Here is a 72,089-nt window from a genome sequence, read left to right as displayed (position 1 = left end):
CATGTAGGAGAATGGATCTGGCATCCATCTTTTCATGTTGTCTCTGTAACTCAGGAGTCATAGAGCCCAACATAAAGCACTGAGCAAGAGTGGAGTTATCAATGTACTTCACGTAGCGAGCGATCTCATCCTCGCTTGCCCCTTCTCCGGGCGTAGGCATCACTGTATCAAGGACGTACACGATTTTCTCCGCTATGTAAACAATTCTCAAGTTACGGAGTCAATCCGTATAATTTGGACCAGTGAGGCGGTTGACATCAAGTATGCCACGTAAGGGATTTGAAAGCGACATTTTCTGAAAATAAAGATGCAGTAGAAATGAATAACATGTAGATTTTGCAAGAAATAAACTATCAAGATATGGACTTCTATCTTAATATGCTCCCACTATTTTACTAACGAGTAACGCGACACCCTCAACACATGAAACGGAAGTCTCCAGCAGACTTCTAGTGGGGATCAGGATCCAATCAGCGTCTTAGTGTAACCTCGAGGGACTCGATCAATCACACTAAGCCTAAAAGGTAGGCAACTCTTGTCGATCACAACTCCTTGTGATTCCCGTCCTGTTCGGCCTCCGAATCACTATGGCCTCGAGGGACTCGACCAACCATGATGCTCGGTTAAGTCAACACCTTCGTTACAAGATGAGTCTGATTTGATGATATACCCTCGAGGGACTCGACCAAGCATACCATGCCCTCAGGTCACCGGTGACATCTCTCTGTCGTAAGCAAGATAGCGAATCGCGATATAGGTGAGTCTCGAGGGACTCGACCAACTCAACCTACACCGGGAATCGGTTCCTACTTATAACGATGGAAGGCCACGTGGGTCAATCTAATTGCCTCACGTTTACCGACTTAATATTATCGAGAGATGTTTCTATGATTTGGTCTCCTAATATGACATGTCACACATATACATATTTAATATATATCTACATCGCATGCAAATATATATATATATATATATATATATATATATATATATATATATATATATATAAGCAATCGCACCAGATGATCATGGACCACAACCTAATATGATTAGGCCCGAGCCAGTAGGCCTAATCACTCACATCAAGATCTATGTGTGCAACGGTGCATCTCTATGCCCTGTGATCGTCCATCTCGTCCTCGTCGGTTCCGTCGATATCTTGATGCATCTTCATGCATCACGATCGTCCGTCTCGTGGGTCCCGCTATCGCATCCACGCTCCCGCTGTGCCTCCTCATGTGATTACAACTTAATCATAGACACGCAGGCCCGACAATAAACGAGAAATATAATGGAGGCACGCAGACCTCAATAATAATAATCACAAGTACACACATCACACGGTCCATGATCATCCGTCCACACATCATACATCACATGTATAAATAATCATCATGTAGGACTACTAGATAATAATAAAAATAATAATCAACTAAACCTTTTAATTAATTAATATTTTCTGAAATCAGGGACATGTAGGAAATTTCTCAATTCCTAAGAGTATTTTTGTAATTTAGATAAAAGACAGAAATTAAAATTTCTCAAATTCACAGGGGCAAAACTATCTTTTTGCCCAAAACCCTAATTCCCTCTTACTGTTGCCGCCGCCGCCACCCTGCTGGCGGCGGCCTGTGCGGCGGGGCGAGGGCGCTGTGTTAGGACTCTAGCTAGGAGAGTCCTAATTGAGAGGGACATTCTGTTAGGACTCTATCTAGGAGAGTCCTAATTGAGAGGGACATTCTGTTAGGACTCTAGCTAGGAGAGTCCTAATTGAGAGGGACATTCATGTAAGAGGTTTTTTCTTAGAGAAGAATTAGGAGTTGTAAGGGAATAGGAGTCTTGAGTAGGAGTCCTATTAGGAGTTGGTTAGAAGTAAGAGTTTTAAGTAGGAGTCCTATTAGGAGTTAGGGTTTAGAAGCCCTATAAATAGCCATGTATTCCTCCTCTTTTCTTAAGCAATAGAAGAATCTTTTCTGCAGCCTTTGAGCAGCAACTTGGAGGGAGGAACCCCTATAGAGTTCCAAGGAGGCCGATCCCCTAAAGAGATCAACCCCAAGTTTAGAATCTGCAAGGGTTCTAACACCTGGTATCAGAGCAGCGTTCTTGCCATCTCGCTGCCCTTCCACTACCATCCATCAACCCTCCACAACCGCCCAAAGCAATTCCCACAATTGCTTAAAAGATCGTCGCCAAATTCCACTGTCATCTCCACCACCGCAGATCATCCTTTGATCTCCCTGTGAATTGCAACAGGTTCTGGTTTCCTACCTTACTGCTACTGCAATTTAGTTATCCCTATTCGAAAATCCAAAAAAAAAAAAAATCGTTCCTATATTGCTGTAAATTTCATCGTAAGTTGCTGAAATTTTCGACGAGAATTCTGCTATCGCAACTTACACCAATTTTCTTGCTGTTACTGCCAAAATTTTCTTGATTAAATTGGACATCCTTGCTGTCATATAAACTGAGATATTGCTGTCAATTCCCTCCTCAAATCTCTCAAATTTTTTGTGGAGATTTCATCGAAAAACCGCTGTTTCTTCGACGATAATTCTGCTCTCACAAGACAACACAATTCTGCAGCAAACTTTCACTGATTTCTATCAAACCTATACATGCCTTTAACCCATCAACAAAAGAGAGATCTTAACATCACAGATTTGGAGTCATATACTATGGCATCTGAGGAGGCAATCAATGCTAAATTTGAAGCCTTTGAGGCATGAATGGAGGATAAGATTCGGACTCTCCTTACCGAATTCAGTTTGGGCCGACCACCAAGTCCGAAGAAATCACATCAAGGAGAGAGCTCTAACCAATCAAATCATGCCCAAAGAGATGACTTCCAAGAGAGGGGAGGTTCTATGACCGACCCTAACTATTCGCGCATGAGAGTGGACTTCCCTAGATAGGAAGAAGGAGACCCAATTGGTTGGATCTCGCGCGCGGAGCGATATTTTCGGTACCATAAAACTGCGGATACATCCATGGTGGAAATTGTAGCTATACATCTTGAAGGGGATGCCATACAATGGTTTAACTAGTTTGAACACACTTATGGAGCCCTTTCATGGCAACAATTCAAAGAAGGACTACTGATCCGCTTCGGACCAACTTATTACGAGAACATTGACGGACAACTAGCAAAGATCCGACAAACCTCCACCATTCAGGAGTACCAAACCAGGTTTGAAAGATTATCTAATCAAACTCGTGATTGGTCTGAAAAACAACTATTGGGGACCTTTATTGAGGGCTTAAAGCCGGAGATCCGAGGAGAAGTTAAGGCGCGACAACCATACACGCTTATGGCAGCCATCTCTTTCGCACGACTTCAAGAGGAGCGATTGAACCATGAAGCCCAGAGGACTAGGATCACTCCACGACCTACAATACTAAAGCCCTCAGCCCCCCCTACTATCAACCGAGTCCCTGCACCGAAAAGGTTAACAAGAGAAGAACTTCGGGAGCGATCTACGAAGGGGTTATGTTGCCATTGCGACGAGCCGTGGAGCCGCGAGCATCGCTGTAAAAAAGGTAGACTTCTTATGATTGAACCAGTAGAAGAAGAGGTCATTGAACATCTAGAAGAGAGCCTTGAACATGAAGAAGAAGATATGGAAGAAGAGTCACAGCCGACCGACATTACGGTACACGCACTAGCCGGCTACTCAAATCCGCAAACGATGAAAGTTGGAGGCCTTCTCAAACAACAGCCGATCACTGTTCTCATCGACACGGGTAGCACTAATAACTTCCTGAATAGTAAGGTTGCTGCTCGGATGGCACTGCATATTAAAGGTTACAGCAAGTTCGATGTAAAGGTTGCCGACGGCAGAATCCTAAAGTGCGACTAAAGATGCCCGCAGGTGAAACTATTACTACAAGACCAAGAAATTATCACCGATTTCTTTCTCCTACCAATCGATGACTATGAGGCAGTGCTTGGTATACAATGGCTAACTACACTAGGTGATGTCTCTTGGAACTTTTCTAAATTAATTATGAAATTCTACTGTAAGGGCAAACAGATCATCCTACGCGGGAAGCGCAGAAGCAACGTTACCACTGTTTCGGCCCAACGAATGGAGAAAGTTTTACACAAGGTAAATGGTGGCTTTTTGATGCACTTCCAGCAGCAACCAGAGGGGAAGAAAATAGAAATTGAAGATCAAAATCTTGTCCAATTGCTTACTGAATTTGCCGACATATTTGCTGAACCGCGCGGTCTTCCTCCTTCTCGGCAACATGACCATCGAATTCCAATCCTTCCGGGCAAGCCACCAGCGAACACTCGACCGTACCAATATCCTCACCTCCAGAAAGATGAAATTGAAAAGATCGCAAAGGTGATGCTTGAAACAGGGGTGATTCGGCCAAGTTGCAGCCCCTATTCCTCACCGGTGCTACTTGTACGCAAGAAGGACGGAACTTGGCGGTTGTGCATCGACTACCGAGCTTTAAATGGCATCACCGTCAAGAACAAGTACCCAATACCAGTGGTGGATGAACTTCTTGATGAATTGAAAGGATCTCGAGTCTTCACGAAGTTGGACCTCCGATCCGGTTACCACCAAATTCGGGTATATGACGATGACATTCCAAAAACTGCATTTCGCACACATGATGGCCATTATGAATTCTTGGTAATGCCTTTTGGACTCACTAATGCTCCTTCAACCTTTCAAAGTCTCATGAACGATATTTTTCGGAGCTTTCTTCGTAAATTTGTGCTGGTATTTTTCGATGATATTCTCGTTTATAGCCCTTCTCTTGAGACTCACTTTCAGCATTTACGGATTGTTTTGATGATCCTTCGGGAGAATACTCTTTTTGTTAAGCAACCAAAGTACAGCTTTCTCCAGCAAAAAGTAGAGTACCTTGGGCATATAATATCAGAAGAAGGAGTGGCGGTAGACCCAACAAAAATTGAGGCAATGCAAGGCTGGCCGAAACCTACAAACGTGAAATTACTACGGGGGTTCCTTGGACTAACGGGCTACTACCGAAAATTTGTTAAGGACTATGGGAAGATCAGTGTACCACTCACTTCTTTACTGAAAAAAGATGCTTTCCAATGGTCGGACAAAGCCTCTGCTGCCTTCGACAAACTTAAAGAAGCCATGACAACGACGCCGGTGCTTGCGCTACCAGATTTCAATAGACCCTTCATCATTGAGGTCGATGCATCTGGAGTCGGAATTGGCCGTTCTCATGCAAAATGGTCGACCACTCGCATACACTAGCAAGGCATTATCTCCCTCCCATCAAAACATGTCAGTATATAATAAGGAGATGCTTGCCATTGTACACGCAGTAACGAGGTAGAGACCCTACCTGATCGGCCGACGATTTCAAATTAAAACTGACCATAAAAGCCTCAAGTACTTTTTGGAGCAAAAGATATCATCCCCTGATCAGCAAAAATGGGTAACCAAACTTCTTGGATTTGATTATGAAATTATTTACAAAAAGGGGAAAGAAAACGTTGTTGCAGATGCACTCTCACGGCTACCTGAATAAGCTAAGGTTTCAGCCATCTCCCTTCCTACCACCGGTCTCCTCGAGGACATTAGGGAAGAATGGAAGAAGGATCCAGAGATCAGCAAGATCATAAAAAAATTGGAGGAGGATCCAAGTGCAATAGCCCACTACACCTGGGATTCGAGGGATCTACGCTACAAAGGTCGCATTGTGCTTATACCTGACTCCCCTTGCATCGCAATCATCTTGCATGAAATGCACTCCATACCTTCAGCAGGGCACTCTAGATTCCTAAGAACCTACAAAAGAGTAAAGCAAAATTTTTATTGGAGATGGATGAAAAAAATTATTGCTGAATATGTGGCACAATGTGATGTATGTCAACAGCACAAGGGTGAAACTGTGGCAAATCCAGGGAAGCTACAACCACTACCCATACCAGACTCAGTGTGGACTAACATCTCCATGGACTTCATTGAAGGGCTGCCATCTTTCAAAGGTAAAAGCACGATTCTCGTGGTGGTTGATCGACTTACGAAATATGCTCATTTTTGTGCTGTGAGAAATCCCTACACTGCTGCTAGTATTGCCCAGATTTCATAGAAAATATTATTAAACTACATTGGATGCCAAGGTCCATCGTAAGTGATCATGATAGGATCTTCACTAGTAAATTTTGGACCGAGTTATTTCAGTTACAAGGCACCAAACTCAAGATGAGCACAGCGTATCATCCACAAACTGACGGCCAAACAGAGGTGGTAAATAGGTGCTTAGAGACGTACCTCCGGTGTTTCGCTAGCGACCGACCAAAAGAGTGGGCGAAATGGCTTCCCTGGGCCGAATGGTGGTATAACACTACATATCATTCATCTACAAAATGTGCCCCTTATGAAGCATTGTATGGTCGACCAGCACCTGTGATTCTAAAGTATGTAATTGGCTCGGCCAAGGTAGATCAGGTTGACCAAGAATTGATTGATAGGGACAAACTCTTACAACTGTTAAAAGATAATCTCTCTACCGCTCAAGCTAGAATGAAGCAGCAAGCCGACACACGACGAAGTGAAAGAGAATTTTCAGTGGGAGATTGGGTTTATCTTCGCCTACAACCATACAAGCAACTCTCTATCAATACTCGAGCCTCCATGAAGCTATCCCCACGTTTTTATGGGCCCTATCAGATCACAGAGCGTATTGGAGCCGTGGCATACAGACTTAAATTACCTGAGGATGCCAAAATTCACCCTGTCTTCCACGTATCATGCCTAAAGCCCAAGTTGGGAGAACACGAGTCACCCTAGATCCAACTGCCCAACACAACTGAGGATGGAGTTATTCAAGCCCAACCACAAGCCATCCTCGATCGCAGGATCGTGATGCGTCGCCGACATCCCTCTACTGAAGTACTAGTGCATTGGAATAATCTACCACTTGAAGATGCCACATGGGAACCATATAAGGAGCTGAAGACCCGGTTCCCTGAGTTCATGGAATCTTAGCCTTGAGGACAAGGCTGATTTGAAGAGGGCGGGTCTGTTAGGACTCTAGCTAGGAGAGTCCTAATTGAGAGGGACATTCTGTTAGGACTCTATCTAGGAGAGTCCTAATTGAGAGGGACATTCTGTTAGGACTCTAGCTAGGAGAGTCCTAATTGAGAGGGACATTCTGTTAGGACTCTAGCTAGGAGAGTCCTAATTGAGAGGGACATTCATGTAAGAGGTTTTTTCTTAGAGAAGAATTAGGAGTTGTAAGGGAATAGGAGTCTTGAGTAGGAGTCCTATTAGGAGTTGGTTAGAAGTAAGAGTTTTAAGTAGGAGTCCTATTAGGAGTTAGGGTTTAAAAGCCCTATAAATAGCAATGTATTTCTCCTCTTTTCTTAAGCAATAGAAGAATCTTTTCTGCAGCCTTTGAGCAGCAACTTGGAGGGAGGAACCCCTATAGAGTTCCAAGGAGGCCGATCCCCTAAAGAGATCAACCCCAAGTTTAGAATCTGCAAGGGTTCTAACACGCTGCCCTCGCTTGCAGGCGGCACGCCCGCTGGCGGCGCTGCCGCTGCAGGTGGGCGCCCCTGCAGGCGGTTCTACCGGTGGGGGGGGTTTCGCCCGCAGGAGCAGCGGTGGCAAGCGCCGCTGCCCTGCGGCGCCTTACCCCGCGGGAGAAGCGGCCGCAGGCGCCTTTGCCCGCGAGCTGCTAGCCCCGCCGGACGCAAGCTTGCTGCAAGCAGGCCGTCGGCTGGCTGCTGCAAACGCAGCCTCTGTGCTGCCCGCCTTCGGCTGCGCTGCACATATGCAGATCGAGGCAGCAACTGTTGCTGCCCTTCGTTGTTTTTGCGTCAACGATTTTGACGTCAAAATTCTTCCTAAACACAATACACGCAGTTCAAAACCAATCATTCGCACGAACAATCTGGCTCTGATACCACTGTTGGGAAATCTTGGGGGCAACATCATATGCGTAACGGAAGAACAAGAAAACAAAATCCCCGATTCCTAAAGAGATGTTCGTCGTCGTGCGAAGATTGGTGCGCAAAATCTGCGAAACTTAAAACTGCGTATAGAGTAGATTGTGTTACCTAGGGAGATCGTATATCCCTGTTTCCTTGCAGATCCTTAGGAGAGGGTAAAGGAGGTCAAGCGTCCTCCTCTCTAGCGGTGATCCACACAGCAGGGTTGCGACGACGCTCCTCAAAACTCCAGGCCTGCTCTGAGGTGGAGAGGGAGAGGAGAATAGGAAAGACAAGAAAAGGCTCTAGCCTATGAGGCTCTAAATCCCTCATATTTATTGAGGTCCCCTATCAAACCCTAATGGGTCCTCCCCTAGTAGGTATTGGATCTGCATCCAATAAGACAAGGGCTCCGTCGAATATCTCATATCCGAACCTCTACTCATCGCAATGCCTACCATATGTGTGTGACCCTCTAGGCCCAATATCGAGCTGGCCATGAGTCATACCCGTCAGAACTCCTTCTAACTCAGTGAATTATTATCTCTGTAATAATTTACTTGACTCATCGACTACGGACGTAATAGGCCACTACGCCATAGTCCCCAGACGATACAGGGGAATCCAATCCATTGGACCTGTCTGTCCTCAGTTACCGTGTACCTATAGTCCCTCATCCATCTAATATCCCAGAGACCGTATATCGAGCATGGTGTTGTCAGACCCATACAGTTTCTACTCGAGTCTCTCTCTAATCGGATTCTCCCAGAGAACTCTTTCTCTCTCAACCTGAATGACCCTGGCCAAGGATTTGTCTGAGCAAGAACACATGGGATATTCCTCTCATGACGCCGAGAGTGGATGATCCTCTATCGACACTCAATAGCCCTCGTAAGGTCGACTACCACTCCCAATGACCAGCTGTACTAGATCTGGGACAGCCAAACCTATAAGTTTGGTATCAAAGAGTGGAGCACTCATACAGGACATCCTTGGTGTCTCAAGTCTAAGGACCAGATACTCCACTAGGACTACGGAATCGCTGTCTGACAATAAGGCATCATCAACCATCCAGCATTCCGTAAGCGGATCAATCAGTGAACTCATTCTCCAATGAGCACCTGTACTATATCCCTAGTGTCCATACACGAGCAGCTATAAGACCAACTGCATCCATCATATGGACGGGTATACAGCACACCAGTCTGTCCGGTTATCACGATGTCCCTCTCGAGTAACCTATGACCAGGATTATTTAGGATATGTGTTTAAAGGTGAATCGATCTTATTATCGTGATCTCATCACGATCTGATTCCCATTGCACAAATCCAAGGACATCACAATATATATATATATATATATATATATATATATATATATATATATATATATATATATATATATATATATATATATATATATATATATATATGTATGTATTTATGCAATAGTTATAAAGTGATATACGCCAAAATATAATAAGCAAAAAGATTTTGTATCAAGTCACACGTGTCATCACTCACGTGATTGGCTTGTTGGGCACCTATGACTAGCACTAAGCAATCTGCACACCTTATCTGAACTCTATTTGGACACGAATCCATCATGCTATATCATATACACCTCATCCTTGAGGTTGTCATTGAAGAACATGGTTTTTACATTCATCTAATAGATCTCATAATCATAGTATACTACAATAGCTAATAGAATTCAGTTAGATTTTAGCATGACTACGAGTAAGAAGGTTTCGTCATAGTTAACACATTACCTTTGATGATACCCCTTAGCCATTAGCCTTTTATAGGTTTCTATCTTTCTATCTACTCTAAACTTCTTCTTGAGGATCCACTTGCAACCAATGGGTATAATACCCTTGGGTGCATCAACTAGGTTCCAAATCTTGTTAGAGTATATAGAATCTATATAAGAATTCATTACTTCTTGCCACTTCCCGGAGTCTATACTCATAATAGCCTCCTCGTAGGTCTGAAGATTAATATCATCAACATTCTCTCTTTTGATATGTCTTACATATCTCTAAAGAGAATAGGGTACTCTATCGGATCTATGTAAAGTCAGAACTTATGTGTTAGGTACCTAAACAGACTCTGGTTGTAGAATAGTGCTTGAGCGAGGTTCTCCAACCTCACTCATCTCGATCACGCTCTCATTGTCTCTACCAAGAATGTGTTCCTTCTCAAGAAACATTACTCTCTTGGCTATAAAGACATTTTGGTCTTCTGGATGATAGAAATAATGCTAGTCATAGGTGCCCAACAAGCCAATCACGTGAGTGATGGCATGTGTGACTTGACATGCAATCGTTTTGCTTATTATATTTTGGCACTTATCACTTTATATTGACTATTGTATATATGCATGTATATATTGTGATGTCCTTGGATCTATGTAATGGGAATCGGATCGTGATGAGATCACGATAATGAGACCGATTCGCCTTTAAACACAAATCCTAAATAATCCCAGTTATAGGTTACTCGAGAGGGACATCGAGATAACCGAGCAGACTGGTATGCTATATACTCGTTCATATAATGGATGCAGCTAGTCTCATAGCTGCTCATGTGGGGACACAATGAATACAGTACAGGTGCTCATTGGAAAATAAGTTCACTGATTGATCCGCTTATAGAATGCTGGATGGTTGATAATACCTTATTGTTAAACAATGATTTCGTAGTCCCAGAGATGTCTCTAGTCCTTAGACTTGAGACACTAAGGATGTTCTGTATGAGTATTTCATTCTTTGATACTAGACTTATAGGTTTGGATGTCACAGATCTAGTACAACCAGTCCTCAGGAGTGACAGTCAACCTTCGGAGGGCAATTGAGTATCGATAGAGGATCATTCACTCTCGGTGTTATGAGAGGAATATCCCATGTGTTCTTGCTCAGACAAATCCTTGGCCAAGGTCATTCGGATTGAGAGAGAAAGAGTTCTCCGGAAGAATCCGATTAGAGTAAGACTCGAGTAGAAACCGTATGGATTTGATAGCACCATGCCCGGTATACGATCTCTGGGATATTAGACGGATGAGGGACTATAGGTACATAGTAACTGAGGATAGACATATCCAATGGATTGGATTCCCCTGTATCGTTTGGGGACTACGGCGTAGTGGCCTCGTACGTCCGTAATCGATGAGTCGAGTAAATTATTATGAAGATAATAATTTATTGAGCCAGAAGGAGTTCTGACAAGTATGACTCACGACCAACTCGATATTGGGCCTAAAGGGTCACACACATATGGTAGCCATTGCGATGAGTAGAGGTTCGGATATGAGATATCCGCCAGACCTCATATCTTATTGGATATCCAATAAGCCCATGAATTATTGGATCTTATGAATGAGATCCAATAAAAGCCCATGAGAGATTATTGGATAAAGATCTATTAATCTAAGAGGCTTGGGTAGTTGGATGAAGATCCAATACTCAATAGGGGAGGATCCATTAGGGTTAAGTTGACATGAAACCTCTATAAATAAGAGGGATTCAATGGTTCATAGGAGAGAGCCTTTGCTTACCTCTCCTATTCTTCTCCCCCCTCTCCACCTCAAAGCAGGCCTAGAGTTTTGAGGAGCGTCGTCGCAACCTGATAAGACCCTAAAGGTCTTATCGTCGCTCTGATACCAAATGATAAGACCCTAAAGTCTTATCGTGGAAGAAAGGAGAGAAATGTGGATGATAATGATCACTTCGAAGGGATCGGCCCTCCTTGATCGCTTCGAGGGGATCGGCCCTCCTTGATCACTTCGAGGGGATCGGCCTCCTAGGGTTTGTCAAAAGACATAATAGTATTTTTCATAGATAGCTGAAAAGAAGTAGTTACATCCCTATTTATAGAGTTCCACCCAGAGTCCATCAGGACTTGAACTCTAAAATAAATAAATATTAAATAAACCTCTACTTGATTCTAATTGAATCAAACCGACTCAATAAACAATTGGACTAAACAGACTCAATAAACATTATTCAAAAGCTCAGAAAAAGGGTCCTAACAGTTCCTCCCTCTTCAAATCAGCCTTGTCCTCAAGGCTGAGCAGCATCAATCTCGGGGAGCTTCTCTTTCAGCACTTTAGCTATAGACTATCTGCAACGCATCACAACCCATTGATCAAGTAAGTATGGTCTCCACTTTTTTATAGTATAAGCAACAGGTCGGTCTTTCAATGTAGTAATCGTTGCATGAAACTTCTGGCCATGTATAATCAGTTTTATCTTTGAACCTTTGCTATCACAAGTGAAAATCCGTCCATCAACAATCTTTACTTCGAATCTGTCATAGTCTTCACTGTGGTGGGCCAATCGGTCAACAATCTCACTGTCCATAAAATTGTTAGTGCTACTAGTATCAATCAAAACTATAATAGGCTGATGCTCTAGAGTTTCGGCAACTTCCATATTTTGCGGGTTAGAGTAGTCGGCTAATGTATGCATTGTATTTACGGTAGGTTCAAGGTCTTCATTAGAATTTATACCTTCATGATTGGAGTCCACATTCTTAACTTTCGGCTCCTCTCCAATTGGTTCAATCATCAAAAGTTGCCCTTGTTTACATCGGTGCTCCATACTCCATTTTTCATCATAGTACAAACCCTTTGCTGATCTTTCCTTAAGTTCTTCCTGGGTTAGTCTTCGGGTGTCAAGGCTTTGGTTGGGAATAGATAGGGCCGGTGGCTTACTGATCATCTGGTTATTGTCACTTCTGTTTCCATGATTTTCCCTATTGATTTTTTTCTCATGTAGATGTGCGAATGAGATCGCAGCTATCATAGTGCGAGGTTGACGAGCCTTAACTTCACACCGGATCTCTGGAATAAAGCCTTCAATAAATGTATCCAGAAGTTGTCGTTCCAACCAATCTCTAGCTTGATTTGATAATCTTTCAAACCTACTCTGATATTCCAACACTATAGAAGTCTGACAAATTTTTTAGAGCTGTCCATCCACCTTCATGTATAAGTAGATTGTGTCACAATCTTGGGACCCTTTTCTAGTATTTCCAGATCTGTGCAATGTAGAACTTGAGCTCCCACCTTGTTGAAATTTACTAAGGCTCCCCAGTAAATCCTTTTTGAAATTATTAAGTACTTCTTGTAACCGGTTCTCAATTCTAATTCTCAATGCTTCCATTTGTGCTTTCACTGAGTTATCGATGGCCATTTCATAAGACTGCAAATCTGTAATCTCAACTCCTATTTTTGGTGTTGGTCAAGGGCATCAATCACTGCCCTATTCGGTGCTGCTGTTGTGACGCAGTCGGTGGCAACACTATGGGAATGAAGGGTTGCTGCGAGGATGCGGGGATGTAGCTGCGGTCGCCGCGTGGGAGGCAGCGATGCTTATTGCGGTCGCTGCGTAGAGGGATCGCTGTTGCTGAGGGCTTGGAGGCAGCGATGGTGGTGCGGCTGGGGCAGTACCGCTAAGGGCTCATCGCTGCGATGGCTGTGACGGTGCGGATGGAAGGCAGCGTTGCTCTGTTTCTGTCACACTGCGGAAGGAGGCGCTGGTGAGAGGCAACGATGCTTGTTGTAGTCATTGTGTGGAGGGATCGCTGTTGCTGAGGGCTGGGAGGTAGTGATGGTGGTGTGGTTGGGGGCAGCGCCGGCAAGGACTCGCCGCTGCGGTGGCTGCGATGGAGGAAGAGTTGCTGCCCTGTGTTTTTGTCACTATGTGAGATGAGAGTGTCGAGGCTGAAAAGTGACGGTTGTGACTGCTGTGACCCAAGGAAGCAATCGCCGAGCAGCCGGGTTGAGGCTGCGGTGATGGCAACCAACAACTACAGCAGCGGAGGCAGAACAAGACGGAGGTGGCGTTGAAGCGGTCGGGGTTAAGGCTGTAGTGGTGGCAACCGACGGCAGCGGCAAAGATGCAGAGCAAAGGGGCTGCAGCAACGGTGCAGATCGAGGGGGTTGAGTGAAGGCTGCGGTGGCTGGCAGCAGCAGTCGTTGCTGGCCGGAGTGCAGCGGCGGCGGTGGAGAAGGAGGCAGCGAGGGTCATGACAGGCTGGGCGTCGAGCGGCGTCGTCGCTGGCTGGGCAGCAGTGGCAACGGTGGTGGCAACTGGCGTTCGCAGCAGCAAGGGGATCCGCGACTGCGGTAGCAAGGGGACCCGCGACTGCGACGATGGTAACTGCCTTGTTTCGGTCACCACGGATGTAGAGCAAGGGGGATCGGCTATTGGGAGGCATGCGGTGGTCGTCGCACGGTGCCTGGTAGCAGTGGTTGCTTGGCAACGAGGGAGAGGGGTGGCGTTGAAGTGGTCAAGAAACAACGCCGGCGGTAGAGGCAACCGGCGCCTGCGGCAGCAGAGGGATCAGTGGCTGCTCTGTTTCTATCGCACCATAGAAACAGCGACGTCGACAGATTGCACAGTCGAAGCTGCAACCAAGGGAAGGCAGCGATGGTGGTGCAGCTAGGGCAGCGTCGTCGATGGTAGAAGCGGTGATGGGTGGTCTGCTGGCTGGGAAACGGCGACCGCGGCCCTTCTCGCTCGAGCGAGATGCGGGCAGCGAGGAGGCGAGGTGAGAAGGTTGCTGGCCGGGGCACAATGGCAAAGGTGGGCGCTGGCCAGGGAGCAGCGGCGACGGTGGGCGCCGACCAGGAAGCAGCGCCGGCGGTGGAGAAGGAAAGCAGGGGTGGTCGGCGCCGGGAAGCAAATGTTCCTTCTTGGTTGAGAAGGAACAGTGTGCATGGCCGCCGGCTTCGCCCTCACAAATTTTGTTTTTTTTTTTAGATGACGAACTATAGCGAGAACGCCGAGGATCGTTGCTCTGATACCAAATGATAAGACCCTAAAGTCTTATCGTCACTCTTATACCGAATGATAAGACCCTAAAGGTCTTATCGTCGCTCTGATACTAAATGATAAGACCCTAAAGTCTTATCGTGGAAGAAAGGGAGAAATGTGGATGATAATGATCGCTTCGAGGGGATCGGCCCTCCTTGATCACTTCGAGGGGATCGGCCTCCTAGGGTTTGTCAAAAGACAGAATAGTATTTTTCATAGATAGCTGAAAAGAAGTAGTTACATCCCTATTTATAGAGTTCCACCCAGAGTCCATCAGGACTTGAACTCTAAAATAAATAAATATTAAATAAACCTCTACTTGACTCTAACTAAACCAAACCGACGCAATAAACAACTGGACTAAACAGACTCAATAAACATTATTCAAAAGCTCATAAAAAGGGTCCTAACACAACCCTATTGTGTGGATCACCACTAGAGAGGAGGGCGCTTGACCTCCTTCACCCTCTCCTAGATATATGCAAGGATTCAAGGATATACGATCTTCCTAGGTAACACAATCTTTACTATACGCAGTTTTTTATTTCATGGATTTTACGCATCAATCTTCGCACGATGACGAACATCTCTTTGGGAATAGGGGATTTTGTTTTCTGTTCTTCCACTGCGCATGTGATGTCACCCTCAAAGATTTCTAAACAAATAATGCCCACATGTTTCCTTGGGATATCTCACGAACTTACACCACTCCGTCCTGGATTATAACTTATCGAGATTGTGTCTCTTAACGTGAGCAGGGTAGTCTCAAATCTTAACAATCTTAAGATTAAGCTTTTTCTCTTTTCATATCTCATATCTTAACAACCTTAACACTACTAACTTAGTTGGAACTCTGTTCAGAAGGTAAAATGTGGACTCTAGGGTGTATCCCCAGAATGAGATAGGTATATCAGTGAAACTCATCATGGACCACACCATGTCTAATAGTATGTGATTCCTCCTTTCGGACGTACAATTAAGCTGAGGTGTATAAGGAGGCGTCCACTATGATAGAATGTCATGGTCCTTGAGGAACTGTGTGAACTTTGTACTCAAGTACTCACCTCCTCGATCTAATCGAAGAGTCTTGATACTCTTTCCATTCTGGTTCTCTACCTCATTCTTATATTCCCTAAATTTCTCGAATGCCTCGAACTTATACTTCATCAAGTATATATGTTCATACCAAGTGAAATCGTCAGTGAAAGTAATAAAGTAGGAGTAACTACTAGTCACATGTGCCCTGTAAGCCAATTACGTGAATGATGACACATATGACATAATATACATTCTGTTTGTTTAGTATAGTATTTGATATTTTATTACTTTATCTTGCATGCTGCATATATTGCGATATCCATGGATCTATGCAATGGGAATTGGATCGTGATAAGATCACGATAATGAAACCAATTTGTCATATCCTAAATAATCCCAAGCATTGGTCACTCGAGAAGGACATCAAGATGACCGAATATACTGATGTGTTGTACACCCGTCTATGTGATGAAAGCAGCTAGTTTCATAGTTGCTCATGGGGACACTAGGGATATTGCGTAGGTGCTTATTGGAAAATAAGTTCACTGATTGATCTGTTCATTAATGCTAGATAGTTGATGATACCTCATTACCAAACAGTAATTCCATCATCCTAGTGGTGTATCTGGACCTTAGATTTGAGATACTAAGAATATCCTATATAAGTACTCCACTCTTTGATATCAAACTTATCGACCTAGATGTTCTAGATCTAGCATAATCGATCATCGGAAGTGACAGACAACCTTACGAAGGCTATTGATTATCGACATAGGATCATCCGTCCTTGGTGTCATGAGAGAAATATTCCATGTATTCTTTCTCAAACAAATCCCTAACCATAGTCATTCGAATTGAGAGAGAAAGAGTTTTACGGGAGAATCCGATTAGAGTGAGACTCAAGTAGAAACTATATGGGCTTGAAAACACCATACACGATATATTATCTCTGAGATATTAAATGGATGAGGGACTATAGATACATGATAATTGAGAATAGATAGATCCAAATGATTGGATTCCTTTATATAGTCTGGTGACTACGGCGTAGTGGCCTAGTACATCTATAGTTGATTAGTTGAGTGAATTATTATAGAGATAATAATTCACTAAGCTATAAAGAGTTCTGATAGGCATGACTTATGACCAACTTGATATTAGGCCTAGAGGGTTACACACAAATGGTAAGTATTACGATGAGTAGGGGTTCGGACATGAGATCTGGACTGAACATCTTCTCCTTGCTAAAAGGTGTTTTAGATCAATATTTTGTCGTCAAAATTATTATCGCAGAATAGGGGAGAGAGGGTAGCAACTGTTGCTGCACTACAATTTGGTTGAAAGCTGCTTGTAGCCTTAGTTGAGAGCACAGCTTGTTGCTCTCGACAAAAGCTTTGCCGAGAGTAGCAAGGGTGCTCTCGACCTATAGGATTGGCAGCCCCTGCAATTAGGTTTCCTGACTACAAGGGTCACCCCTGGCGATTAGGGTTTCCTAGCCTCCAAGGAGACCCTAACGATTAGGATTCCTAGCTACATAGGGCAAGCTGGCAGCTAGGCTTCCTGGTCGCCCAAGACTGTACTATAGCCAGGGTATTTTGGTTGTAGAGAACTCCTTGGTGGCTAGAGTTCCCAAGCCACACAAGGCAGCCCTATGACCTAGGATTCCTAATCGTAGGGGAGTCCCTAGTGGCTAAGGTTTGCTAGACACATAGTAGGGCACCCTCTAGTAGGGTTTCCAAAATACTATAGCATAATTAATTAAATAGTTTAATTAATTATTATTATCTAGTAGTCCTACGTGGTGATATGTACATGTGATGTATGATGTAGACAGATAATCATGGACCATGTGATGTGATGCATGTGTATATTATTATTATTTTTATTATTATTATTATTATTATTATTATTATTATTATTATTATTATTATTATTATTATTATTATTATTATTATTATGCCTTGTGAGCCTCTATTTTTTTCTCATTTATTATCGGGCCTACGTGCTTGTGATTATGCTATAATTACACGAGGAGGCGCAGTAGGAGCGTAAAGGTGATAGCGGGACTCATGAGGTTGAGATGGACGATTGTGACGTATAGAGATGTTGACGGAATCGATTAAGACGAGATGGACGATCACAGGGCATAGAGATGTGTCGATGCACACATAGATTATGATGTGAGTGATTGGGCTCATTGGCTCGGGCTTGATCATATTAGATTATGGTCCATGATTATTTGGTGTGATTACTCATATGATATGTGATTACTTATACACCTATTAGATATGTATATATATTTGCATGTGATGTAAAAATATATATTAAATATATATATGTGTGATACATCATAGGAGACCGAATCAAAGTCTCCCCTCTCGATAATATTAAGTCGATAAACTTGAGGCAATTAGATTGACCCACATGGCCTTCCATCGTTATAGGGAGAAATCAATTCTCGGCGTAGGTTGAGTTGGTTGAGTCCCTCAAGACTCACCTATATCATGATTCGATATATTGCCTATGACATAGAGATGTCAGCGGTGACCTGAGGACGTGGTATGTTTAGTCGAGTCCCTTGAGGGCATATCATCGAATCAAACTTATCTTTTAACGATGGTGATGACTTAACTGAACATCATGGTTGGTCGATTCCCTCGAGGCCATGATGGTTCGGAGACCAAACAAGACAAGAATCATAAATAGTTGTGATCGAGAAGAGTTGCATGCCTTTTTGGGCTTAGCATGATTGGTCGAGTCCCTCAAGATTATGTTAAGATGCCGATTGGATCCCGATCCCCATTAGAGATCTGTTGGGAAACTCTGATTCACAAACTTGAGAGAGTTATATATTTTATGAGAAAATAATAGGAATAGATTAAGATAGAAGTCCTTATGTTGATTGTTTATGTTTTTACAAAATTTACATGTTATTTATTTATGCTACATCTCTTGTTTGTCAGAAACATGTCGCTTTCAAATCTCTTATGTAGCATACTTGATGTCAACCGTCTCACTAGTCCAAATTACACGGATTGACTCCGCAACATTAGAACCATTCTTACGATGGAGAAAATCATGTAAGTCCTTGATATAGTGATGCTTACACCCGAGGAAGGGGCAAGCGATGATGAGATCACTCGCTACATGAAGTATATAGATTACTCCACTCTTGCTCAATGTTATATGTTGGGCTCTATGACTTCCAAGTTATAGAGACAGAAAAAAAAGATAGATGTCAAATTCATTCTCCTGCATCTCCACAAATTATTTGAGGAACAGGGAAGGATTCAACGATATGAGATATTTAAGAGTCTCTTCTATGCTAGGATGACTGAGGAGACATCGGTTCATAACCATATCTTTAAGATGATTGAGTAGATAGAAAAACTCATAGGTCTGAGAATGGCTCTAGAGGATAACATGTGTGTGGATCTTGTGTTTTAGTCCCTACTAGATTTTTTTTCTTAGTTCATCATAAATGTTAATATGAATAAGCTTGATGTGGCTCTCCTTGAGCTCCTCAATATGTTGAGAGAGGCTGAGAGCACTATCAGGAAAGAGAAGCTAGTTCTCTATGCTAGTGATACTAAAAAGAAAAGGAAAGTAGAGAAGTCCCTTAAAAGGGTAAAGGCAACGACAGACCGAGTAAAGCAAAGGTTGCCAAGAATGACCCAGTAAAGGACAAAGACCAGTCCTTCCACTATGGCAAAGATGGATATTGGAAGAAGAACTATAAGGAGTACCTTGTAGAAAAGGCATAACAGAAGCTTGTAGAAGCTTTAGGTATATTTTTTATCAGTCTCCATTTGTTAGATTTTTATGATAATACATTGGTATTGGATTTCGGTAGTGCTTATCATATCTGTAATTTATTGTAGATTCTAGCAAGATCTCGAAGATTGGTGAAAGGTGAGATGGATCTCAAGATGGACAATAGAGTAAGAGTTACTATTGTTGTTGTCGACGAAGTCACATTACATATACTTGGTAAAGCTATTATTGTATTGGATATATATTATTTTATTCCTTCTATTATCAAAAATATTATTTTTATTTCATGATAGTTAGTGGATATAAATTAGTTTTGAGAATAATGGTTGTTCAGTAATAGTGGATAATAAGATCAAGAAACATTAAATAATGATTTATTTATGCTAGATACTACTCCATATATCATGAATGTAAGGGTGTTTAATAGAAAACGAGATGATGTAAGTTATACAAAGATGTAAGTCTTCTTATTTCTTTTATCTTTTAAATTTTTTTAATTAACATATTTATGCTGGTCTTCTTTGAATAAGACTTTGATATTATGTTTGTTTGGTGTTTGTAGATCTTGAAGTAAAAGAAAAAGAATATAATAAAAGTACTTATTATCTTAAACTTATATTAGTCAAAAGGATAAAGTATACTTTTTAAAAAAAAATTAACTAAAGTCCAACGGACCTTCTCATTCTTATCCGTGCACAAAAAAAAATCAACTACTCATCGAAATCCTAATTATTTAAATTAATTTTATCAATTGTCATATTTCCATACCCAGATTCCAACTACCACCATCTTGGATACGTCCAATGAACGGAGAAGCATGCAGCATAGAATATTCTTGCCAGAGAAGAGTCGTAAGAAGATCTAGTCACTCGATCGCCACCAAATCTTTCTTACATTGTGTTCGATATCTTCATCTTCACCTCTAAAGTTCAGTGTCTTAGGGATATGGTGTAGCCGGCTTGGCTAACAGGTGGGATCAATCTCCGAGTAAAAAAGAAAGACAAAAGCACCACCAAATCTTTTCCTAGAGAGATCACAAAGGTCATTGATTTTGTTCCACTTTGTTGATTTGATATTAATGACTGGGTTCTTACCCCTCGAGATATCCAATCTCGTTAAGATGACAGTTATATTATAAGCTATACAAATTCGTTGCTTCTCGTCGGATTTGATTCGGAAAAGAGGATTCTTACTCGGGGATCCAACCCGCACTGCATCATGCACGCAGATATCCACTAGAGTAACAACAGATGTAACATAAGATTGGGTGCTTAGGCACATACTATTGCTCTCAGAGATACAAAAGGAATTGTGCATCAATATAGCTTTTTTTTTTCATCTATTACTATTTTAATTCTTGCACGATAGCTTGTGGAGGTCACTGTTGACTGGTGCATCTTCTCGTGGGTAAGATGGTAAATGACTTGTCTGATTCCCTTTCCCTTTCGGTGCGTTATTGCAGGTATTGTGATCCAGCAGTCATCCATTCATTCTTGGGTGGTCTAATCATGCTCATTATGCTCGACAGCAATCAATAATTATATACATTATTCGATGATATAGCAATGATGGGATGAAGAGCACGGGGTCCAAAATTTTAGATAGGCTTTTAAATTGAGAGCCAGAGGTGCAACGCTAATAATGCTGTGCATGTGTGCATGTTGCCACCAACAGCTGCAGCGTACGTGAGCACCACGCAACCCCTATAACGTAGGAGTCGATACCAATCTCAGACGATACACCAACTTTTAGGAAGTCATCATCGTATTATTAGCTCCCAGCTGCACAACGCCAGCCATGTGTTCTTGCATCACTGGCCATCAGGTCGGAGCAGTTGTCATCCGGCTTGTCATCCTTGCTTCACATAATTTATCACTCTCTCTCTCTCTCTCTCTCTCTCTCTCTCTCTCTCTCTCTCTCTCTCTCTCTCTTATTGGATGACTTTGTTCTGGCACAATCTCTGATGAAATTGTTACTAAATATTCTTTATCTGGAGCTGCAGAAGACTCGAAGATGATAGAAATCTTCGATTAATTTGTGGTGCTTTCGAAGAGGTAGCGGGCAACCAACCTCCGTGCAGCGTTAGTTGATTCCGGAATTATTTATTGTTTGACTTGATCATTATTTTATGCAAGAAAATTTCATGTCACCGTCGGAGTGCTCTCTGACTTCATCCTTTTATGGTAGTTCGGCAGCCGAGTAGATGGACAATTCTGCGTTCTTGATGAAACCAGCGGCATCAATTTCTCTCCCCCATTTTTGTTTAATGGAGAAGGGATTTGTTTGCATCCGCCGCAAGTCAAAACACCCGACCACACAGCATCCGGCGTTAGATCTGCAATCTCCGATCTCATCCAGTCCATTCTTATTTCCGAGCTGAAGCCTTCCCTTCCCCCCCCAACAAAACGTGACGCTGAAACGCGACGTCACGTCTTTTTCTTATCACTACGCTCCAAAAGGTCAACCTCCCTCTTGCCTTCCGAACTTGCTTGCTTCGAGTGAGCCGACGACTCGCTCCTCGATCTTTTATTATCATTATTATGCGGTGGAATCGGGTGGTGGAGGCAAGTCAGCTCGTACCCCAATTGACTGCCGGTTTGACCAGGTCTGGGCTCGGGGTTGGGATCGCCGACGAATAGTTTGATGATCCAATTGATGGACTCCGTTCGGCGCCATCGATGTGTGTGGATCGTCGCCACCACATTTGGATGGTTGGGATATAGTGCGTCGAACCATGTAAATGACCGAATCGAAGCTTTCGGGTGAGATTTGTTCGTGATGCCAGCATGTGAACCGTGGTCCGGATTACGGAGCTCCGAAAGAAAGACCGCGGTTTCGGAATAGTTCCTTCTAGTGTTGCCATGGCCATACATTACCACCCCCAAAAACCCCACCCTCCGGGTCTAAAATATATATATATATATATATATATGTACCTCTACCCCTTCATCGCATTCCATCCATCTTCTTCCAGCACACTTGATTGCCTTCTTTCTCTCTCTCATACACACCCTGTCCAGGTTTTTCTCAAGCAGAAGAACCAAGGAAATGGTGGCAATGGACGTGGTGGTGGGGGCTGGCGGAAGGGAAGAAGAGACAGCTGATGAAAACTACGTGAAGGGGGTAAGGCACCTGTGCGAGAGTGGCATTTCGAGGGTCCCTGCCAAGTACATCCTCCCTGTCCCGGACCGGCCTCAAGTTGCTCCACATGAGAGGAAGGATAACACTGGTTCCAATCTAAGGCTGCCCGTGATTGATGTGGCTCGACTGCGTACGCCGGATCGCGGTCGAGTTTTGGAGTGCTTGGATAGAGCGTGCAGGGAGTATGGCTTCTTCCAGGTGTCTGCTTTGGTGGTTCCTTGAGTTCATATGATCGGTAGACGTTATAGAACATGGTTGTGATCGCTGTGTGTTGCGTGTAGGTGGTGAACCACGGCATGAGCAGCGAAGCTCTACGGAGAATAATGGATGTCGGGAGGAGATTCTTCGGGCTCCCACTGGAGGAGAGATCCAAGTACATGACGAGCGACATCAGGGGGCCGGTGAGGTACGGCACCAGCTACAACCAGATACAGGACAGCGTGTTCTGTTGGAGGGACTTCTTGAAGCTCAGCTGCCATCCACTGGAGGAGGTCCTCCCGTTCTGGCCCTCTGCTCCAATGGATTTGAGGTGAGGCTCCCTCCCACGTGGTGTGTTGTCCATCAGAATGCATTCGCTTGATTCATGCACAGTTGCCCATGCTGTCAACGTTCATCCCACAGTAATCCTGCCACATAATCTTGGAAACAACGAGATGCCATCCCCCTGTTGAGTAAATCCTATGCAGCAGATAAATATAGCCGTCATACATAGCAGTAGACTCGGAAGCAGTGATCTATTCAATAAAAGATTTGGAAACAATGGGGACAAGTCTACTAACATGCACTGTGGTGCCCAGTGCATAGCTGCTCTGAGATTAACTGGTTTTGGGGCTGTCGGTACATCATTAGTGTGAGCCAGCACATCCGGTAGCACAGGTAGCCACCCCGATTAAAGAATATATGGTAGTAGCACTTCAGTCATATAGATAACTAATGTATGTTTCGCATGTCTTTGTCACTCTTAGATGCTTCTAGGAACCTTCTCTGCAGCCACAACCTTAGCTCTCTGTAGATCAAACGTTATCTATGTGGTTGGTCGCCTGGGTGATATTTTTTTCTCTGTCACTCTTACTGGCCAGAAATGCTTTTATGTGACAAAGAAGAAAAATGCTATTATTGAGGATATGCAAAAAGAAGCCAGCGAAAGAAAAGCAAATCATTAATCATGGCTTCTGTGTCACTGTCCAGAATATATCCGACTAGATAATCATGGAATGTTGTAGGAGTAAGTAGTTGTTGTATCTGATGTTATGGTTGATGCAGGGATGAGGCGGTTTCATATGCTAAGCAAATCAAATCCTTGTTCTGTGATATCATGGCAGCGGTCCTTGAGATCCTGGGAGTGAACAGTGGCTACCTCGAGGAATTCGATGATGGAACGCACCTCGTGGTCATAAACTACTATCCACCCTGCCCTGAACCCGATCTGACACTCGGAATGCCGCCCCATTCCGACTACGGCTTCCTCACTCTCCTGTTGCAGGACCATATCAAGGGGCTCCAGGTTCAACTTCGCGGCAAGTGGATCACCGTCGAGCCCATTCCCAACTCTTTCGTGGTCAACATCGGCGATCATCTAGAGGTCAGTGTTCGATGTCTGTTGCGTCGGGATTAGAAGCAGCATGAGTGGCTTTCTGGACGCCTTCTGCTTCACAAGTTACGACGACCATTATCCTACGGACCTTAAAATTTACGCGTCATGGAAGCAGGACGGGTGGCTTCCTTCATGCCTCCAACTAATGGCTCTCGTTGGATTTGCCGACGCAGATATTTAGCAACGGGAGGTACAAGAGCGTGCTGCATCGCGTCGTCGTTAACTCGACGAAGCCCCGGATGTCGATCGCGTCCCTCCACAGCCTCCCCTTCGCGAGCGTGGTCAGTCCTTCGCCGGAGCTGGTCGACCGGGAGAACCCGAGGCAGTACAAGGACACCGACTTCGCCGCCTTCCTTGACTACATATCCTCCCACGAGCCGAAGCGCAAGAGCTTCCTGGAGTCGAGGAAGTTGCCTCCCCATGAGGTGCGGTCCAAAAGTCAATGAGGTGCAGGCATCTTCGGTGGCGTGAGATGTCCGTAAGAGTCCATGCATTGTAACCTAAATATTTGTCGGGCAGTATGTGTGTAGTGTAACTCGACTCATCGTCCTCTTGCGCTGTACCTCAGCGTCGTAAGAAGACAAAGAAGGCGGCACCCCCCTCCCCCCCCCACGGAGAGGGCACAGAAGACAGCATTCATTTTTGCGTGTAAAAATCTCCTGATCAAGTGCACCAGAAAGCTTTAGTAGGTTGAACTCCTACAGCTCAGTGATCTGTTGAACTTGCGGTGGTCTAGTGGAAGAAGAGCGTAACCTAAGGCTTGGAGCCCGGTCCGAACGGCCCGATTTTAGAGATCATGCACGAAATCGAGCCTCGACTCGTAGAATACATGTCGGAGGTTCTTTAATTCTAGCGAACCTATAATCCTGATGATTGATGTTGGCCCATCCGTATGTAGTTTTAATTTCAGCGAACCGTGAATCACGAGCCTCCAGCGTGTCTATTTCTTTGATTCAAGTCAAAATTCTCCTAATCCATACAAACAGAAAAAGAAAGAAACGAAAAAAAAAAAAAAAGAATATGTATCCGCGCATTTAATGCCTCCAGCGGCATCCAATGCGGGTTGAGTTACTGCAGGGCCCCGCACCGTTACCCATCGTTACGCACCATAACCAGGGAGGTTGGATGCCTTCTTGCTTTCCCGGGAAGGTATCCTATGTGGGAGAGAATAAAGGGTTAATTAGTCCCCTGGGGGTTGCCAGTCACCATGTTTTAGGTTTTTGACCAACCACTGCTATTAATCCTTGCTTGTTGAGCGTTTGCGGGTGGTACAGAACAAGAGATAAAGATGTAAGCATGGAAACACATCACGTTGTCTCTATCCTAGAACGGACAGAAGAAGAAGAACAAGAAGATAAGATAGCTTCCAAAGGGCCCATGAAGCAAAAGTAAAAAGCCAAGGAGATCATCTTGGAAGAAAGCACTAGAGCGCTGCGGAAGAGAGTGAGGATTGAAAAGAAGAGAATATTGTTGCGTAACACCTACTGGCCGAGCAATAACTCTTTCCCCAAACCCTACCTTCCGTGTTAAGCCTTGCCACCCTCCTTCCCGTCCTTTCCCCTCGCCCGTATATATATATATATACATATATATATATATGTTATCCCTGTCCCGTTTAACAGGGGAAGTGTTATCTCTCTTATAGTATGTCAGACTCCCCCAAGCTATCCTGTGGCTGTGCGGCTACAGAGCCAGTGTTGCGGCCCATCGTGACAGTGAGGTCAGAAGAAGACGACGGCAGAACCACCTCGCCATTAAGAGATGGTGACGGCAATGAAGGGTGCCACACTCCGACGTCAGAAGAGAGCAAGCTGCCATCTACTCCCTTGAACTGCCCGCCTGCGCCGAGGAAGCGCAGGAGGATCGCCGTTAGCAGGAGGCGGCCACGGCCGGACCAGGTGGAGTTCATCGTGGTTGGGGCCAAAGAGATGGAGCAGCTGTTCTCGAGGATAGATCAGCCACCGCGACATGCCAAGAGGCAAAGGTGTGATAGTCCAGACGACAAGTAAGATCGACGGCAGCATTCAGCTTATTTTTGCTGTTCCTCATGGATGTGCACTCAGATCTGATAGGATTTGGTTCATAATCTTCTATGTTTCTTCTTGTTAGAAGCTTTTATATGTGAGGTGACAGTTGATATGGTTCCTTAGACCTTGTGATCCAAGGTGATATTGTCTTTGTATTTCGTTTTCTTTATCTTTTACATATTTTTTTCTTGTGTTTTTGGCCTTTGTGACGTATGTACAAGGTTAAATGATGCGAGTGATGGATCGGCCACATTTAGTTATTGCTGCTGCAGCAGCAGCGTAATTGAAGATTGTGATGCTCACATCAGCTATAAGAATTTTTGGTTATTCTCTCCTCGATAATTATAGCTACCAAGAGATGGGAAGGTGGGACGTTTCGGCTTTTACGCATTCGTCGCTTACGGAATCTATTTAATATTAGGTGAGATCGATCTGAAATAAATTGTGAACTAAAGTATACATATTTATACAATGATAAATGTTTCTTGTCATATTCACGTGCATCGTATGGTATTATGGGCTCTACGATGCACGCATTAAGCAAATTAAGCTTGCCTTGGATTCTTTAGCTTTCCTGGTTGGAGCAACATTAGGATAGAGATAGAGATAAGACTGATGTGCGTCTCACACGGTCAAAGTGATATGTAATCTCCATGTACTGTAACCTTGACTTTGTAGGAATGCCATAAGGAATTTTATGTATTTTCGTTCGAAGAAAAAAAAGAAGAAAAAAAAAAAGGAATTTTAGGCCAGCGTGAAGCAATCAACAGGTAAAACTCACGGGGATCGCGCCGTAGTTGAAGTCCTGCTCCCCCTGTGGGGCAGCCGAGCGTACACGTGTGGTGGGTATAAATTCTAAACGACACGGGTCGGCGTCCATTTCAGGGAATCCTATGCTGGGAAGGAGCGAAAACAATTTTCTACCCACCTCGCATACCTCGTTAAGAATCAATCACATTACAGTCGTTGATTACGACAGGGATATAGATAGACCGCATCATCATTCCGAGACGTGAAGGCACGAGAGCAGGACGTATGGTAATGGCTTCGGGGTGTCCAGTCTCTGCAGCGAACCGATCAACAGTTAAAAAGTACGAATGATGCATGCTCACAGACTCGCGTTTACGTAAGGCTTCAGCGTGACGAAAGCCACATGTGGGCATCTACGAACGCAAAGCAAGGGAGGAGGGTGAACGTTGGAAGCAAAGCGATAGGGGCATAAAGGGGAGTAGGAGGCGAGGAGGCAAAGCGGTCGGTCTACGGCGGAATCCGGTGGCTTTAAAGGGAGGAGTTCAAGTTTGGAGTGTGGGCTGTTACTTTGCACTTTGGACACCTCGCCTCGCATTCTATTCATGCGGTGAGTAGACAGCAGCCGAAAGATCCCATGCAACCCAAAAGAGGGAAAAAAGCTGAGACGAGTTTATTGAAGAACAGTGGGTGTATGTATGTCACAATGCTTTTGGCACATTCAGGCTCTCAACGTGAGAGCCCATTGAACCGCCCACCCAAGTTTGAAGAACAGGCCTCGGCCGATCTCGCCCAGCCACATGGTTTCGGGAGCCCGACAAAAGCCGAGAAACCCTTAGCGGCAGCCTTGTCCCACTCGAGAATTCCACAACCACACTACTAGGAATCATCTCGCTATGTAACCGTGTCAGCATCGGTCATGCAGCAAATTGTCCGGCGGCCTCTCGAACGTGTCGCACACCATGCCGTCGACCGCCGCCATCCCCCGCGACGATTTCCCAGCCCCGGGTGCATCCGCTTCAGTCCCTCCGCTTCTGGTTCGCGGATCAGGCTGTTCCACTTTCTTGGGAGTTTGAGGGTCTGCTTTCTTGTCCTCGATTCGCCACCTCTTAACTCCTCTTCCTGCGTTTCCTCCTCGGTGATGGACTCTGCTTCCTTTCCTTCCATTCGTCTGCAGCCTCTTCTGGGTGCTTCCGCTACCTTCTCTTTGCTTCGGTAGGTGGTGACCAGGCGACGGTAACTTGAGCTTCCTTGGCCTCTACCGTGGCGTTATTTGTCTACATTGCCCACGATGTAATTAACACGAGTGGCATTTACAACCAAGAAAAGAACAAAGGATCTACGTTGGGCCGGTGAAGCGAAGAAGGTGAAGCATCGCCATCAAAAAAACGATGTTATTGTCTATTAACTCTCGCAACCTTGTCTGGACGAAAACGATTCCAGGCCGGCGGGTGGCGCTGTAGCGAGAGTTCGATCTGACACAGCGAGAAGACACATCGGAAAGTTATGCACATGAGGGATCGATGGGATGGGATGCCTTCACACCACCACCGAAACGGAGGGCATCTGTTTCCAGTACTACTGCTACGTCCCATCAAAAATTTATAGTGCTCATCCGCTGGCTTACGGAGCAGCTTAAAGGCTCGTCCGCTGGCTCACGAGTGATGTTGTAACAACTCCCGGAGGAAGAAAGAAGCTTACGTTCCTCAGATCTACCCGCCATTTGCACGTAATTCGATGCACCCAAGGCGCGCCATGAGCCGTCAGGAAAAGATCAAGTACATCGATTGCTGCAGCCGTAAAGAGTACAATCAAAGTTAGGGTTAAAATGACATCACCCGCGGGGCCCAGATTATTCCTGTCAACTATCATCTCAGTGACGAGCGTACAACGCCGAAGCGTACTTTTCTAGTTCAGAAGTTACCGCGGCACGGCAAAAAGGATGCAATAGCATGTACCGGTGGAGACGTTGCCATAACAGCACATAAGTGGTGGCTTTTGACTCGTTCATGGCGTGAAACATAGGGTGCTACGCTGCACGCAGGAAAGCAAAGCACAGGGGCGGTGGAAGCGAATCATTATGAGGGGAATCTTGAACCTAATTTGTGAACGAGTGACACATGCCGGAGAAGGTTTGTGACAGCAACCTACAGCTCAACAGCAGACCTAACCGACTAAACTACCACACCGGGAAGACGAGGGCCGACCATTTACCATTAGTTTAGCCCTTAAGAAATCTTCCTAGAACGCCCCACCCGCCTCGCCCTCATCATGGTCCTCACGCAGGGAAAGGGGAGGAGGAGAGAGAGCCCAAAGTGGTCCTGCCGAGGGCGTACTAGCAGGCCTTCAAGAAGCCAGTTCATATGGAACTCAAATCCCCGTCTCATGAGGCTGTCAACAAAATTCGCCAAGAAAAAGCAGCCAAGGAGGACGCCCCACGTATACTGGTCCTCGACCTCAGTCGATCTTTCTTCTTCGTCTACTTCGTTCATGGGTGTAAAGCCATGAGAAAGACTAGCTAGGTCTATGCCCCGCCCATTCCTGGGCCCAGTCGTCCTCATCAACCATGCGCTGGGTTCGGCCAACCTGGACCTGCTCCTGCTCCTATTTAATGCAAATGGACGCCCTCCCTCCGCAATACATCAAGTTGGCACTTGTGTCATTGCCGGTGACATCAACTATTTCACTGATGCCATTCACTGGAGTGGGGGAGGGGGAAGTACATGTTTGATCTATAGGACCTACTCCTTACTTGATGCTATTATTTGTTACTGTGCTTTAGCTTACTTGTCTACAATACAACGAAAGTGATCCGCCACCTACAGAATTGTCTAGATCAGATGCCCCAACTAGCACGAACCTGAAAACCTTTTGTTCTCCACCAATAAAGCTTCGATACGATTCATAAAATTCTACCATTTCATTACATGCACAGGTAGAATTCAATTCTATATTCGCATAGAGACGATAAAGACCAACGATGCTACCGCTGCAACATGTAGTGGCATCTGGTTTGAAGTGACAGGAAGCAACATTTCGAGTAAACAAGTTTCACATCGGGGGAACTATTCCTTCCATATGCCTTCCGATGTGCGCACAGCTCACAGAGAACATTAATATTGTGACAATGCATGCGAGATCAATATTGTACAACATAATGTGACAATGAATGCGGCTAATAATTTGAGGAACTCTAGTGGAGGCTCTATGCAAAAGCAAGCAAGTGAGAGAAGACCTACATTTCTTATGGGGAGAGAAAAGAAGAAGGATTGCCTCGTTATAAAGGCATCGCATAAGAATAGACAGCGAATAACCATAATTGTAATATCAATGATTCACTTATTACACTCGCACTGTGAATGGAATAGAATTTGCACCTGTTTCGGTTTGGCCCTCTCTCTCTCTCTCTCTCTCTCTCTCTCTCTCTCTCTCTCTCTCTCTCTCTGTTGCCGTGTGCTATTACCGAGAGGAGGAGGAGTTTTCCTGGGATGGGAAGCGTTGAATCTAAATGGCTCGTCTTGTTTTAATAGTAATATATGTTTCTGCTTCTTCTTCTTCTTAGTAATTCACATGCTGCAGCAGGTCAGGAGGCGAAGGGGGCGCGGTGGGGGATGCCCTTTCGCCTTCTCGAGTTCGGCGGGGGCGGAGGACGCGCGGGGTCTCGGGCGTCGTGGCCCACTTCCTCGCAGGATCCCCCACCCCATCTTCCCCTCCGCCCACCCTTGCTCTCCTCTGCGGCTGCTGTCGACGATGATTCCCCGCCGCCGCTGGCGTCCTCGTCGCCCGGGTGCAGCACAAAAGTCGCGTCGCCGTTGCGCTTTATCCCAGCCAACTACATTTTTTGGTTTGTGTGCGTGCGCACCGTCAGATGTTGGATTAATTAGGATCGCTTGGGTCGGGCGCGCGAATTACGATGCGATTGGACGAGGGGAAGAATGTGTACCGACCTTGCAGCCCAGGGAGCAGAAGCGGAAGGGGTCGAGGAGGGAGCGGGCACAGATCTCGCAGGTGTGGGGTGATGAGGAGGAGGGTGGGCCGGCAGCCGAGGAACCGGAGGCGCCGCCTCGTCCGGTACCGCGCGGCTGCGGCCGCTCGTTGAGGAAGAGGACGCGCGCGCTGTTGATGACGTAGGTCTGGACGCCGCTGATGTCGAGCACCTTCTGGATCTCCGCCACCCGCACGACGTCGTGGTACGACGACCGCCGTATCTGCCACAGCCGCCGCCGCCGCCACCAGTAACAAAACAAGACGCCCTCGTCACCGACAATTGAACGGAGGAGGGGCGAAAAACGAGAAAAGGAAAAGAAACGAGAGAAGAACGGGCTAATGTGGTTGACCTGGATGACGCGGTGGCCGGAATGGCGGTCGGAGCGGCAATAGAAGCAGAAGGAGGAGGCGGAAGCGCCGCAGTCGAGGCAGAACATGTTGCTCTCGCTGCGGGGGGCGTCCGGGTGGAGAGGACACGCGGCGAAGAAATGGGTGGAGAGGAGGGGCTCCAGCCACGGAGGCACCAGCGACGCCGCCACCCTCCTCATCATCATCGCCGCCCCCGCCCGATCCAACGGCTCCGATCAATGTCGGCACCGCGACGAGGCGGAGGCTGGTAGCGGAAATCGGGAGACGCAAGGGAAGGGAAGCGAAGAGGCAGGGAGGAGAGGAAAAGGGGAAGGAAACAAGAGACTTTTGAACTCAGTAACCCGTAAAGCAACAACGGGGTGGGCGGAGAGGGGAAAACATTAACAAAAATAAAAGCGGTGAACGAGGAAAGAAAGAGGCAAAGCGGATTTGATCAACGGATGGCATCGTGCGAAGGGTAGATAGGGAGGGCACGAGGCCGTTGGATCGGGTTGTGGTTCGGCCTACGTTACTCGCGTCCCTTCGTAAGCGCTCCCCCGCCGAGGTCGGCAGCTGGGCTACGCGATGGTCTAAGAGCCACGGATCCGCTGTTCGATCTCCAACACGGAGGCATTTCTGTCGAGTAACGTGGCTTCACATGATTCATAGTTATATGCGGGACCCATGTGACTTGTCGGATCGAGGGCGCCCGGAACGCTTGCGTGTGAGGGCCGGCGCGCGCCGGATGATGAGGAGGGGGAGCGGCGCACGCTTGGTGTGGGGGTTGGAAACTTGCCCTTTTTGGGGGCAAGGAAAGATGGGAAGTCGAATGGGCGTGAGCTGGGCCCAGGGAGGATCCCACGTGGAGCGCGTGGCCAGCGTGGGCGTGACGTGTGCGGCTTCACGGGGACACGGGATCGTGAGGGAGCGAAAAGAATCCCGGACGCAAGTGGGATGGGCCTCGGGGAGTGCTCGCTGCGGTCAGATGCGTTAGGCACTAAGCCGCACGGATTTCGACGTTTTTGACGGCCGAGTCGAAGGCGGGCGCGGAATTGTAAGAGTTCGGTAAGAGGTCAAAGATGGGACCTAAACGGGAACGGCTGGTGCACCCGCAAAAAAGAAACCCAAAAATGGACACTTGGCACGGCAGCAGGACGACCCGACGCAGTAATTGCAGGCACGAGTTGAAGGCGTGGCATGTAGAGGCGTATCGCCCTCACCGACGACCCCACCACCTCTCGCACCCCAAGTCAATCGATCGCGCGACTTCGACAAACGGTCAAGCCCGTACGTGGCAGCGGATATAATCATTGGGACTTGGCCCGTACAGATGAGACTCATGGTCAGGATCGTTTGGCTTTTTTTTTTTTTCTTTTTCTTTTCGGTGTCGAAGGCATTCCCAGACCTACACGATCATTTTTTTTATACAAAGAAATATTATCTCAAAAGTAAAAAAAAAAAAAAAAATTTATTAATATCACATAAAACTCGATTCAATTTATTATAAATTTAAGTAGTATTATTCTGATTTAATAGATAGAGAGAGTCAAAGTCAACCGATGTTCACTTTGGAATGCCCAAGGTACTTGATTCAAGATTATATAAAAATTATTTTGAAGAATATACTCGATAAAGTTTCTTAAGTTTTTTATTGATTTTAATGATTCCATCTATGCATTCTTAAGATTGTACTTGGTAATTTTTTTATAATGTAGTATATGATCGTTAGATCGAAGTCATGGTAAATGTTAGGAATGGTTAAACACATCCTTTAGCCATAAATAAGATCATGAAATTATTATTTGAATCGAGGATATAAAATAACCACTTTGTTGGGTTAACTTAATAGTTAGAAGTAATACATGATCAAACCATCGAGCATCAGTGAGAGAGACGATCCCACTACTCTAAACAACGAACGAGATGGAATGTGTGCAGCTGCACTTTGGTGGCCTTGCTTGCTTTGCTTGCTTGCATTTCTACCCATGCATCCATCATCACCGTATCACTTGGCAAGGTGGCCTACCAATCCAAAGAGAACCTTTCAGAATTCAGAACAAAAAAACTATTCCCTAAACAACTGTATTGATCTTTAAATTTGAGTGAAAAAAAAAAAAAAAAAAAAGTACTTACGCAACTCTCGGTTGTTTGACATGCTTTGGGAGTATAGTGGTCAATCTAACATGCCAATTTTGATCGAATGTGCACAGCTCCTAACGGGCCCTTCTCGAGTTCGGGCTGATCCAATTCACAAAGTGGGCCACATCACCACAGCAAACTCTACTATCCTAAATTGAAAGCCCCCGGTGACAAGGACGCATACACGGATCTTGACGCAAAGGAATGATCAGCACAGAAGAGATCCGTCAGTGGTCAAAATGATCGGCTGCATCACACGTTAGGATAGGTACTCAACGATGGCCATTTCGATTCACAGTATCACCTCATAAAAGTGATTCCCTTTTAGCAAAAAGCTTCTCAAAACCCTTTATGCGCGGGGCCCCACCGCATGGGGCGTCTCCTATGGTCCGTCCCACAAATAAATCATTTCCATCAACTAAACAAACAGCATTCCCGATCTCATGTCGATCCTTGTGTTTGGATCCATAGATTACGAGATCCAAACTATTCGTGTCTTCCACGTGCCAATCAATCTCGTGTGCTGATCCGCCCGTCGCCACCGCACGCACTCTCCCCCACTACCGGTGCCGTCTCCTCGTCCGCGCCGCCCATCCAGGTCTGTAGCATCGTAGCAGCAATCTTGCCCCGCCCATATCGCCCCCGCAGGGCTCGCCATCATGGCTCGAGGGCGAGGGCGCGCTGCGGCGAGGAGGAATCCGGGTGGGACGACGTCTGGTGGGCTGCTTTCATGGGATTCGAACGCTCATCAATCCCCTCATCCCAATTAGTGACCCCGGTGGGATGTATCACCCTGTTGAGGTGTGTCGGATGGAGAGAGCACCCAAAAGCTTTTGGGGCATTCATGATGGAGCGTGGGCGTGGTGTGTTTGCTGCAACTTTTGACCCTCGAACTGATGATGCGTCGTCTTCTTTCGCCTTTCCCCTTTCTCCCAACGCATAAAGAACTCTCAGTCCTTGCTCTTTGATGCATCCATAGAACGCTGACGTTTCTTCATCTTCGACGCAATCCACAAATCTCGTCGAATTATTCAACACCCCATCGTATTGTGCCTATCAATAGCTACCCTGAACCAAATTAAGCACGCCATGTTCTCCGATAAGACTCGTTCTTAACTTTGTCGTCGCACACATGCATGCTTCTCTAAGTCTTCCTTGTGGGCGTCACTGGTAGTAGAATTTACGCAAGCGATGATGCACATATTCCACGCGATCATTTGGTCCCGCTGCACGTTTGATGGTGGTGGAACCGCCTCTCGGTTGGTCCTCCTGTTGAAGAAATCAGCAGCACAGGGAGCCATGGCAGCTTGAGGATGTCTTCATATGCACCGGTTGGGTATGGTTCCCATGTCCATGGTCCAAAAGGTGGACCAGACGCAGACGGTCAACTTGCAAGTAGATCATCATCCCTAAATGTTTAAAGCTTCATAGGACTTGGAAACGTGGCTTCTGTACCAATCTCCCGCTTATGTTTGACTTGGATTTCATTCTTTTAATGGTGATGCCACGGCAGAGCAAGTTTCATGTGTTTATGGGCAAATGGATCCATTCACACGATGGAGCGAAGAATGAACCTAATCTCACGGACAACCAACCCACCGTTCCAAAACAAGTTAGTCCTTGTACATGTAGAAATCTTATACGAGGAGTCCCCTAGACGCAGTTCACTAGCAGCCACGAGCACCGGCGCAAAGGTTGTCACCTTTTTAAGATTCGACTAGTGGGCAAAGGAGCAGCAAACTTGCAGTCGTTTCATGGCATCGAGCCCTTGCAAGCATGCGTTTGGGTTGGACAGGGACAAAGCAGGAGCTGCCACTGTACGACTCCGTATCTCCTTGTCATTTCCTCTGGAGTCTGCGAGAATCCCCTCATCCGGCGAAGAGGCCAAACAAAAGTCATCAGAGATATCACACTATGCATCCACCACTGGGAGTTTTACCAGCATGAATCCGACTTCCTGATCGACAGAAGTAGACACACTAACGTGGTGGCTGTTGGCAACAACAAGGAGAAGGAATCTGCATGATACGAGTGGCCTTTTGCAGTATGGTCTCGTGCGTGATGTCGGCCGGCTGCTAATAGATGAGTCATAATAGTAGTAGTACTTGGCTGTTTGACAGCTTTTCCTTAATTAATTAATTAATTATAAGCTCATCTCGATCGTCTTAGGAATTACTATTCTATAAGCTAAGCTATTTATATTAATATTGATCCTCGAAGATAGCCCTTTGCCACGGTTTCGATTTCGGAACTATCTATCTGTTCTGATTTTCCAAAACAAAAAAAATTAAAATCGAATCGTCAAAAGATTCGATTCTCGAATTGAACCGAAATTGTCGGTTTTGGAATCGATCGATTCTAGTTCGGAAGGTTTTGGTTTGAATCGTTATTATATATATATATATATATATATATATATATATATATATATATATATATATATATATAATTTTTTTTAAAATTAAAAAAAATATAATTTAATTTTAAAAATTTTAAAAATATATGTATAACTATAATGGGTAAATTTGATTAAAAAAAATAAATAAATAAATTTATAAACATTTTAATCAGACTAAATATCTTTCTCAAGAGTCCAACCCAAGTCTTTTGAATTAAACTTAACAATGTAACCATCATCCCATAATATTATTTATATTTTATAAATATAATATAATTTATATTTATTTTTAACTATATTTAATAAAATCAATGTTGAATCGTCGATGAAGGTTATGGTCAATTTTAATTCAGTTTGAAACCAACAAATCATCGAATTAATTTTATTTTGATTCCAATCGAATCTTGATCAAAACTATTCGAATATAATATTAAAGATATAAAAAGCTGAGAAATAAGTAGAATCATCGAGTGGCCAAAGTGGCCTCACAAGTCAATAAAATAAGGATAGAGATAATTATAGATCAACCTTGATAACCTATCCATTATAATTATAAAAATTAAATATAAAAAATATAATTATAAATTTTAAAGTTTAACAATTAGATATATGACTATAATGGGTAAATTTGATTAAAAAAATTATAAAATTTTTAATCAAACTAAAAATACCTTTCCCAATATTCCAACCCGAAGTCTTTTGAATTAAACTTAACAATGTAACCATCATCCCATAATATTATTTATATTTGTAAATATAATTTAAATAGATATAGATATATATTTAATTAATTATATTTAATAAAATCAAGATCGAATTGTCTCATGTTAGCGTGATCTTAGTTGAGTTTGAAACCAACGAATCATCATATTGATTCGATTTCGATTCGAATTAAAGCGTGATCAAAATTATTTGAATTTAATATTAAAGATATGAAAAAAAGCTAAGAAACATGTAGAATCATTGAGTGGGCAAAGTAGCCTCACAAGTCAATAAAATAAGGACAGAGATAATTATAGATCAACCTTACTTAACCTTCCCATTCATGTGCACTCATGTTCTTGACCTGATCTTACATGTGGCCAGAAGCATATTCTCTCGCATACACACCAGCAGTTGCCCAACATGATAGCATATGACTGTGCATGGGAATTTGCGAGACATTTCCCACACCGCATGAAGTAGTAGAGAAGAGATTGGTTGTCGGTGGTGATGGTGGTGGTGGTGGTGGTGGTGGTGGTGGTGGTGATGGTGGATGAGAGTACTTTATAAAGTGAAAGCAAAGAGAGCCAATGCAATTCTCTTTACCACACAACTCTTTTAAGGGCAACACTCGAGAGATATATTAAATTGATGACCTGTCTCTATTGGGGCGGGCAAGCTGTCCCTAAAAGCAGGAAAGCTCAGCACCTGAAAACACCCACAAGCAAGTGCACGAGCAGATTCCGGGAGTGGAATTCATACATTAAACAACGAAGTTACTCTTGTACTGACGTATGTTAGGTAAAGAATGTTTCACGAGGTGGAAGAAGCTCCTCTCTTCAAGGAAATTCTCATGATTTTTACCCGACAAAGGCTGGTGAATTGATACCCCCAACAGTGAAAAGTGAACGCGTGTTACTGCGCCGAATGGGAAAGAGAACGAAAGGTGAAGCTCGAAACTTGTGCTTCTAACAATGACAGTGCGAGCGTGTACTTATGTCGAAGATTGAAGAGTTAGTGAGGTCGCGTCTCCGTAATCAAACGTCAGAGCGTATCATACAGTTCACGATGTGTCCCTGTCGGCCACAGTGCTGCTACTGATTTCACCATTCGATCGGTATCTTTTAATACATACATTAGCTTGCAGTAGACATGGAAGAACCATGCGACATATGTGGAGTTGTCATCGACGAAGGCGACGTTTTTGTATGATCACTACGTGCTTCTCTCGTACAGATTCAATTCATACAGCCATACCGCCCTCAACATCCGGAAGGTCTATGTGAACAGGAATAAACAAAGAAAAGCCTGCTTTGTTGGTGACCTCTCATGAGCATGTGCAGTACAAGTGAGATACCTCGAGCATGTTGTAAGGTCAGTCGCCACCGGAAGGTGGGGCTCATCACGAAACCTACCCGTGCGTCCTCTCCATCCTCCTCCCATCGGTTCTAGTCATCATTAGCAGCATGTCGCCAAATGCAAAGGAATCGCCGATGGATAAAGGCCACGGCGGTCGTACCTGCGAGCAGATTTATACTCCTTTTTGTACATGTAATTTCTACATCGTTAACAGCTGCTCGCCAAAGATAGAACTGTTTGTTGAAATGCGCCCAAGAGCAGCGATGGAGAATGCGGTCGACCACCCAGGACATGCGACAGTTGACGTGACGTCTCTTTGATTAGGCCGTGGCGCATATCCGAGGCACGAATGCGCGCCACCTCCTCGGTCATGACTTTGGTCGTGACTCGAGTCGGGGAATGAAGCTTTTCATCTTTAATTAGAGCCTGGCCGCCGGTGGGGACGACTCCACGCTGACAGTGACACGTACATTCTTCTTCTCTCGCGGATATATAGACCCCCACCGAGCATCACACCTCTTCATCCTTCGTTCCCTCTCTCGCTCTCTGTCTCCGTCGTGGTTGGTTGATCGTTAGTCGTGGCGGTAGAGGGATGGCAGAGGCCGGAGCGAGGAGCATATGCGGCGTGCCGGAGAGGGTGCAGCTGCATGTGGCCATGCTGGCCCTGCAGTTCGGGTACGCCGGCTTCCATGTCGTCTCCCGGGCGGCCCTCAATATGGGGATCAGTAAAGTGGTGTTTCCCGTGTACCGGAACATCATCGCCTTGATCCTACTCGTTCCCTTCGCCTACTTCCTCGAGAAGTAAGACCTCGATGGCTCCATCTTTGCATCTCCACACACGACTGTTAGATTTGGCTCCTGAGCTAATAACCTACGCCACGTCCCTCTTATGGACGGCGGGGTACTGACGATCGAGAAACTCTGATTGGCTTCTCAAGCTTAATCTGTACCAACTAATCAAATTTCAACCAATGACACGGGCGTTCACTGAACTTGTCATATAACCAGATCACGTAAAGCTCTAATTTGGTGTTGGTCAATGCAGGAAGGACAGGCCGGCGATGACGCTCTCTTTCCTCATCCAATTCTTCTTCCTCGCTTTGTGCGGGTAAGATCGTTTGTTTAAGACATTCTTGCTCTGATTCGATGGATGCGAGCGATGATATTGACCCTAGTTTTCGATACGTGGAATCAGTATAACTGCAAACCAGGGATTCTATCTGCTTGGGCTCGACAACACCTCTCCCACCTTCGCCTCCGCCATCCAAAACTCTGTCCCAGCCATCACCTTTGCCATGGCTGCTGCCCTCAGGTGACATCCCTTCACGTTTTCCTCACTTGGTTGCTTTCTCGGTCCGTAGTAATTCCCAAAACTTGTCTCGAGCAGAATAGAGAAGATACGGTTCGACCGACGCGATGGGATCGCGAAGCTCGTCGGAACTCTAGCCTGCGTCGGCGGCGCGACGATCATCACGTTGTACAAAGGTCCCTCCATATTCAGCCCGTCGCGCACGCTGAACGAAGCGACCCCGTCGCCCTCCGCGTCCAAAATGCTGTGGTTGGGTGATGCCAAAGGGAAGAACTGGACGCTGGGCTGCCTCTTCCTCATCGGTCACTGCTTGTCGTGGTCGGGGTGGCTGGTGCTCCAGGCGCCCGTGTTGAAGAAGTACCCGGCGAGGCTCTCGGTGACCTCGTACACGTGCTTCTTCGGAGTGATCCAGTTCCTCATCATCGCCGCCTTCATCGAGAGGGACGCCGATGCTTGGATCTTTCACTCCGGCGGCGAGCTCTTCACCATCCTCTACGCGGTGAGCCTTCCATCTTTAGTTCCGGATGTGCATGGATGCATGAGTGTCGGAATCTTAAAGCATGACCAATTACTATGATTCATAAGAAATATGACCTTATGAAGTGTCTCCCAAACCTAATCAATCATTCACTCCAATATTGGTGACCACGGATGGCCCTATCCAAGAAAAATGCTTAGAGGAATCAGCCATGCTATTCCATGCCCTGTAAGCACGAACAGTGAAAAGGGCGCAGGTACCATCAAAGATTTAAGGAAACGGAATAAAGGAGCTAAGGCTCCAATTTGCGTGTTTCCAGAAATTTTCGAGTGCTTTGTTCTCTCCCATATGTTCTGACTGACATCCTTGCTAGAGAATAATGGTGATGGTCCCTAATGAGAGATCCTTGCAATCATGCAGGGAAAACACGAGGTCATCACCCACCCTAGAACTTGTTCTCTTTTCCCTCCTTGTTATTGCTCGCATACTTTATAGACTGGCTGGCCAAAGCTAACTTTGTGCCCAGCTTTTTTTCCTTGTAGATTTGAAGCAAATATATCTATGTTGTGCTCAGTGTCCAACTCAGCGGTGGGCATAATTAGCGACAAAGTTTCCACTAGGCACTGCCCTATGAATCATTGTCGGACTCTGTGGCGAATGATTAGGGTAGAGAGAGAGAGAGAGAGAGAGAGAGAGAGAGAGAGAGAGATTTCCTTTAATTATACGTGTGCAATTTTAGATGGTACAGCTACAAACCCAAAACTTTTATGTTACGAAGGCTAAGAAGGAGCCATTAGCAACCAAAGTGATACCGACTGCATAACGAAGTATATTTGACATGAATTCTATGCAGGGATTTGTTGCTTCCGGCATCGCCTTCGCTGTGCAGATATGGTGCATTGACAGGGGCGGCCCTGTCTTCGTGGCCGTCTACCAGCCAGTCCAGACTCTGGTTGTTGCAATCATGGCGTCGATTGCTTTGGGAGAGCAATTCTACCTCGGCGGGTATTGACCAGTGTGTGTCAAAGAACAAAGAGTTTTGTTTTAGAGTCGGCTAAGTTTCTCTGTTTTGTTTCAATGATTCATGCAGCATTATCGGTGCCGTGTTCATCATAGCTGGGCTGTACCTGGTGCTGTGGGGAAAGAGTGAAGAGCGAGCCTTCGCTGCTAAGGAGGCAGCCATGGTTGTCTCCTCCACCTGCGACCATGACGGCGTCAGACCCATTGCTTCACCTAAAGCTTCCACCCTAACTCAGCCGCTGTTGCCCTCGCCACCCTCTGAGAACGTGTGATCCAAACCGTAGACTAATTGTAATGCCATATTGCCAGGAGGAAGACTGGTGTTTGCTTGAAAGCAGAGTCGACGTAGATGTGTTCAGCACGGTTGGTCTATGTTTTCCTTGATGAGATTGATGAGTGCCCTGTTTGAAGAAGCTACTAAGTTTGCTTTTGGTTTGTTTGCTGTCCATCTTCCACTGTTTGTATGATATAAACCTGTAGAACAGAATCAGAGGAGCATCTTTTGGGTATCATTTGGAGTGTCTGTTCATCTCTATCGATCCACCAGCGACTAGAGAGTGACAAGCAGAAGGCGGCATGCATGCTCTTCAAATCACCCTACAGGCTCCGTCACATCAACCATGACCCACTAACCAAAGCAAGCACTATATTATGATGGCTTTCCATGCTTGAATCTTTGACAATCTCATGCTAATGATCGGTTTCTTCCCCATGGCCTATGCACAAACTTAGGAACCTGAAAACCTGAATTTATAAATATAAAAAATAGAATCAGATTATTATTATATAAAATAATTTAATGTCAGAATTAAAAATCAAATAACGTTAGTTCAAATGTAGGATACCTAATTTTCAATGTCATTCATAATATTTTGTTCTTGTTTATAAATTTGCTATCGTCTAATCCGAACAAAGCGATATGTAAAAAGAATTAGACTCTTTGATAAGAGGATGGTATACATGTGGTATAGGCATATATCCCATATTAGTAATTATAATTAACAATAATATTCTTCATAAAATACTACCACAAAAAGAAAAAAAAAAGAAAAAACAAAGATTGTGACTCGCCTCTTTGAGGCAGCCCAATGGGCTGCTCTATTGCAATCTATGAGGCAGTGAGTGCCACTAAAAAAAAAAACACTCGAGGTCTTTTGGAGCCATTAGTATTCAATTGAATAAGATCGAGCAGGGGTTTGATCTATTTGAAGTCAATAAAATTGCTTATGTTGTTTCCTATAAATATTAAATGGATAGCGTAGGCTAAATACCTTTAGCACTAAGATTTTTTCCTGAAAATTGATTTCATTTCTAACTTTCTAAATTCCCCATAATAAGTTGGCAAGCAAAGCCTTAAGAAACTCGGGATGAACAATCCAATCCAGATAGAAGACCAATCTAATGTTTAATCTTTGGTTTTACAATCAGATAGTAGTGATAAATTGATAAACAAAAAAATATGTGCTCAATATATTCTAAAGCGGCAGAAAGGATAGTTTTTGGAAATAAACTATTAATTGCTATATATATATATATTATTTTGTTAATATTTTACCTCCATTATTGAAAGAAGACTTAATTTTTTTTTAAAAAAAAATCAAGATTTAGATGAGAAGTTTAAAAAATGTAATTTAAGTTGAGAAGTCATCTGCAAACTAAGCCACCTATTAATAAGTAGATAGACTAAAAGTAAAGATGGCTTTAAATTCTCCTCCTCCCCTTTCAATAACCTGTCCTCAACACAAGTTGGTGGTTAATTTCCTATTGCTTGTAACTAAGTTTAAGCTTAGATCATAAAGCTTTTGAACAGCATTTTCCACAGGCAGAATAGTAGTAGGTTGACACACCACGCATGCCCTGAGTCACGAGAAAGAGAGAGAGAGAGAGAGAGAGAGAGATAGAGACGTCAAATTGGATCTTTCCAGAGCAGAATTCACACCATATCAAAAAGCAGCCACCATTTCCACACGAGTTCAGACCTTGCAAAGTAGGTAATGGTGACACCACCATCGGCCATTCCGGTTGTGTTACCGCGTCAACCATTTGAAACTAGGCGGCAATTTTGCCTCATCGTGCTTGCATCTTTCCAGCTGAAATCACTTCCCATAAAAACAAAACCATAAGATATAATTATACGTCCACTACCTTAAGAAATAATTGTATTTTAACTTGGAACATTAATTTCCTTATCTCGAGACCCACCGTAATTTGCCCATCGTGTGGCGTTTGATTGCCATGCCAATCACACCACCAAGTACTTACTCTGTAGAGACGCGACATATGGAGTAGCCATGCAATGTCATGTAGCACGTACACAGAGCCGCCCATTCCATGGTGCGCACTTCCTCTACCATCCCGTGGTCGCAGAAGAACTACGGGAGTGTGGAACATGTTATTTTTGTTTCCCTCGGTGCTCATATATATATATATATATATATATATATATATATATATATATATATATATATATATATATATATATATATTGCATGATGGACTCGAAGAAGAATGAGTTAGTCGAGAAGCATTAAAAGACACGGATATCAGATTGATGGTGTGTGATGGATGATCAGTTATCTGCTCCTTGTGGCGCTGTCAACGCCAGCTTTATGGTCATAAATATCCCCGCGTTTGCTTACGCTACAACGCCAATCAAGACGTGCACTTCACTGACACCAAAGGTTTTGATTAATTCAGAAGATGGATAATTTATAATTTAACATCTTCTTGACTAGAAAAATAATATTTTTTATCTATCGATTATAATAGTCGAATTGTTGAATTTGATATTAAACTTCTTAATTAGTCTAACTATAAAATTAAAAAAAATATTTCTATAGGAGGTAATATATGAGATGTGATTGATGGATTTTCAACATCAAATAAAGACATCGGAAAGAAATAAAGGACATTAAATGTAAAAATTAGAATTGTATTAGAGAATTCTATTTCTCATAATTTGTTTGAACACATTTTAACTTCCATATCAACCTCAACAAAAAGAAAATGGCTCGACTTTAATATTTGAAGAATGATTTGACAAATAGGTGATCTCTCGATTTCTAAGTACTTTTTAAAGATTAAAAATTTATATTCAGAGATATCACTCTTAAATTCAGATCAATATATTTTTGATGCACAAAAAAAAAATATTATTTGTGATATTTGAAAACAATATATTCTTTATCTACATCTATTAAATGATGGATTCAATAACAATCCTTTAGTAGAGTTTCCCCTTTAGGGAGAAATAGAGATGCTTTTTCTATAAATAATTTTTTAATAAAGATAAAACAAAAGGATGATTGCTAATAACAAATCATAGTCTTCTTCAAACAATAGTATAAATCAAAAGAAGAGTAAATATTATAGGTGTGACAAGTTAAGTCATAAGAAAAATTATCATGTTAAGATTAACATAAGAAATATTATAAATAAAGAAGATTATTCTAATGCTACTAATGAGAATTAAGGTAAATGTTTTATGGTTGAAATTCTTGAAGCCATAACATCATTAATTTCGAATATGAGTGGATAGTTGATTCGGGATGTGATCATCATCTCACAAGTGATAGTACCAAATTCAACCATCTTCATGAATATGAAGATAATGATACGATTATTATAGTAGACAATATTATTTACCAAGTGGAGAAAGAAGGCAACATCATAGTCTCAAATAAAGTTAATGATCTTATTATATTAAAGAGTGTGTATCATATGAAGAAAATTCTCTTTTTTGTTGCAAATGCAGTTGATGCTAGAAATTAAAATTTTTTGGTCATAACAAAGTCAAGTTTCTTCACAACATAAAAGAATTAAATATAGATATAGTGCATATAGATAAAGGGTCAAAGATTTATATATTTTATAAGCATATAACTTTTATGTTGATAGGATATGTATAAATAATGATGCATCAATATGACATATTAGACTTGGTAATATAAAATTTTTTAAATTAAAGATTATGATGTAAAAAAGTTTAGTTAATGATCTTCTCAATCTTACTGTTTTTAGTAATAATAAAATTTATGAAGATTGTCAATATAATAAAATACATAAGCAATTTTTTGATAGATCACTTTAAAAGTAAATTTCACTTAAAGCTTATTCACAACAATCTAATGGGTCATAACTTTATCTCATTTAGTTCTCCTTATATGCTTCTCTTTATCGATGATTTTATAAGATTCCCTTAAGTACTTTTGATCTTTTCTCTCATCTATTTAATAATTACCAAACCAAATATTATATTTTTAATTAGTCTTGTAATTTATTTTATGCAATACCTAAGGAATTTTGAGATATATGAATTCTATCTTTGATTTTAAGATTATTCTATAAGAATGATATGCATTTTGAATTGTATGGTTATACTGATCCTAGAGGTAATTTGAATTAGCTATATCGTTTTATATACTTTTGTTTGTATCTCATAGTATAGTAATAAATAACAATCGACCTATCTTTCTATAACTAAAGTGGAATACAAGGCTTCCTCACTTACAAGTGTATATGATTAAGGTGTTTAATCGAAAATGTTTGTCATCAAATTAATAAAATAATTATTTTATAGTGATAATCAAAGTATCTTAAAAGTGGTTATAAATCTAATTTGTCATGCAAGAATCAAGCATATTGAAATTGAATATCATTTTATCCAGAAGCAAAGATAATGACATAGATATCTTTATCAAATCTTTCTCAAAAAGATCAAACATCTTTTGAGGTAATATGAGACTTTATCTCCATAAGCATACCTTAAGCAAAAGTGTTAAGATTTAAAATAAGTTATTATCTTTTTATATTATATTTTAAATAAGTTAATTAGTTAGAGTTTTAGAGATAAGAATCCTTTGATTTAAATTGTTATTCTATACCTATAAATAAATAGTATCTAAATATAAAGAAACATCTAAATCTAAGTGTTTAGTTAAAGTTAAAAAATTTGTAAGTTTTATTAAGAATTTCAATATAATTTTATTACCTTTATTTTAAATTTTTTATTTAGTTTGATTTTGGACTAATACTATCTTATTATTTCTACTAGAAAAAAAAATACATGTGATCTATCATTTTCTTGAAGGTAAAAGAAAAAATTGGGCCAACCATTTGTAGGAGTAGATAAGCTCGGAGATACTTGGGTTACGTGCAAGTGTGCGCTTGCTGGGTAGGGAAGATACCTACTTGCCTCGTTCTCAACTCTTCCTTTTATTCTTCTGGCACTTAATGTGAAGGGTGTTGGCTTCCAAACAAAACAATCTCATGGGAAGAACCTGATCCATATCCTTTTCCTTGGTGGTGGAGAAGCCAATACCCCCAAAGCTGATGACTCCTCACACTCGTACTGTTCTCAAGCTTCCCGTTGTCTTCCTCATGACCGCAAGTTCAAGACAACAATAAAGGCGACAAAAGAACAATAAATATGCAAGACTACACGTCTTCCTGAGCACAATAATCTTCCTTTGTAAACCATGAAACAATCAAAGTAAGAAAGAATCCAAAGTATCAATCTTGTTTGTTACACACACAAATTAGACTCACACGATAATGATCCCCATAATTAATCTCTAATTTGATCCTGTAAGAAGAGGATAATATTTAGAGAAAAGGAAAAGTTAAACGGAGTTTGCTTCTGGTATTGCACGCTTAGTAATGGCAATCCACCAGCGGCGACGCCGAGAAGACAAGCGGCTGCTCGCCTTCGAAGGGAAAGGCGGTCATGGCGGGTGGCAATATGGGAAGCTCCTCATGGTCACCGTCGGATGGCGCGGGAAGGTTTAGATCCAATGAGAGAACAAAGCTCTCCTTCTTAAGCTCTGGCGATTCTTTGGTCGTCATCAACGGCCGGTGCCGCCTCATGTGGCCGCCGAGCGCCTGGCCGGACGAGAATTCCGATCCACAGATGGAGCACTCATGCACCCTCGACTTGTTACTGCCACCGCTGATGGAGTTGCCATCATTTGGAGCCACTAATGGCTTGGAGAACGAGTTCACGCTGATCTGTAGCCCATCTTCCTCGGCCGCCGCCGGTACCATCATCCTGGGCTTCTTGTGGCTGGCACGGTGCCCCCCGAGCGCTTGGAACGAAGGAAAGCATTTATAGCAAGTCTTGCACTCGTAAACGCACGCTCCGGCCTTTGCGTCCGTCGTCGCCACGGCGGCCTCGGCCGAACCTAGGCTCGTGCACTTCTCGGTGCCACCACCGCGGTCGATGCCTTCTTCCGGTGCCGATTCAGGCTTCGGGTCAACGTTTCGTCCGCGGGAGAGGAGAACGAGGCAATTGGCCATGTCTTCGTCTTCCTCGGTGATGCTACTGGAGAACTCGGCGGAGGACGCGGACGAAGTGGTCGGCCCCGCGAGTGCCGAGGCCGGTGGTAGGTGGACCCTGCGCCGCTTCGTCCGCTTGCCCTTGACGACGGCACGAGCACCACGGTCGTTGTTGTTGCAGCTGCTGCTACTGCTACTGTTGTGGTGGTGGTATTCTTTGCCTTCCTCCACAGAATCCATCGCTCTACTTCTCCCTCAAGAGGCCAAAAACAGAGAGACGGAGATACGGGTGGAAGTAGAAGAAAGAGTGTGGGATGGAAGTGGGAGCGATGTGGATATCTATATACATCGGGAATGGGTTGTTGGAGTCTTATTTATAGAGGGAATAGCGAAGTCAAGAGTCACCCCATTCGCCCACTGACAACAGTAACTTTGATTTAGTCTTATGCTCTTCCGTTGCCAAGCTCATTGATTCCTCACACAAGGATTAAATGTGACCGAAGCAAAGGCCAGAAGAAGAGTAACCCAAGTCTAATAGCACTATCATCTCGCATGTGGGATTGGTATCAAGTGAAGACGGATCGATGAAGGGATTCTATGTTGGTTAGCGTGGACTCGATGCCTGATGCCACGGTAATGACAGAAGGATATAAGATCATAAACATATGTTGTTTTGTTGGACCACAGCAAAAGCATGCTACTTCCACAAAAAGTCCCAAAACAAGAGACCCATTGCTTTTGAGCCACGATTCTTGAGGACAGGACTGGGGATGGAAGACTGAAACCACATAAAATGCGCCACTTATTCTTGCATCACAGATTTTAGTGGTTGGTGTTCCATTGGAGACGAAAGGAATTAGATAAGAGGAGTATTCCATGTGCTGCTACTAACACAGAGCTTTGCTTGTTCTCAAACTGCTTCAAAAGGAGTCCCGACTGTTCCTCTGAAAAGGACCAGTTTAAAGATGGTCGTGACAAACAGTAGTGGCCGCGGTGTAAGCAGCCCCCCACATATCTCTCACCACACCAGGAAACCATCCTCTCCCCCTTCTCTGTCCCTACAGTCGATAGAGAACAACAGCATAGCAATTGCTTGTAGTATTTTGACCTCTACCTAAATGCACATCTGAGTTAAGGAATCCGTGGACGTAATCCGGCGATGTGTCATTGTGCCAAGAGATGCGCTGTGAGTTGTGGGTGGGGAGTCAACGAGGGGTGGGCGAAGAAGAGTGGATTAAGGAGGGCAGATTCTTGGCGTAAGGAATTGCTGTTTAGAGTGATAGTGAGGGGCACGTAACGGCAACACGAGGCCAACTCTTCTCCTGTATGCCTCTCGTGCCACCATTATTAGTTGGTGGTGCAAGCAAGGCATCCGAGACACATGGCTTTCTCCCTCCCTCCCCCATTTGCAAGCTATCCTAGTTTTCAAGTGCTTATTATTTATTCCCCCGATCTAATCTAATCTCATTCAGCATTCATTTTCGCAAGGTAATTTATTATTGCTGGACCTGTTCAATACAAACCTTGCTTTTGATTGTTCAATCACTGGTTCATTGTGATTGGAAGATTTATTCGCTGTCATTCACTTTAATATTTCATTATTCACAGTTAAATAAACTATGGATTTAGTAGAAGATCCCATTGAATTGGGTACACAAAATTGCTCGAGTCATCATAGAAGATCCCAGACAAGTGGTTCATCGATTTCTTATTTTTGAGAATCGAAACCAACAGTTCACAATTTTATATATATATATATATATATATATATATATATTTTAAATTATACTTTTTAAAAATTTAAACTATTATTAATTAACAAAATAAAAACTCGATAGTTCGAACCGATTTCAATTCCCCGAATCGGCCCATATATATATATATATATATATATATATATATATATATATATATATATATATATATATATATAGTTCTTAAAATACAAGAACGGAAACCGTCAATTCTGGCATCGGGTCAACCTTGGCATGACCGTAAAATTAGTCCATTATTTAGGAGCGTGGATCACGTCGTGTGTTTGGAAATGTTTTCTACAGTTCCAAATGACACACCATTGGCAGAAATGGGGGCTCCCACGTGTCAGTCTAATCCATGACCACGAACCATAAAACAGCAGAGGAGCATTCACTCGAAAAAGAAGAGTCAAGCAACGAGCTTGTGATCCACAGATGAATCACTGGTTCCTTTCAAAACACCGTCCGAGACATCACACGAGACTATAAAAGCATGGACGAAACCAAGAAAGCAACGTTGCTGTGCAATTTAAAATTGTGGTCACTAATCAGAATTATTTCCTGTACTCTGCGGGATGGGGATGAAGAGGAGAGAGATGGGTAGTAGATAGCATCACTTTTTGTGTTGGTTTGCATTGAATAGAATTTGGGTAGGACTCGCATACACATTAAGAGTTCTTAGTCATCAGACACATCAGGTAGGAGGATGACAAAGTTGTTCCCGTGATCATGGCGATGGATGAAGCAAAAACAAGTGTGATCTGTCAAAGTAACTGCATCAAAGCTAAAAGCAACCTGCATATGATCTCCAAAGGAGGTTGGCAGACCACAGGTTATAAAGAAACTTGTGTTCAGGAAACATTTCACGGACAGATCTTCAAAAAGCATAAGAGAGAGAGAGATAGAGAGAGAGAGAGAGAGAGAGCAAAAAGGAGTCCACGCTGTTGCTCCACAGCCAAAGAACAAAAACGTGCATTCATACACCTTTCGTTGTAGACCCATCATGTCACAGCTGCATGTGATAAGACAAATTACTAATTAACTTGATAGATCTACAATCAGGTAGCACGAAAATGCACCAAGTCCAAGTTAATAACCACAAACCCATCTAGCCATTACAAATCGACTCATCTCCTTCCACATCAAGACTCAAACATAGCCCAAATCACCGATCCACATGAGGCCCATCCTAATAGTGGTCTATCTACGATAATCATTTCTTAATTGGACCATCATAATTCTTAATACTATATTCACCCTAATACCATTGTCGCAATCCATCCGACTAAATGTGATAATAAATTCATTTACTTGGCGTGAAAACCACACTGTCCAAAAGGCTCAAACTCAGTTAATAATAGTAGGCTCATCTAACCCTTCGACTCGAGGCTCTTGTTACATCCAGAGGTGTTACACATCAGCCACATCAAGACACCATTGCTTTAGATGAAGGTTGTGGCATATTTATCATGTAAAAAGCATGATACCATAATACCAGTTGGTACATTCAAAATACTGCTGGTAGTAACAAGAAAAAGTATGCCGATCACAAATTAAGAACCCTTCTAAACATAATTTGAGTGTCTATAAGAAGAGGCCATCCTTAGTGTGAATGATCGATTAAATTACTACTTGTAAATAAGAAGCATAATGATCCTGCGTAATGAGCCTGATGCAATGCACTTAAGTTGAGTAAAAGCCGTGATCTTGATGCGTGATCATGGGGGAAAAAAAAAGAAGGAAAAATTTAGGCTAACCAGTAAGCTTGACATACCCTAACATATGACAAGATCCGACGAATGTTGAATACAACAGCAATGTGGCTTGCAGCTTACCGATCCGAATCAGTTTAATTTGAAGAGCTCTTCCAGATCTCAATATATCAACTAATCTCGATGCACCCAAGTAAGTCGAAAGAAAGCTGTGATCTGTCTGATACACAACACTTTGAGGCGATGAAAGAAAGAAAAGAAAAGAAACAGCGTTCATGGCAGAACCTAACATACTGTGATGAGATGTAATGTCCACCGACTGACCTGCAACTCACAAACCTGAATCAGCTAAAATTGGAGATCTCTTCAAAATCCTACCATACCAGTTGATCCGCAAGCCATTCAAGAGGCTGTGCGACAAGTATTGACCCCATCTTTGCAATCGCCGGTGAGATCGTTAAAGGTCTCCAGCTGCTTCTTGCCCCTCAGAAACACCTCTGTGTCCACTTCTCCCCTCATGTACCCGTCGAACTCCACCGGAATCCCATTGTTTAGCTTCTTTGTTTCCTCGTACCAATCGCTATTCTCCCCCCACAGGTCTTTGAAATCGTCGAGAAAATGAGTGGAGTACTTGTCCTTGAGTGGATCGAACAAGGAGGTGTCGGGCTCATTGGTCGCGATGTACAGGTGCCTTCCGTCTTCGATCTTGTCCCTGAGCGTCGACAGCAGGGCCTCCGGGGAAGTGTCCGCGGCCAAATTAGGCCACTGCTGGGTGTTGCTCGCCTTCTCCCCCCTCACCACGTGGACCGAGTCGAAATCCCACTTCAATCTCGAAGCAATGCCGGAGACTATGTCCATCAAGCGGGGAGATTTCCAGATGAGGTGCCATGGCCGCTGGATCACCGACTCCGTCTCCCCTTCGCAGACCCGGTACCAGTAGTTGTCCGGCTCGACGGCCCCGAACTTGCGCATGATCAGTGTGCCCTTCACCTTGGCGAGCTTCATGGGCGTGACCCTCAAGTCCTCGACGAGGTGGAGGCTGAGCTTGTCCTTCTTCTGCCACAGCGCCCAATCGTTCCAGAACTGGCGCTGGTCGAGGACCGAGGCGGAGTCCCTCAAGTGCTCGAAGTCGAAGTAGAACCTGAAATCCTTGCCCTCCTCGTCCTGATTCGTGGACGAGTACTTGGACGAGAGGCAAATGGTGAGGTCCATGACGAGAGTCCGGTTCAGATACTGGGCTTCGCCGAGTGCGCAGAGGAAGCTCCACAGGTAATGGTTCATATTCTTGCACCGATCGCCCCCGCCAGAGTAGATCAGGTACCTGCTGCTGCTGAACTTGCCCTCGGACTCGACCACCGGAAGGGAGTCGTTCACGGACTCGCCAACCACGGGGACGACGAGCGGGACCGCGGCCTGCGATGAGATAGGGATCTTATTTATCGCGAACTCGCCGGCGCCGTCGTTAGCGCCCTTTTTCGGTTTCTTCTTCTTTCGGGCATTGACGCCAGTGTGGTAGTCGCCGATCCTGACGATGGAATAAACGCAGCCGCGTGAGCGTGTGATCTCGAACCGGCGGTAGTCCTTGTAGAAGCCGGCGCGCTTGGCGTCCTTGGGGCGGAACCGCCAGGCCATGTCGCAGGAACCGCCGCCGTCGCCGCCGCGCACCGGCTTGCCGAAGCGGTAAAAGTGGACGTCGCGGAAGGACTCGATGGTGGCGCGCATCATTAGGTGGAAGACCTCCGGGTCGGCGCAGTTGATGGGGGCGGCATCGTCACAGTCGGTGCTGTCCCCGCCGGCGGCCGTCGCGGCGGCGGAAGAACTGTTGGAGTCGGGGAGGTCGGCGAGGTGGATGGCAGCGGGGTCATCGGTGGAAGCGGAGGACGAGGAGGCGTTCAAGAAGTCCTCACCGGTGCGGAGGGGGGCGTCATCGGGGCGGAAGGTAGCGTTGGTGGAGGAGGTGAGGAAGGCGGTGATCTTGGAGGAGGCCGCGGAGGGGGAGGAGGGGAGAAGGAGGGGGTCATCTGGGCGGTAGGTGGCGGCAATGATGCTGAAGGCGAGCACGCCGACGACGAAGAGGGCGAAGCAGAGGTTGCCGACGAGGTGGAGGGCGGTGTGGCCCAGCGCGTCGGCCCGGAAGCTCCCGGTCCGGTTCAGGAGGAGCGACGGGCTATGATTATGCATACTGGACGAGCGAGAGACACCTAAAGACGAGTGGGTAGGTGATGGAAAGGGACCGAGGAGAGAAGCGATGGAGTTTAGTGATTGGGGATCGGAAATAGGAGAGATTAGTGGCGCTCGACCGACCATGAGAGAGAGTTATGGGCGAAGCTTTTGTTGTCAGCGCCGTGGATTTCACGGCGTCATTCTCACCACTTGGCCTTGGCGATTCCTGACGGAGACCGAGTCCCACGGTATCTCTGTTATGCTGCCTTATTGCCTTTTTTTTTATTTTTTTTTTATTTTTCTTTCTTCAATTTTATATTTAATTAATATTGTCACTTTTGAATGGTAGAAACTCGAAGCGACTTTACGTTTTTACTCCTTATAGATATCTTGGAATTAATATCACCAACCAAATCGGAAGCATGTACATGTAAAAAATATAAAGTCGGATTTAGGTTTGCATTACTCGGATATTTTATCGAATAATCAATCATATCCGAAATAGAATATAATGAATTACATGATAATTGATATATTCTTTTTTTATTCATGACTTATACTTAATGGACCTGATTAAAATAATTAATAAACTGTTTGGTCACACGTGCAAAGTGTCTCTATCAGCAATTGAAGATCAAAACTAAACTATAAAATCAAGAGCCAATAGATTTTAGATGTCTTTATGTAAATCATCCCTCTTCTATTCATTATGGCTTCGTCAAGAACCCAATAATCATATCGATTGTCTGAAATTATAGATAACATGTGGACCCTATCCATTGGCATTCTCATTGGTCCATACTTAAAGATTTTTTTATTCTAAAAAAACCCTCAATTTTATTTTTTTTTATTTAAAACATTTTATTTATAGATTACTCAATATTTTTTATTTTCTAAATGATGATATTATCTTTGGTCTCCACCCCATCGGTCATTGTCTTCACCACACTATTTTAGATAATATTATCTTTGGTCTATGCCCCATCGATCATTGTCTTCACCGCACTATCTCTTCCTTGATTGCCATTGTTAGGACCATATGGGCACTGGGTGGGGGCGGAGGTTGAAAAATTTCATTCGATAAAATTCGTATTGGAAAGATGTTTAACTTAAAAATATTCGTAAGCATAGTGAATAAATAAATTAGTTTATAATAAGAATGAAAAACATAAAGTAAATACAAATCGATTTATAGTGGTTCGATCGTTGTGACCTATGCCCACTCCCGATTCCTCTTCACTCGAGACCACCGGCTTCCACTATCGATCTTTTTTCTAACGGGCGAAGATCAACTAGCCTTACTATAGAGCAATCTAGGGGCAACATCACATGCGCAGCAGAAAAACAGAAAATAAAATTCACAGATTTCCCAAAAAGATGTTCATCGTCATGCGAAGATTAGTGCGCAAAATCTACAAAATCGAAAACTATATATATAAAATATTATATTTTACTTAAGGAGATCGTATATCCCTGAATTCATACAGATCTATAGGATAGGATGAAGGAAGTCAAGCGTCCTCCTCTTTAATGGTGATCCACACAATAGGGCTACAATGATGCTCCTCGCTTCACTGCCCAAATCTATACACTTGAGGAGGAGAAGGGGAGAGGAGAATAGGAGCTGACAACCAAAAACCTCTCTAGCCTATGAGTGTTTGGTTCTCTCTTATTTATAGAGACCCCCATATCAACTTAACCCTAATGGATCATGCCCTATTTGTTAAGATCAAGAGCAGCACTAAGGGGGTGGGGTGGGGGTGGGGGGATGAATTAGTGTAGCGAAAAAATTATCGCTTTCAAAAGTCTTCGTTTCGATTAAAATTAATTCTGACAAAAATCGTTTTGTAAAGATTTTAACTTGAAAGTGTATGAGAGTGTAGAGAAGGCAGTAAGAAGGTAAAGTAGTGTGCAATAAAGGTAAATTGCTTAAAATGAAATGCAAACCAGAATTTAGAGTGGTTTGGTTGTTATGACCTACATCCACTTTCGGATTCCTCCTCCGTCGAGGTCACTAGCGTCTACTAATGATATTCCTTCAATAGGCGAAGACCAACTATCTTTTACAGCGCTTTCTCCTTTTCACGGGTTTAGGAGATAACCCTTACAAGTCTCACACCTCTCTTGAATGATCTCAACACTTAGAAAGGGAGGAGGAGGACTCTAACACTTTTTACAACACTTTAACACTCAAGAATTTAATATTATGCCAATGCTTTATTGCCCTTTCTTGCAGAAAAGGGTGGGGTATTTATATGCCCCAATTGGCTTCAGAATTGGAGCAAAAAAGTGTCACATCTTTGGATTTTGGGGTACTAGCGGTACCACCGCCTGACACCTGACACTAGGCGGTACGATCGCCTGACAGAGCTCGAAGATCGAGCTCTGACGGTACCACCGCTGAGAGCATTAACTGTCAATGGTACCACCGACCAGTCTGGGCAGTACAATCACCTAGAGCACTTGGGAGACCGAGTCCCGAGCGGTGCCACCATTGACCGTGACTTGAGGTATTGAGTGAGCTATTCAACCAGCCCAATTCAACTCTGTTAAGGGCCCAGTTGGCCCTTATCTGAGTTAGCAGGATTACCTCTCAATCCTAACTCAACTAATGTACTAACTACGATTAAAGCAAGCGATTAGTTCGGTATGTCAATTTCTCTCGGCGATCCTTCGGCGAACTTCTCGGCGAGCCTTCGGGCATGCTTTCGACAAACTCTCAATAAACTCTCGACGATCTTCCAACAAGCTCTCAGCGATCTTCCAATGAGTTTCCGACGATGAACTCTCAAAGATCTTCTGACGAACTCTCAACGATCTTTCGACGAACTCTCGGCGATCTTTAGACGAGCTCTCCGCAAGCTCCCAATACATCGTCCGAATCTTCAATTCTAGCTCATCATCTGCTTTACGCCTTACTGCTATAGTAATTAATCTTGCACACTTATCTCAATACATAGATTATGTCAAATAATTTACCAATTGATTTCATCATCAAAATCCGAGATTCAACAATCTCTCCCTATCTATATGCCATATAAACTTGAAGGAGTTAACCTTAACTCTCCATATCTATATGCCATATAAACTTGAATTTACAACCTTGAATTCAAGTTTTGATTTAGAAATCACATGCATTATGTATCACCATAATTTCTAGTCATCAAGATATTAAATGTACAATCACTTCATGTATGATAAAATGTTTCAGCATAGCCTTTCATCACTTTTTGCATGAAATATCATCATTATTGCATTGTAGCATTCAAAAGTTTACAATATTAAGAATCCGATAATACATCATTTGTATGATAAAGAGATCACAATATCATAGAAATTTTCAGCATTGAAGAGATCACAACATCATAGAAATTTTCAGCATAGAGTTTCAACATCAAAGTAAGCAACATTTTAAGATTACAACATCAAAATAAATAACATAAGATTACAATATCAAAGTAAACAATATAAGATTACAACATCAAAGTAAGCACAATAATAGAGAGGGATTTCCTCCACTTCTCCCCCTTTGTCATCAACAAAAATATATACACAACTTATTCAGGTGGTGGCAAATCAAAATATCTAAACAAGTAATTAAGCTGTTGATGAATTTGCTGTAACTCAGTTAAAATTTGATCTTGATATTGTTCAAATCTATCTTGACATTATTCAAATCGATCCATTCGAGTCCCTATGTCGTTGATAGATGAGAGGGGGGGGAGGGAGGGGGAGAGGACTTACTCTGCTGAAGGTGTTGCCTCATAGGGACCAGTAGGAGGAGATTGATTACCCCTAAATATTGGTGTTTCAGATTCTAGTTTAGGTGGGAGGAGATCAGCCCTTCTAGGTAATCTAGTCCATATCCCATTTTTGAGTATACATCTTAATCTTCGAAGTAGGTTTCTATTTATGACATTAAATCTATCTAGTTTCATAACTTCTTCGTCAGGTGGGATAACTATGTCATAAGCATGGATTAGTCTTGTGATCAGGCCACCATATGGAAGCATCATATCCTTTTTCGATAGTTCAATCATATTAGGTAGCCAAAATAATTTTCATGTCCTTTCATAATCCAATACATCGTTCCTATGTCTATTTGGTTAACTTCATTATGATGATATTATTTTGAAATTATAATGCTTATCAAGATGTGATGAAGTAGGGAGTCATATTTACCCTTCCGAACATTTCTAGATTTTATGGTTATAAATTTAAGGGCATGTTGATGAGAATTGAAAATAGGGAGTCATAGTTTTTATCTAGTCTCCTCTTCCCTTTATCCCTTAAGGATCTTCTAGAAGTTATGAAGACTACAATTATGAAGACAAATAAGAGGCAAAAATAAGTAATGCAAAGAGGGAATCAATTTGGTTTAGGGATTACCTTAGTAGTTTTTCCTTCTTGTGATTACCAAGATAGTGTTTGAGATTGATCCTTGATTTAGTAGAAAATGAGGATTTTTTTGAGTTGCTAGAGGGAGAGTAAGAGGATTAAGAGGTCTGGGGCTCTTTGGAGAAGTGTAGAATGGGTTAGGGTCGGTTCTATCATTGGCCCTAGCATGTTCTTTATATAGGGTAGGTTGCGGGCGATGGCATCGCTAGCTGGGCAGTGCTACCGCCTACAACCCGTGACTAGCTGGGCGGTGCTACCGCCAGCTAGGTGGTGCCACCGCCTACAGGCAGTGAGCACTACTTGTATTGAGGTGTGGTGCTGACATTGTGTGGATCATTCTTGTAAGATTTTATCATTATGAAGTACACATACTCATTCACACAAACATCATAAATTCTATTTTTGTAAGAGAAGGAAATTCACATCATATAAAATTGGCATCATATAAAATTTGCATCATAAGTTCATGATTCATATACACAATATATATATAATTTGCACCATAAGTTCATACATATAAATTTCGTACGCAGTTCATGATTTAAGTGAATGATCTTGTAAAATGGAATTTGATAAGAAAATCTGGAGAAAAATTTAAAGAGGAACTAATGTATCCGAGAAATTTAGTATACCTAATTCTCTTCTTATAAAATCAAATTATTCCTCAATCAAAGGTTTTGTAAAAATATCAGCCAATTGATGTTTTGTGTCGATAAATTCTAAGATTACATCATGATTATTAACACGATCTCATATAAAGTGACACATAATGTCAATATGTTTAGTTCTAGAGTACTGAATATAATTTTTTGTTAAATATATTGCACTTGTATTATCACACTTTATAAGTATATTTTTCAAATGAATTCCGTAATCTTCTAAAGTGTTTTTCATTCATATAACTTGAGCACAGCATGCACCTGCTGTAATATACTCAACTTCAGTTGTGGATAATACAACCGAGTTTTGTTTCTTGGAAGACTAAGAGATAAGTGCGTGTCCTAAAATTGACATGTTCCGGATGTGGTTTTACAATCTATTTGACAACCAATAAAATTAGTATTGGTATAACCAAGCAATTCAAAATTTTTAGATTTTGGATACCATAATCCTAGTTTAAGAGTTCCTTTTAGGTATCTAAAAATCCTTTTGATAGCTTTTAAATTAAATTGCTTGGGGTTAGGTTGAAACCTAGCATAAAGTCCTATGCTAAACATGATGTCTGGTCTAGTTGCGATGAGATATAATAAACTACCTATCATACCCCTATAAGCTTTTTGATCAAAGCTTTCTCCACCTTCGTCAATATCTAACTTAGTGGACATACTCATAGGAGTATTGATAGCTTTTGAACTATCCATATTAAATCGTTTTAGCAAGTCTAATGCATATTTTATTTGACGAATAAAAATATCATCCTTAAGTTTTTTGATTTGCAAGCCTAAAAAGAAAGTTAGTTCCCCCATTAGACTCATTTCAAATTTTAGACTCATACTTTTAGCAAATGATTCACATAGAGATTCATTTGTACAACCAAAAATAATATCATCGACGTAAATTTAAATAATAAGAAAGTTATTTTCAAAATTTTTAATAAACAATGTAGTATCGACCTTGCCTTTAGAAAAATTATTTTGGATAAGAAATGAGCTAAGTCTCTCATACCAAGCCATTGGGGCTTGTTTAAATTCATAGAGAGCTTTAGTCAATTTAAACACATGATTAAAGAAATTATCATTCTTAAATCTGGGAGGTTGTTCAATATATACTTCTGTGGAAATAAGCTATTAAGAAAAGTACTTTTAACATTCATTTGAAATAATTTAAACTTATTACTACTAGCATTAGCAAGGAGCATCCTTATGGCTTCTAATTGTATTACAAGAGCAAATGTTTCTTCATAATCGATACCTTATTCTCACTTGAAACCCTTGGCACTAATCTAGCCTTGTTTCTAACCATGATACCAAATTCATCTTGCTTATTTCTAAAGACCCATTTAGTACCAATAACTAAATGATCATTTGGCCTCGGAACAAGCTTCCACACCTCATTTCTCTCAAATTGATTCAACTCTTCTTGCATTACGATAACCCATGAATCATCTTTCAATATCTCGTCAATGTATTTAGGTTCAATTTGGAAGAGAAAAGTGACGTTTGCAAAAAAATTTTTAAGAGAAGAATGAGTTTGAACCCCTTTTGATATGTCTCATATGATTGGCTCCTTAGGATGAACATCTACATACTTTCATTCCTTGGGTAAGGATGTTTCGGAAGAAGATGCATCTAAGTTGCTAGATGGAGAAAGGGTTTCATTTAAATTCAAAGCATCAAAATTAAGATCATTATCAAAATCATTTTTCTTGACTCCGGAAACTTCATTAAAAAAAACATGAATATATTTTTCTATAACCAAAGTTCTTATGTTAAAGATACGAAAGACCTTAGAAATAGAAGAATAGCCAAGGAAAATCCCTTCATCAGATTTTGTATCAAACTTTCCTAAGGCATTTTTTTCATTCAAGATAAAACATTTACACTCGAAAACTTTAAAATATGAAACATTAGGTTTTTTTATTCTTCCACAACTCATAAGGAGTTTTGGAGAGTAATAGTCGTATTCTTCCACAACATTAGAACTCTATTCATGACATAGCATGTCGTATTTACGGCTTCGACCAAAAATATTTAGGTAGACTATGTTCGTTTAACATAGTTCTAGCCATTTCTTGTAAGTTTTTATTTTTTCTTTCTACTACATTTTGTTGAAGATTTCTTGGAGTAGAGAAATTATGGTTGTATCCATTAGATTAACAAAATTCTTAGAAATCACGGTTTTGAAATTCAGCATCATGATTACTTTGAATTGATGAAATCATAAAACCCTTTTAATTTTGAATAAGTTTATAATACTTAGAAAAATACCTAAAGCAATCACTTTTGTGTGCTAAGAAGTAAGTCCAAATATATCTACTATAATCGTCCATGATGACAAAGGCGTATTTACTACCTCCTAGGCTTGTTGTAGCAATTAGTCTGAACATGTTTATATGGATTAATTGAAAGGGCTTAGAGGTGCTTATTTGATTCTTTGGTTTGAAACTATTTTTTATTTGTTTTCCTAGTTGACATGCATTACACATATTGTCTTTAACGAACTTAATATGAGGAATTCCTCTTATAAGTTCTTTAGATGAGATTTGAGAGATTAGTTTCATACTAGCATGATCTAATCTCCTATGCCAAAGCCAAGTATCATCATTCAAAATCAAAAAACACATTTCATTACAAAGATCATCAATGTCGATAGTGTATATATTATTTTGTTTTAGAGCAATTATAGATGTGTTTTTGTATGATTTTTCAATAATGCAAGCATTGAATTCAAATCTAATGATGTATCCTTTATCACACAATTGACTAATGCTCAAAAGGTTATGCTTTAAGCCATCAACCAACAATACATCTTCAATAAAAAAGTTGGATTTGTTACCTATGGTTCCTTTGCCAATGATTTTACCTTTGTTGTTATCTCCGAAGGTGACATATCCTTCGTCTAGGCCAGTGAGCTTAGAGAATTGAGATGGATCTCCGGTCATATGCCGTGAGCATCTACTAATAATGTACCATCTCTTGCTCCTAGCTTGTGATGGTAAACGTTTCTACAAAAAAGAATAATTTTTAGGTACCCATTTGACCTTAGGTGCATCAAAAATCGATTGGCTTAACTTATCATTTTGCATGAAATTCTTTACGGTTCCTTTAGGAACCCAAATTAAATTGTGTGGACAATATTTCTTAAATGGACATTGATAAGCAATATGTCTAAATTTACAACAAAAGTTGCATTTGTTTTGAGGTGAAACATGCAAGGTTGGACCTTTAACAAAGATGGTTGGATTTTTATGAGTGTTACTCATAAAGCCGATTCCATCTTTTCTATGAACATGATTTTTGCTTACAAGAATCATGTTTAAAGATTTGCTACATATTTCAAATTTTTCTAAGGTTTCATGTAGTTGTGAATTTTCCTTTTTAAGTGTTTCTAATTCATCGCATTTTGTACAAGGAGCTAGACTATCATGCTCAATTTTTAGTCTATCAAAATCACTAATAAGAGAGGCATACTCCTTTTTTAATAATTTATATTTTTTACTAACTAATTTATATTTATCGAATAAATCATGAAAAGCGCTTAGTAATTCATCAAAAGATAAACTTGCATCTAATGAACTGCTTACCTCATCTCCAATAGCCATTAGCGAATAGTGAGCAACTTGCTCGGTATTGGTTTGCTCCTCTTTTTCAGATGCACTTGAGTCGTTACACGTTACTTTAAGAGTCTTCTTTTTCTTTAGTTGTTTCTTTTTTGCTTGGGGACATTCGCTTTTGAAATATCCTAGCTTCTTATATTCGTAGCATATGACTTGTTCTTTCTTGGGTTCAAATTTATTTTTAGTGTCATTTCTAAATTTATTTTTTTATATGAATTTTTTAAACTTTTTTGTTAAGAGTGCCAAGTCATCATCAATGTCCTCATCACTTGAATTTTTTTTCAAGTGGTCTTCTTGAGTTCTTAGTGCCATATCCTTCCTGTTCTTTGGAAGGTTGTTCTCAAGCTCTTCAGGAGCATTATAAGTCATCTCATAGGTCATTAGTGACCCGATTAGTTCTTCCAAAGGAAAGTTATTTAAATCATTAGCCTCTTGAATGGTCGTTACTTTATGATCCTAACTCTTTGGAAGAGATCTTAAGATTTTATTAACAAGTTCAAAATCTGAGAAACTTTTACTAAGTCCTTTTAGACCATTGACGACATCCGTAAATCGGGTGTATATGTCTCTAATAGTCTCACTCGGTTTCATCGGAAATAACTCATAAGTATGCACTAAAAGATTAATTTTTGACTCCTTCACTCTACTAGTGCCTTCGTGAGCCACTTCAAGTGTGTGCCAAATATCAAAAGCTGTTTCACAAATAGACACATGATTGAACTCGTTTTTATCTAAAGCATAAAATAAGACATTTAGAGCCTTGGCGTTTAAAGTGAAAGTCTTCTTCTCTAACTCATTCTAATCATTTATTGGAATAGAAGACTTTTGAAAATTATTTTCAACAATGTTCCATAGCTCAAAATCTATAGAAATTAGAAAAATCCTTATTCTAGTCTTCCAATATGTGTAATCCGTTCTATTGAACATGGGCGGACGTGTAATTGAGTGACCCTCTTGGTTGTCGGCAAATATCATCTCTCTTAAGTTTTAAACTAAATGAGAGTGACCTTGCTCTGATACCAAATGTTAGGATCAAGAGCGGCACTAAGAGGGGGGGGGGTGAATTAGTACAACAAAAAAATTACCGCTTTTAAAAGTCTTCGTTGCGATTAAAACCGATTCCGACGAAAATTGTTTCGTAAAGATTTTAACTTGAAAGCATATGGGGGTGTAGAGAAGGCAGTAAGAAGGTAAAGTAGCTTGCAATAAAGGTAAATTACTCAAAATGAAATACAAACTAAAATTTAGAGTGGTTCGGTCATTGTGACCTACATCCACTTTCATATTCCTCCTCCGTCGAGGTCACCGGCATCCACTAATGACCTTCCTTTAATAGGCGAAGACCAACCACATTTTACCGAACTTTCTCATTTTCACGGGTTTAAGAGATAACCCTTACGAGTCTCACACATCTCTTGAATGATCTCAACACTTAGAAAGTGAGGAGGAGGACTCGAGCACTTTTTATAATACTTTAAATCTCAAGAATTTAGGATTATGCTAATGCTTTCGTGCCTTTCATGCAGAAAAAGGTGGGGTATTTATAGGCTCTAATTGGCTTCAGAATTGGAGCAAAAAAGTATTACATCCCCGGATTTTGGGATACTAATGGTACCACCGCCATTATTGGGCGATACCCCCGCCCAGTCTGGGTGGTACCACCACCCAATTTGGGCGGTACGACCACTTGCTAGAGCTCGGAGACCGAGCTATGGCGGTACCACCGCCTGACAGGGGTAGTACCACTGTTGACAGCATTAACTATCAGTGGTACCATCGCCTAGTCTGGTTGGTACAACTACCCAAAGCACCTGGGAGATCGAGTCCTAGGTGGTGCCACCACCGACCGTGACTTCAAGTGCTGAGTGGGCTATTCAACCAGCCCAATTCAGCCCTGTTAAGGGCTCAGTTGGCCCCTATCTGAGTTAGTGGGATTACCTCCCATTCCTAACTTAACTAATTACTAACTATAATTAAGGTAAGCGATTAGTTCGGTATGTCGATTTCTCCCGACGATCCTCTGGTGAACTTCTCAATGAGTCTTCCGGTGCGCTTTCGGTGAACTCCTAACGAACTCTCAGTGATCTTCTGATGAGCTCTCGACGATCTTCCAACGAACTTCTGGCGATGAACTCTCGGTGATCTTCCGACAAACTCTCGGTGATCTTCAAACGAGCTCTCGGCGAGCTCGCGGTACATCATCTGAATCTTCGATTTCGGCTCATCATCTGCTTTACGACTCACTGCTATAGTAGTTAATTCTACACACTTATCACAACACATAGATTAGGTCAAATAATTTACCAATTGATTTCATCATCAAAATCCGAGATTCAACACTATTAGGTATTGGATCTCCATCCAACTACCTAAGCCTCTTAGATTAGTAGATCTCTATCCAATCTCTCATTGGCTCTTATTCGATCTCATCTATATGATCCAATAATTTAAGGGCTTATTGAATATCCAATAAGACAGGGGCTCCAGCGGATATTTCGTCGTAACGCCTATCATATGTTTGTGACCCTCTAGGCCTAATATCGAGCTGGCTTTGAGTCATATCTGTCAGAACTCCTTCTATCTTATTGAATTATTATCTTCATAATAATTCACTCGACTCATTAACTACAGATGCACTAGGCTACTATGCAGTAGCCCCTGGATGATACATAAGAATCCAATCCTTTAGACATATCTATCCTTAGTTACCGTGTATCTATAGTCCCTCATCCATCTAATGTTTCAGAGACCGTATACCGGGCATGGCGCTGTCAGACCCTTACGTTTTCTCCACAAGTCTCGCTCTAATTAGATTCTCCTGGAGAACTCTTTCTCTCTTAATCCGAATGACCCTGACCAGAGATTTATTTGAGCAAAAACACATGGGATATTCCTCTCATGACACTAAGAGTAGATGATCCTCTATCGACACTCAATAGTTCTTGTAAGGTTGGCTACCACTCCCAATGACCAATTATGCTAGATTTGAAACTTCCAAACCTATAAGTCCAATACCAAATAGTGAAGTACTCATATAGGATATCCTTTGTATCTTAAGTCTGAGGACCAGATACACCACTAGGACAATTGAATCGCTGTCTTACAATGATATATCATTAATTCTCCAACATTCCATGAGCGGATCAATCAGTGAACTCATTCTCCAATGAGCACTTGCACTGTAGCTATAGTGTCCCCACATGAGTAACTATGAGACCAGTTGCCTCCATCATCTGGATGGGTATACAATACACTAGTTTGTCCGATTATCTCGATATTCCTTTCGAGTAACGTATGACTAGGATTATTTAGAGTCTATGTTTAAAGATGAATCAGTCTCATTATCATGATCTCATCATGATCCGATCCCCATTGCACAAATCCATGGACATCACAATATATATGCATATATGCAATAAGCAATATAAAGTAATAAAATACCAAAATATAATAAACAAAAAGAATACATATCATGTCACATGTGCCATTACTCACGTGATTGGCTTGTAAGACACCTATGACTAGCACTTACAACTCTGTCTCATTTTCATAGGCTTAGGAGAGAACATTTACACCTCTCTCTTTTATACTTAGACCTCATCTCTCCCTTTAGAAAAACTTCTAAATACTAGAAAGAAGTGATTCTACACTTCAAAAGAGATTATAATTCTTTTTCACAAGGATTCTTTCCCCTTTTCTACTCTCTTTCTTGCTACCTCAAGCAGGAAAGAATAGGATATTTATAGACCCCAAATAGTTTAAAAAATGAAGCTAAAAAGTATCACATCCCTAGTTTTAGGAGTACTGATAGTACCACCACTAGTATTGGGCAATATCACCACTTGCCAATCTGATACTGAGTGATACCACTACCTGATAGCTTCGGAGACTGTGCTTTTGATTTTTCCAACTTATAGGTAGTTCCACCACTAGTTTGGTGATGCCACCGCCTGATCCAACTTTTGAGTCACTGAATGGGCATTCCTCTTGGCCCAAAATAGTTTTAATTTAAGCCCAATTGGCCCCTAATTGAGTTAGCATGATTACACCAAAAACTAACTCAATTAGCCCTCTAAACTATTTCAATATATAAAAATAATTACAAGAATAAATCCTATGTTATCCAGCATGTCATTAGTTCATCTAGCGCTTTATCCGATCCTTCAGCGCATCATCCTCTCCTTCGGTATATTACCCAATCGATTTGTTGACCTCCCATAACATCTAGTCTTCTTGGCATAATGTCTTATCCATCGGTTCGATGCCCGAACTCATATTAGGAAGTCCTTCCGGCATTTCGACCAGTCCTCCGGCCTGACGTCCAATCTTCTGATATGTTCTACTCCAGCCCAACGTTTGATTCTTTATGCTTTAATCGATTTGTCTTCTTATGATCGAAGTTAGTCTTGTATCACTCAAATGTATATTAGATTATAACTTCATCAATTGATTTTATCATCAAAATCCAAGATTCAATAACCATTGCCTTCATCCTATTGTCCTCATTGTTGCCTCAATGAACGAGAAGGAAGTCCACGATAGGACTTCCTTTCTCTCTCTCTCTCTCTCTCTCTCTCTTTCTCTCTCTATTTGCATGGCTCATTATGCCTTCTTCTCGAGTTGCACTACTGTCCTGATCAAGTAAGGCCAAAGAGTAAAAAACAAGCATCATGAAAATGGATGAAGTGGTGAAGGGTATCATGACTGTTACTATCGTAGAGGGAGGTGAGAGTGCAACAATGGATGGTGGCATAGAGGAGAATGCAATCAACGATAACATGACAAGCATGAAGCTCGAGAATTTGGAAATGTGAGAGACAAAAGAGGAAGATGGAGAAGGGGATGTCGTTGATCCCCTCACAAGTGTGAAGTTACAACCACTAGAAGCCAGCATAGCAATGCCACATCTAAGAGATCTTAGTGGATGAGGGTGCGACAACAATGATGGATGAGGGAGCGGAGGTGATGGAACGAAAAGATAATTTTGTTGAATATCAGATTTTGATGATGAAATCAATTAATGTGTTTGTCATCTAATATACATTTAAGTGACGCAGGACTAGCTTCGATCAGAAAAGGTACATCGATTAAAGCAGGAGGAATCAGACGTTGGGCCAGAGCAAACATATTAGAAGATTGGACGTCGGGCTGGAGGATCGATCGATGTGTCGGAGAAAGTTTCGGTCCATGAATTCAAGCATTAGGCCAAGAAGATCGGACATTGCACTAAGGAGATCAGATATTGCGAGAAGACAACATACTGATTGGGCAATATGTTGAAGGAGAGGACGATGCGCTAATGGATCGGACGAAGCGTCGAAAGAACCAATGACATGCTTGACAATATAGGATTCGCTTATAATCGATTATGTCTAGATTGAGTTAGTTTAGAGTCTAATTGAGTCGGTTTAGAATGCAATTAGGCCAACTCAATTAGGGGCTAGTTGGGCCCAGGTTTGGGCTTTGTTAGGCCAAGTGAAAGGCCCAAACAGTGACCCAACAGGTGGAACCGTTGGTGGCATAGTCTCTGAGACTATTGTTAGGATCAATAATGATACTAAAATCTTTTGTTCAGTGCAGTGATAATTAGTGCAGTGATAAAAACCACGTCGGTTCGAAAATCTTTTGTTCAGTAAAAGCTCGTATCGAAAATGTGAGTTTAACTTTGAAAGCATAGTGAAAGCAGTAAGAAAGTAAGGCAGTTTGTAGTAAGGGAATGAAAAGCAAAATAGAAATGCAAACTGAGTTTTATAGTGGTTCGGTCATCGTGACCTACATCCACTCCCGATTCCTCTTTTGTCGAGGCCACCGACATCCACTAATGGTCTTCCTTTAATAAGCAAAGACTAACTACCCTTACAACTCTATTCTCCTTTTGACAAGCTTAGGGGAGAACCTTTACAAGTTTCACACCTCTCTTAGAATAAACTCCAAACTCTAAGAGGTGGAGGGGAACACTCAACACATTTAAGATTTTTTAACTTTTTTTCATCAAGGATTCTGTCCCCCTTTCTACCCAATTCTTGCTGCTCAATACAGGAATATTTAAGGTATTTATAGACCCCAAATGACTATAAAATGGAGAAAAAAAATGTCTCATCCCGGGTCCTAGCGATACCACCGCTTGTAGCACTAACACTGGGCGGTACCATCGCTCAGTCTGGTGGTACTACTGCCTGACACAATTTGGGAGACTATGTCTGGGTGATACCATCGCCCAATCTGATGGTACCACCGCCTGACACAATCTTGAAAACTGTGTCTAGGTGGTACCACTGCCTAGATTGGTGATACCACCGTTTGACACAATCTTGAAGATTGTATTTGGGTGGTACCACCATCAAGTCTGGGTGGTACCACTGCTAGACCTTGCTATAGAATACTGAATGAGCCAAATAATAGGCCAAATTTAGCCATAATTCAGGCCCAATTGACCCATAATGTGTTGGCATTGTTTCACCCTAATACCGACTCAAGTAGACCTAAACTAACTCGATCTAGACAAATTATTACAAGCATGAATTCTATGTTGTCCGACATATCATTGGTTCATTCGGCGCTTCATCCGATCCTTCGGCGTATCATTCTCTCCTTCGGCATATTGCCCAATCGGCATGCTGTCTTCCCACAATATCCGATCTCCTTGGCGCAATGTCCGATCTTCTTGGCCCGATGCCCGAACTCATGGTACAAAGCCTTCTGTCGACATATCAACCGATCCTTCGGCCCAACGTCCAATCTTCTAACATATTCACTTTAGCCCAACGTCCGATTCCTCCTGCTTTAATCAATTTGCTTCTCCTTGATCGAAGCTAGTCCTGCGTCACTCAAAACGCAGATTAGATCACAAACTCATCAATTGATTTTATCATCAAAATCCGAGATTCAACAATCTCTCCCTTTTTGATGATGACAGCTAATTCATGACGGAGTTAACCTTAACTCTCCCTATCAATATGCCATATTGATAGAACATTTAAATTTAGAGAATTTAAGTATTTTACCATTGCATGCATCATGAATATTAAATAAACAATTAATCATATCATTGCATGCAACATAAAATCATGCATAATCAAAATATCTAATTACATCATCCCATACATGATTATCATTATCATCATATCTTCTCCCCATTTGTCGTCAATAAAAAGGAGAAGTGCAACTTGCAAATTTTGAATCTTGCAAGTTCTACTTCATTATAAAACATTAAAGCTTAGCAAGTTTATCTCTTGTTAAATTGTGCAAGCTAGCAATTCTTACTTCCTTTTGCACTTTCTTTTTGCAATGTGCAAGTTATAAGTTTTGTTTCTTAAGATAGGCAAGATATCAATTTTGCTTCTTTTGAGATTGTAAGTTAGCAATTCTTGGTGATGTTCAAGATAGCAAGTTCTTTCTTCTCTTTTGAGAAGTGCAAGCTAGCAATTTTGCTTCCTAGCAAGTTTTTCTCCTTGCAATTTTTAAGCTAGCAAATTTAGCAAGTGTTACATCATATTAGAATATGCATGCTAGCAAATTTTATATCATTTTAGAGCATGCAAGCTAGCAATTTTGTCTCCCCCTTCGTCATTGTCAAAAAGAAAGGAAGAATATAATTTTGTAATTCTTTTCCCTTTACATCAATTTTCACGTCACGATAAAGATAAAGTATCATTCTTAATTCAATATGTTTGTGTATCATTATAGTTTCAAATTAAAACATGCACAATTTCAAAATCTTACATATCATTCTTACTTCATGCATGATACTAAAAATAAATCAATCATCACTATGGACATATCATACATGATACTCAAGTATTCATGATACATTTTGGGCATAGCATTCATAATGCTAAGACATTAAAATTTGTAAGCATTTATCTCTTCATGCATTAAATCAACATTTTGACATTAAATTTTTTAAGTATTTATCACTTCATACATTATACCAAACATTCATAATTTCTCTCAATACTAAAGCATTCATGACATCAAATATTAAATCAATATTTTTAAGCATTTTACACTTCATAATTGTTGGTACCAAACATTCATAATTTATTCTCTCCCTTTATCATAGGAAAAAAGGAGAATCATTCAACAATGCAAGTGTTTGAAAGCATGTCAAGTAAGTTTTATACCAATTTATCCAAGCTAGCAATTTTATCTCCCCCTTAGTATGCAAAACTTTTCCCATTACATCATTTTTCATATTATCACATGAAATATATCAAGAAAGATTGATTTGGTGATGAGATATACAATTCATGAAGACAAATTATAAATATCAAGAGATAAATTATGAGTTTTTTGGATAGCAAAAAGAAGAAACATATTAAACAATCTTGATTCATAAGAATCTCAAGTTATCAAGATCATGATTTATATATTAAAGAAAAATCTCAAGTTATAATTCAAAAATCATGATTCATAAAAAATATCCTCTTAAATAAATATGAGAAAACATAATAAGAGATCTTGATTCATAAAAGATTACAAGTTATAATTCTAAGGAACCAAAATCACGATATAGGTAAAAACTCATTCAAATTCAAATAATCAAAATCATCAAAATTACTTTCAAGAAATTAAAAATGAAATAAATAGATTTATCGATCTCTTGAAATGCTAGTGATTCCTTTTCTCCCCTTTGTCATTGTAAATAAGAAAGAAGAAGAGGGAAATAATGCATAATAAAACTAAAGTCATAAATTCTCAAGATGTCAAGTAGCATATCATGATTTTTTAGGATTATCCTTTTTAGTGAATAGCAAAATGAATCATAGGAGAACGAAGTATGAAAAATATTGATTCATTGAAAACTTTTAGGTTATAATCAAAAGAATAATCATGATTCATTTGGATAATTTTTCTCTTTAGATGATAAGATCATACGAGAACAAAATGATTCATATAAAATACATCTCATGTTGTAAACACGAATAAACCAAGTGTTTGGTTAAATATGAAAACAAATTATCAAATCCAAAATGATCATCAAAATCACTTGTCGGATAATGTAATGAAAGCAACATAGATAGATTAAAAATAGCTCAAGTTCTTTTAGTTTCAAAATTTGTGATTGATTTCATGCAAGCATGCCTTTGTCTTTTTTATGCCAAACAAAAATATGCATCAATGTTTAAAATCCTAAGAACAAGCTTTATCATGAAAAATCATCAAGACAAACATTTAAGCATTCATAGAATTAATCTTATTTAGTGTACAAGCATTATACTTTTAACATTTTTATTCCTTTATCATAAAACATGTAATTGTCATGATAAATTTTTTTTTTTAAACTAATTCATCAAAGCATGAAAACACTAAGCAATTTTATAGTAAGGTAAATACATTTCGGGTGAGTTACATATCTCATTGTCAATCGTTTCTTCCGGCGAACTTCCGACGAACTTCCGGCGAACTTCCGACGAACCCTCGGTGATGCTCCGGCGAACTCCCGGCAAACTCCTGGACTTCGCGACGATCCTCTTGACGAGTTCCGACAAGCTTCTTTGGCAAGCTCCTGGACTTCTCAGATTGTTCCCACAGAACCTCCGATGAATGTCCGGACTTCCAACGAACTCTCGAACGCCCAAGGTGATCTTGGTCTTGACTCCGGCTCAATACCTGCTGCATGTCTTACTACCATCGTAGTTAATCCTGCACACTTATCTCAACATATAGATTAGATAAACAAATGACAATTGACTTCATCATCAAAATTCGAGATTCAACAATCTCCCCCTTATTGATGATGACAATCAATTGATGACGGAGTTAACTTTAACTCCCCCTATCTATATGCCATACTTGAGATAATCATTCTTGAATTCAAAGATTTTGAATTCAAGAGACATATTGATAAGTTAAGTTCATTTAAACTTATCAATACCCATAATAATTCCTATCATGATGTAACTTTCTGAAAATGATGTCACGGCATGACATCCATTTTCAAGTCTCATATTTCAAATGTGAAGGATAGCAATCATAGCAATACATCATATGGTAAGATATCAATTTGTAAAATTACAATGTATGCTCTAAATATCTTAACATAATGCCAATATGGCGATCAATTTATCATCAATTTACCACATCTTTTCATGAAGGATAGCAATCATAGCAATTCATCATATGGTAAGATATCAATATTGTAAAATTATAATATTAACTCTAGATATCTTATCATTAATGCAAATATTTCAAGTGTATAGCAATTCATTCTATCATCAAATATGTATAGCAATTCATTCTATTATCAATTTACCACATATTTCTCTCCCTTTGTCATCAACAAAAAGGAGAGCAATCATAGCAATTCATTCTATCATTAATTTACCACATATTTCTCCTCCTTTGTCCTAAACAAAAAGGAGAGCGATTCAACAATAAGTGTGGTAAAGATATATGTCATAAAAAGATTCATATCATTTTATACCATTCATACAAATTATTTTTCAAGCAATCATGACATGGTATCATTCAAAAGTCCACTAAGGAGATAGCTTCCATTACTTCTTCCCTTTTTATTTGTCATTAACGTTTTGCATGAAGGAGGAAAACCATTGAGTTAAAAATGATAAGAGATTAAATCATGCTTCATTTTCACAAGGATCAAGATATACATGTGAAACTAAATCCTTGCAAGTGTTCATCTCAAAAAGAAATCTTCCTTCATCAAGAAAGAATTTATGTGAAAGAATCATTACATCA

The 72,089-nt window shown here is 41.9% G+C and overlaps 5 protein-coding genes across 5 annotated transcripts; 2 read left to right on the top strand and 3 right to left on the bottom strand.

Moving 5' to 3' along the window:
* The first annotated feature begins 22,505 nt into the window (after positions 1-22,505).
* On the top strand, positions 22,506-25,006 carry LOC135607427 (probable 2-oxoglutarate-dependent dioxygenase SLC1). The gene is made up of 4 exons (XM_065099231.1): positions 22,506-22,902; positions 22,986-23,233; positions 23,968-24,286; positions 24,472-25,006. Exons 1-4 carry the CDS (start codon positions 22,612-22,614, stop codon positions 24,742-24,744), a joined length of 1,131 nt encoding a protein of 376 aa, XP_064955303.1. The 5' UTR covers positions 22,506-22,611; the 3' UTR covers positions 24,745-25,006.
* Positions 25,007-30,365: 5,359 nt separating this feature from the next.
* On the bottom strand, positions 30,366-31,793 carry LOC135607426 (protein RGF1 INDUCIBLE TRANSCRIPTION FACTOR 1-like). The gene is made up of 3 exons (XM_065099230.1): positions 31,410-31,793; positions 31,020-31,280; positions 30,366-30,904 (listed from the first exon to the last, which is right to left on the bottom strand). The coding sequence occupies exons 1-3, from the start codon at positions 31,611-31,613 to the stop codon at positions 30,656-30,658; spliced, it is 714 nt and encodes a 237-aa protein (XP_064955302.1). The 5' UTR covers positions 31,614-31,793; the 3' UTR covers positions 30,366-30,655.
* A 6,726-nt stretch (positions 31,794-38,519) lies between these two features.
* On the top strand, positions 38,520-41,324 carry LOC135607425 (protein WALLS ARE THIN 1-like). The gene is made up of 6 exons (XM_065099229.1): positions 38,520-38,806; positions 39,051-39,113; positions 39,201-39,317; positions 39,393-39,813; positions 40,646-40,797; positions 40,883-41,324. Exons 1-6 carry the CDS (start codon positions 38,598-38,600, stop codon positions 41,082-41,084), a joined length of 1,164 nt encoding a protein of 387 aa, XP_064955301.1. The 5' UTR covers positions 38,520-38,597; the 3' UTR covers positions 41,085-41,324.
* A 4,937-nt stretch (positions 41,325-46,261) lies between these two features.
* On the bottom strand, positions 46,262-47,679 carry LOC135607424 (zinc finger protein ZAT5-like). The gene has a single exon (XM_065099228.1). The coding sequence runs from the start codon at positions 47,323-47,325 to the stop codon at positions 46,465-46,467; it is 861 nt and encodes a 286-aa protein (XP_064955300.1). The 5' UTR covers positions 47,326-47,679; the 3' UTR covers positions 46,262-46,464.
* A 3,040-nt stretch (positions 47,680-50,719) lies between these two features.
* LOC135607423 (uncharacterized) lies at positions 50,720-52,845 on the bottom strand. The gene has a single exon (XM_065099227.1). It carries the CDS (start codon positions 52,730-52,732, stop codon positions 50,954-50,956), a length of 1,779 nt encoding a protein of 592 aa, XP_064955299.1. The 5' UTR covers positions 52,733-52,845; the 3' UTR covers positions 50,720-50,953.
* Between the last annotated feature and the right edge of the window lie 19,244 nt (positions 52,846-72,089).

The sequence above is a fragment of the Musa acuminata genome, chromosome BXJ2-3 (genome assembly GCF_036884655.1).
Source record: "Musa acuminata AAA Group cultivar baxijiao chromosome BXJ2-3, Cavendish_Baxijiao_AAA, whole genome shotgun sequence".
Lineage (NCBI taxonomy): Eukaryota > Viridiplantae > Streptophyta > Magnoliopsida > Zingiberales > Musaceae > Musa > Musa acuminata.
Note: the sequence above shows the minus strand (reverse complement) of the source record. Positions and strands in the feature narration are given on the sequence as shown.

What these genes read in the sequence shown, in the direction of transcription:
- LOC135607427 (XM_065099231.1), top strand. Translation starts at nt 22,612, where the DNA reads ATGGTGGCAATGGACGTGGTGGTGGGGGCTGGCGGAAGGGAAGAAGAG. An exon ending in TCTGCTCCAATGGATTTGAG is followed by an intron (nt 23,234 to 23,967) that starts GTGAGGCTCCCT and finishes TGGTTGATGCAG; the next exon opens with GGATGAGGCGGTTTCATATG. An exon ending in ACATCGGCGATCATCTAGAG is followed by an intron (nt 24,287 to 24,471) that starts GTCAGTGTTCGA and finishes TTGCCGACGCAG; the next exon opens with ATATTTAGCAACGGGAGGTA.
- LOC135607426 (XM_065099230.1), bottom strand. Translation starts at nt 31,613, where the DNA reads ATGATGATGAGGAGGGTGGCGGCGTCGCTGGTGCCTCCGTGGCTGGAG. An exon ending in CCGGCCACCGCGTCATCCAG is followed by an intron (nt 31,281 to 31,409) that starts GTCAACCACATT and finishes CGGCTGTGGCAG; the next exon opens with ATACGGCGGTCGTCGTACCA. An exon ending in TCTGCTCCCTGGGCTGCAAG is followed by an intron (nt 30,905 to 31,019) that starts GTCGGTACACAT and finishes CAAAAAATGTAG; the next exon opens with TTGGCTGGGATAAAGCGCAA.
- LOC135607425 (XM_065099229.1), top strand. Translation starts at nt 38,598, where the DNA reads ATGGCAGAGGCCGGAGCGAGGAGCATATGCGGCGTGCCGGAGAGGGTG. An exon ending in TTCTTCCTCGCTTTGTGCGG is followed by an intron (nt 39,114 to 39,200) that starts GTAAGATCGTTT and finishes ACGTGGAATCAG; the next exon opens with TATAACTGCAAACCAGGGAT. An exon ending in GAGCAATTCTACCTCGGCGG is followed by an intron (nt 40,798 to 40,882) that starts GTATTGACCAGT and finishes TGATTCATGCAG; the next exon opens with CATTATCGGTGCCGTGTTCA.
- LOC135607424 (XM_065099228.1), bottom strand. Translation starts at nt 47,325, where the DNA reads ATGGATTCTGTGGAGGAAGGCAAAGAATACCACCACCACAACAGTAGC.
- LOC135607423 (XM_065099227.1), bottom strand. Translation starts at nt 52,732, where the DNA reads ATGCATAATCATAGCCCGTCGCTCCTCCTGAACCGGACCGGGAGCTTC.